General features: G+C 48.3%; 1 protein-coding gene and 3 pseudogenes across 4 annotated transcripts; 1 reads left to right on the top strand and 3 right to left on the bottom strand.

Annotated features, from left to right (window-relative positions):
• Window positions 1-31,858: 31,858 nt before the first annotated feature.
• Window positions 31,859-32,886, bottom strand: LOC308635552 (bcl-2-like protein 1; annotated as a pseudogene). Its single transcript has 2 exons — window positions 32,865-32,886; window positions 31,859-32,595 (listed from the first exon to the last, which is right to left on the bottom strand). The product of its transcript is annotated as a bcl-2-like protein 1 (transcript).
• Window positions 32,887-33,769: 883 nt separating this feature from the next.
• On the bottom strand, window positions 33,770-35,782 carry LOC308635550 (ras association domain-containing protein 5-like; annotated as a pseudogene). The gene is made up of 2 exons: window positions 35,759-35,782; window positions 33,770-34,500 (listed from the first exon to the last, which is right to left on the bottom strand). The product of its transcript is annotated as a ras association domain-containing protein 5-like (transcript).
• Window positions 35,541-37,781, bottom strand: LOC308635641 (DNA repair protein XRCC3-like; annotated as a pseudogene). The gene is made up of 2 exons (XR_014024346.1): window positions 36,894-37,781; window positions 35,541-36,810 (listed from the first exon to the last, which is right to left on the bottom strand). The product of XR_014024346.1 is annotated as a DNA repair protein XRCC3-like (transcript).
• An 8,057-nt stretch (window positions 37,782-45,838) lies between these two features.
• Window positions 45,839-46,885, top strand: LOC308635650 (olfactory receptor 1E2-like; the record flags this gene model as incomplete). The annotated part of the gene is made up of 2 exons (XM_081270206.1): window positions 45,839-46,318; window positions 46,433-46,885. The coding sequence occupies 2 exons, from the start codon at window positions 45,839-45,841 to the stop codon at window positions 46,883-46,885; spliced, it is 933 nt and encodes a 310-aa protein (XP_081126332.1).
• Between the last annotated feature and the right edge of the window lie 23,824 nt (window positions 46,886-70,709).

The following is a 70,709-nucleotide window of genomic DNA, read 5'->3' as shown; positions in this document are numbered from 1 at the left end:
CTGAGATGGACTTGTTCTGTGCTTTGGTCTGATCTGATCCCTCCTCAGAGGGGAAGCAATAGACTGTTAAGACTCAGTGTCAAAAGATCCTTTTTAAGGCAAATTTGAGCAACAAAACAGGCTTAGAAAGAGTGGTTCCCTTGTAAGTTTTGAAGTGGAGTCTTGAAGCACCTGCCTGGGTCCTGCCAGGCTCACCACCAGAGTGGTCTTGCAGTGGAGGAAGGTCCCAGGTCAGCATCTGCCCTCCTGCCCAGCCCCAGACTCCAGGTTCCCTGGCTGCAGTCCACTGTCCAACTTCCCAGGACCCCTTTCCCCTTGTTATGCTCAATTTCGGGACCCCCAAAAGACCACCAGAGTCCAGGATCTATGTAAACAGCAAAGAGGTGTTTATTGCGAGCTAGCTCGGTCCTCCGCATGAACACACAGCACCTGGTGACACTGAGAGGCCCTGAGCCCAGGGTTTGCAGTAGTTTTATACATTCTTTGGAGAAGGCAGGGACCCCCACATACATCATAGCATCTCTTAGCAAATCATCATGAAGCCAGATTTAAAGTTAGGTAGTCAGTGTAGTTAGGTAAATCGGGTCTAATATCGAGTGAAATCTAAAATGGAGACCATGCTGAGAATGACTCAGTTAAACTCAGGACAACTCATGGAATGTTAATGAAGTCCTTGGAAAGGCCCTAGGCCAAAGTCCATCCCAAAGAAGTGATAATTAAGTCCTTCCTGACCAGATTACTTCTTTGGCCCACCTGTGTCCCACCCCTTGGGCCTTCCAACCTACATTCCATCACCAAAACTATAAAGTGGAGAGACAACCGCACTTCCACAGATTCCACCTCTTGGGTCCCCTTCTTCCTCTGGGAGAAGTCTTTTCTGCTGTCCTTTAATAAACTTCTAATTTCTACTCTGACCTTGCCTCAGCATGCTTCTTTGGTGTTATTCTTCAACACTGGGGAAGCAAGGACTCGTCACCAGTCAACAGTGGTAACAATCACACACCGCGGGAAAATCAAATAACAACTCTAAAACATGATTAGCACATTCACTGGGGGGAACAAGTTGGGTAGGGGTGATTGGTTACTACAAGAGGGGGATTCATTTGAACTGATTGGTTTAAGCCAAGAGGGATGTTTGTGCTGAACTACATGGTTTTCCCAACACCATAAACTACTGGGAGGGTCATCTGGCATCCCAGGTATTTCCCTGTCTCATGCTGATTGGTGGCTGCTAGGGGATTGCTAGCCTGACTGATCCAGGGACACCTGGCTCAGCAGATCTCTCTGGTTATTTGTAAGTAGATAAACAACTTAGCAGGGTGGGAATGTGCCTAGGAGTGCTCTGTGGGTCTTTCCAAGGACAAAGGTCACTCCCCCTTCCTTGGACAGGCTTTGCTCTGATGTAGAGGCTGATTTTTCACCCTCATGGGGCTCTACTTCTCTCCAGGGCTCTGGGGCTGTCCACCATGAAGGTCACTGGGAACATCTGTGAGGATGTGGGGCTCAAAATAGGTGCTCAGACCAACCTTATTCCCCACACTTCCAATGCTGCATGCATAGAGAACTTTGCTATCTGAGCCCTGAACCTCTCCTTATTCACCCTTGGGGTACCTACACCTAAGTGTGTTCCCCAAACCCAGACCCTTCCTCCAATGGTAGAGCTAAGGGATCCCACATCTCCTCTGCCTCATCCTCCCCCATCAAAAGTGTGGATCCTGCAGTTTTTGCTGGGAGACCTTCTATGATTGGGGGCAGGCTCCCAGAGGCCCCAGTTGTGGGGTCAATGAGGCATCACAACAGTGACCAGGTGACCCTGGCTGCGAATTCACACTCAGGGTCTTTGGGAAAACATTCTATCTGCAATTAAATTCTTCATTTATTGTGTTACAAAATGGCACATGTCACTGTGGAAACCTTGGGGAAGGTGGAGAAGGTGAGAGCAGGAGGAAGAGGTGGCCTGCATGGAGATGCACAGAAGACCTAGAGAAACTGAAGTGATTCCATTTTTGAGAAACCAGTCTCTACCTCAGAGCAAAGCCTGTCCAAGGAACGGGGCGTGACCCTTGTCCTGGGAAAAACCCACAGAGCACTCCTAGCCACATACCCACCCTGCTGAGTTATTTATCTACAAATAACAGGAGAGATCTGCTGTTCCAGATGTCCCTGACTCAGTCAGGCTAGGTGAGGACCCATAGCAACCCCCCTAGCAGCCACCAATCAGCATGAGACAGGGAAAATACCTGGGATGCCAGATGACCTTCCCAGTAGTTTATGGTGGTTGATAACATGTTGGGAAACCATGTAGTGCAGCAGTACTCCCCTCGTGGCTTAAACCAATCAGTTCAAACGAATCCCCCTCTGGTACTAACCAATCACCCTTACCCAACTTGTTCCCGCCAGTGAATGTGCTAATCATGTTTTAGAGTTGTTTTATGAGTTTCCCACGGTGTGTGATTTTTTGCTAAGAGATACTATGATGTATTTCGTGAAGTCCCTGCCTTCCCCAAAGAGTGTATAAAACTGGTGAAAACCCTAAGCTCGGGGCCTCTCAGTGTCACCAGTTGCTGTGTGCACAGAGGACTGAGCTAGCTTGCAATAAACGTCTCTTTGCTGCTTACATTGATCTTGGTCTCTGGTGGTCTTTTGGGAGTCCCGAACTTGAGCATATCAATGTCAGCCCTGGAGCCAGGCTGGCATCTCTAAAGTCTGTGAGCAGGGAGATGGAAGCCAGCAGAAGCAGCCTAGTCTTGCGTATTCTGCTGCCCAAGCTGACCTGGAAAGCGCTTGATAGATGCCTCCACTGTACCTCTAACCAGGGCTGGATGTGGCCCTTATCTCCTCTCCACTATGCAAGGCTGAGCCAGGCCATCCTTGCTGAGGGCCTGAGACATTTGCAGTCTGGATTTTCCAAAGGAGCCAAGGCTGACACTGCATCTGGGGGATGGCATATATTTTTATTTACCTTTCATTACAACCACTTCTTCCCCACAGGGCCAGAAGTACCTCTCAGGTCACTGTCATTCCTCAAATGTACATTAAACAATTCTCCAGAGACATAACCAAAGAATAGGAAATAAAATTTCCTTCTGAATGGATTTCAGTTATTTTTGTTTTCATCATTGGTTACCTTTACTATTTAACTTAAAAGCTCTGTTTCTACCTCTATAATTCAGGTTCTATGAATGTCAGGTGATTCCCCTTCATCCTGCTTATTTGAATAAAAATTTGAGTCAGGTCTCTTGGTTTTGATAACTGGGAATCAATTTTGGGGCTTCCATGTCTGGCAACAGAAACATTCAGCTCTCCTGAATAAGCAACACAGAACAGATGCATAAGGATCTCCCACCACAGCCACTACCAACTTAATGTCCAGAAGTCAAGGGGAACAAAAGTAATAGTTAACCTTCAACACAGGGTAGACATTAGCCTAAATGCTTTGAATACTTTTTCTCATTTAAAGCTTTTAGCAGCCATATGGGATGAGTATTCTTATGCCAATTTTATAAAATGAAGAAAGCTGTTTTGAGAGTTGAACTTCTTGTTCAAGGTTAGTGAAGGAGAAAGACAAGATTTAAACCAGCTTCTGGCTACCTGGGTCAAACTTTTCCCACTAAACCATTTTAGCTCTCAGGAAGGAAGAACATCTATTATATAAAATCAAATACAAAATCCATTATTTGTGTTTTTGCTTGTTTGCTATTTTTTAGAATTTTTTCTTTAGTTAAAGACACTGGAAGCCTGAATTTTTAATCTCACAGATTCCCAAGTGTTAAAATGATTAGCTTTATGAAATATATACAAAAGATTGGGTGTGTGTTGGGTAATCCCAATCAAATGGTGACAAGGGCAGGACTAAAGGGAGACAATGTCTTCACCACTGGAAATGACAATATTTTGAGCTTCCTAAAACCCTGTAATTTTGATATTTCAACCATACCATTTAAAACTCTGATATTCATTTTACTTGTTTTTTTAATCAAATAGCTTATGAATTGGTGGCTTTTGGAATAAAACTTATAATTTTATAAGCAAAAGCATCTACAAGGTCTTATCATTTTGTTTATATTTGTATTTTACTTGTTTCTCCTTTTCTCCTGCCTGTCACCACCACCTCTGTAGCTGGGTACAGCCTCTCCCACCCAGCCCCCCAGCCCAGCTGTGGAATAGATCCCACTTCTCTTGGACCTTCCTTCCTGACCCTGTTCTGGTTGTTTCACACCTATAAATGACTTATGTAAACTTATAAATTAATAACATTGACTTTACCTTAATATAATGAAACATCTGAATTAAAAAGTCATTCCTGGAATCTTCAAGAATAAGTTTGCATCCCATGTTAGAACTTGTGTTTTGAAGTAAAAAAATGATGTCATAGGAATCTTCACTACTTTTTAGACCAAATAAATGATTTATTTCTTGAGCCCTTTTCACTTCATATGGCAAATCCTCTGATATCTCTTTGCTATTCTTAGCAGAAAGAAAAAGATTAATAACATTGTTATGCTTGAATTCGGGACACCCAAAAGACCACCAGAGACCGAGATCGACGTAAACAGCAAAGAGGTGTTTATTGCGAGCTAGCTCGGTCCTCCAAGCACATTCACAGCAACTGGTGACACTGAGAGGCCCGAGCCCAGGGTTTGCAGAAGTTTTATACATTCTTTGGGGAAGGCGAGGACTTCACATACACCATAGCAGCTCTTAGCAAATCATCACACACCTCGGGAAACTCATAAAACAACTCTAAAACATGGTTAGCACATTCACTGGCGGGAACAAGTTGGGTAGGGATGATTGGTTACTACAAGAGGGGGATTTGCTTGAACTGATTGGTTTAAGCCAAGAGGGGTGTACATAGTGAACTACATGGTTTCCCAACATGTTATCAACCACCATAAACTACTGGGAAGGTCATCTGAAATCCCAGGTATTTCCCTGTCTCATGCTGATTGGTGGCTGCTAGGGGGTTGCTATGGTCCCTCACCTAGCCTGACTGAGTCAAGGACACCTGGCTCAGCAGATCTCTTCTGTTATTTGTATATAAACAACTTAGCAGGGTGGGAATGTGCCTAGCAGTGCTCTGTGGGTCTTTCCAAGGACAAAGGTCATGTCCCTTCCTTGGACAGGCTTTGCTCTGAGGTAGAGGCTGGATTTTCAACATCTGGCTAAGATAACATAAATAGTTAATAAGAATACAGCATACAAAGAACCAGTTCCCAAATCTTTAATATGAAAAATCTGTCAGGGGAGTGAAAACATCTAAAACTTTTATAAATGAAAAATCTTTTTTTCTCCATTTGATTCCACATAACTGATATTGCATTGGTATTCTTGCAAAATAATATGTTCATTTATGTGGCTAATCACAGGTAGGACATTTCAAGCAGAATTTACCATTTCATTTCAACCTTGAACAAAATTTTCCATTAATCTTTTTATAGTTTCTTTGTAGTTGTGGTGCACTTGTTATTTATTATGGAGATAAATCATTAAATGCATCTCCCCTCCCCTCCCCAGTCTTCACCCTGGCTAATTCAAGTTCTCAAAACATAGTCAAACATAGGTGCTCATTGCCGCCCCTGGCCCATGGGGGCAGCCAAACTTCAGGTCACTCGTGTGAATTTCCAGGGGCACCAAATAAAACACAGACACACACTTTACCTTTAACCAAGCTTCAGGATGGCTCTTCTGCTCTCAGCCTCAAGCTCCCCAAATGGGAGAGTGAGGGATAGTCTCCAGAGGCTGGTGGGCTTTTATTGGGAGGACCCTCATTCTTAGAAAGTTCCATCCAAAAAAGGTAAGAAGAGGCGGAGTTACAAGGGACATGTGAGTGTCATTCAACCCAAGGGCTCTAGGGTGACACCTAAGGGTTCAGATGCGTCCTCAAACTTCCGGGAACTCATGGGAAGTTAGCTGGTTCCCATGAGTTCCTCCAAAGATAGCAATCTTTTTTATAGGTTCTTCAGTAATGTAATGAGATGTCATTTTACCAATAGTTTTATCTGATTTCTGCAATTCAGAAGAGAAGAGATCAAAGGAAGCTTAAGAAAGGAAGCTTTAAGAAAAGTTTAGAAATTTAAATTTAAAAGAGAATTTAACCAAAGTACAAAGTACAGAGTTGGCTTGAGTGGAGAACTTTAAACATTTTCTGTTACAAGTTCTGACCCCTTTATTATTATGTGGACACTCCCCTCTGTAGCCCTGTCCTTTACCATATTTGGATTAAAATATGCAAAGATCAACCAGAGATATAGTTGTTGACTTCTAATTCCCTCAGATGGTGAATAGATCTAAGTACAATAATAAATTGACATCTCCTACCAGTATAAAAAGTCAGTTTCCCTTTCAGCTAGAATGCCATCCAACAGGGCTTTCATGATCACTTGTAATAATAAAAATCATTTGTAAAGTTCTAATCCTCCAAAATAAAAAAAAAAATTAAGTGGCTCATTCGATATTTATTTCCACTGGCATTAAAAAAACATTTCTGAAGTGAATCCAGGCCCTTTTCATGATCTGAGGGCATTGACTCTCATATTCAGAAACAGTCAAAGGCAGATACTCAGAGCCTCTTCTTGAGCCAGCACCTTCTTTCGGATTGCTTTTACACAGTAGGAGACACAGGGACCCAATAAGTGATCACTGGGTCTTGAAAAGCTACTTTGAAACATCCCTTAGTTTCTTTCTCATGATGTTATTGGTTATTCTCTGTCAATTTCCTTAGAAATCTTGCTGAAATACCAAAGGAAAAACAACTGTTAGTAATTTTACAAGTTCTTTTAGTGCCCCAAAATGTCTTGGGACATACTATATATATGAATATATTAAGACTTGGCCTCATTTACTGTCAGAAGTCCTCTCCACTGCAATACATTGTGTAAAAGGGGGTCTTATTAGAGGAAATTACCCAGAATATTTTTATTATTTTTGGTTTCCTCTGAAGTTCTACTTTTGTTCTTTCAGAATTCAAATAAACAACCACAACAGTGTGCTCAGGAAACAAACGAGCGTACTAATAAAATACATGATAAAATGTGAAAATGAATGCTTCATGATATTTAATAAACCAATTTCCATGTTTTTCCTTTAAGAAACCATAATGCAGAGTAAAGCAAAATAAGAAAATATAAATTTACAAGTTAAAATTACTATTCTAAGACAAATCCCTGCAGCCTTTGATTTTCTGCACACATGAGTGTACACTAAACACCTCATTGTACAGATGATGAAAACACATGTAAATGTAAAGAGGTAACAACTGTAACCCTACTTTGGTTTCAAGAGCAGTAACTATGGTAAATTATTAACACAGCTATGTTTTGTTTCTTTCCTTGCCGATTTATATTTTATCTGTCCTTTGCCCTAGTCCCTCTGGAAATGCTACTTTAGTTATTTCCATTAGCTGGCACAAATGACTTGCATTTTGAGGCTTGTTTTATGGAATTTTAACAGATCAGCATTTTGAAGCACACTTCACATTCATAAAGTTTCTGTTACATGTCCAAGTGAATAACTTATTTGAAAGTTAATGAACTGCTGTAATTCTTCCTTATACTTACCTTGTTTATTGTGTACAGTTTGTCTTCTGTGGAAAGCTTTATTAGAAAAAGGAGAGCATTTCCTTAGAACTAGAGCAACAGAGGCTTTTTAGACTCTTATACAAACTTAACCTCCAAAATATTTTTAACTCTCTGTGTCCCAAATCACACTTGAGTTTGGATCCTTGCAAAAACTATGCAGTTTCATTAATTCTTTTTTGAGAGTTTAGAGAACTAAGGGTTTAAAGTGAAACCTTTTCTAGTTGTCAATATCTCCCTATTAAGTTGAATATTTAATGTCTTGAAGTAGGTGTATCATGACTTCCAGCACTACAAATGTTGTGTGCCAATGGAGGTGACTGATTTATTAAAAAAAACAATGTAGTTTAAAACAAAAGGACAGCAAATTTTTACTTCATGGATATGCCTATCCGACAGATCAATGTTAGAAATTTTGTAGGATACAAATTTAAGTGGGTGTGTTTCCTAATTGGTATAATTGGGAGATAAGGAGGATTTTCTGTTCAAAACTATTAAGTGTCTCATACATAATGTGGCTGTCCAAGAGACATGCCATCAAACTACTCTCACTACTTTATTGTCTTCCTGTTGCTGTCACCCATTCTGATTAACTTTTCAAGTGGAAATAAATTAATGACTAGGAAGAGATAGATATAGAACAGATAAGTTTAGAAACTGCTAGAAAAAAACTGTGCATGGTGGTGCACACCTATAATCCCAGCAGTTTTGGAGGCTGAGGCAGGAGAATCACCAGTTCAAAGCCTGCCTCAGAAATTTAGTGAGGCCCTCAGCTACTCAGTGAGACCCTGTTTCAAAATAAACTACAAGAAAGGGCTAGGGATATGGTTCAGTGGTTAAGTGCCCCTGAGTTCAACCTTGGTACCAAAACAAACAAAAAACCCGTCCAAAATCCCAAATTGCTAGCAAAGATTCCATATTGCCCATGCCTCTAAATTCTTTATAGATATGACACAGGATATCATTCCTCCTGGGCTTAATGTTGTTGTTTTAATGAGAAATCTTTTTTTTTTTGATGGAGTGGGTGTTATACATATGTGTATGTATGAATGTATATATCAGGACAAAATCAGCTTCCTTAATGTTCATGTTTTGGGTAAGTCTCCTAATTGTAACTATGATGAATAACAAGTCTTTTCAGACATTTTGTTGTTTGAAATCTTCTTTCCAAGTTAAAAAAGATGAACCTCTTCCTTCAAAACTTATTCCTTACCCTGGCATATAAGGCCTATGTCAATATGTTACTTGGTGTCAATCTATCTCTAATCTTATCTCCAAACATTCTTATTTGACTTAATATTTCAAGAAACTAGGAAAATGTTTTACTGTCCCATAGTCTAAGACTTTTATTAACAACCCATTATGAGCGCTCATTTTCATTCTGCCAATCTTAATATCATGTACATGACATATGGACACACACACATATGGACAGACAACACAACACACAGTGTGCTCACATACAAGAGTAAAGGCCTTGTAGCATTTCACAGGTGAATCTCCATTGCAATGATACAGATGTTTAAAAACTCCAAAGTTGAATAAAAAATTAAAAACATAGAACAGATCAGAAAAACATTAACCTAGGACCAAAATCATGAGCGCAAGTAAAAGTATATATATATATATATATATATATATATATATATATATATATATATATATGGAATTTAAGAAAAAAACAAGAGTCCTAGGAAAAAATGACCAACTGGTAGTTAGTAAAATACCATACAATTTACTTTTTGGTTTAGTATGATATGAGGCTTCTTCCATTTACAGTTCAATGTAAGTCCTGACACAAGTCTGGAAGGAGCTGGGGAAAACTGCTGTTCCCTAACCCTGCTCCCAAGCTTGCCTGTGTTCCTCAGGTAGGAGAGTGTTGGATAGGATCATGGGAGGCTGAATCATATTATTGGGTTAGGTATTGGAATTCCTTAATGTACCCCAAAGGATTGGAGGTGAAGAATCCTAGCCTCCTTTCAATTTGGAAGATGTCACTAAGGGAGAAAGGGACATGTGTACCCAGACAACTCCCTCCGACCTTGCTACTTCACAAAAGGGAAGCAGAGGTGCGGGTTGGGTAGAAGGGGCCATGTGAGAGAGAAAGAGAGTGGCAGGTGGACTGAAAGTAGGTGAGGGAGGTCCCAGAAGAGTTGAAGCAGAAGGTGGAGAATGGTAGAGAGGGGGTTCATCAGCGGGGTTGATGTCTGGGGCTTCGGGTGGGTCCTGAGGTCAGGAAGAGAGGGTTTAAGAGCCAGCAGAACTAGGACTGGGCAACAGGAAGAACACAGGGACAATATGGAAGGATGGACAGAAGGATAGAGGGATCACTTTCCCAAATACTCACAATAGTTGAAAATATCCCTGATAATTTTGGGATCTGGAGTGCCATTAAGCAGCCATTTAGAGTCATTATCCAAGGGATATTGAGGCCAGATCTGATTGCACAAGCTGATAAGCTTTGGGGATTTAGGTCCAGGGTGAGAGAGAGAGAGAGAGACCCAAGTTAGCCAGGAGGCAGCCTCAGGGGCTTTGGGAGGGAATGGACAAAGAGCCACCTATGGTGAGATGTAGGAGATGAGTTTGGAGGTGGCGTGTCCCCCAGTCTCTAATGTCACTTAGTTGAGAGGACGGTTATGCTCAGGGTGTCATCACCACCACTGGGTAAGCATCTGGGCAGGAGCCCGTAGAGGCACTTGGGTGCCCAGCCAGGACCACATAGTAGGGGCAGAAGCTCATAGAGATTAACCCAAGGCTTAGAGGAACAACTCCCAATCCTCCTTGGTGTTTTTTTCTCAAAACCCAAGACCAAGATAAAAAACCACCTATAGACCCAGTGGACTATAGGGTGCCCCCAACTACACAGTAACCCTGGGAGTGCCGGACAATCAACGGTCACTTCCCAGGACCCATAGGTTTTTTAATTCCCTGGGAGATAGGGGTCGTACCTGAAATGTCCGGTGGTAGAGAGGACGTTCAGCAGAATGCAGGGATGGGTCCCACAATAGAATATGGATTGGGGCCTGGGGATGCTCAGTGACTCTCAAAGAGGGGAGCGGGCACACTGGGAAAACTGATCCTGGGTTGTGGCACCAAAAAGGAAGGAAAGTGAGAAAGCTAGAGATGGATGAGTGAGAAATAAAGGACAGAGATCAGGCAGAGAACCATACAAAGGTTTATTTGTCAAAGCTGACAAATAAAGGCCATCTTCCTATAGAATGGAGAGAGAGGCCCTGAGATGTGTGGGTGTTCAGCTTTTGTGGGGTAGGGGTTTGGAATTGTAGCTGTGTCACTATGGAATAGCTCAGGGGTGCTTGCATCAGAGCCAGGTGGGTGGGGAAGAGCATGGGATTGGCTTAGATCATGGTACCATGGGGTAGGTCACTAAAGGAGGTGGGGGGAGTTCAGGTAAGAGAAAATATAGGAAAGCAAAACTTATCTCATAAGATGGCAGTTAACATTTAAGATGACTGTTCAAATGTTAAATCAAGACCCTAGAGCTACTTTTCAAAATTTGCCGCTGTGTAAATCTAGATGCTGGGGTGTAAGGAAAGCCTTTCCTATTAGGCCAGGAGCCTGTAAGCACAATCAGTGCATATGAAATCTGCTGTTCATTGGAAGCAATGAACATTGCTCTCTCTCCATTCTATAGGAAGCTTTGACAAATAAACCTTTGTGTGGATCTCTGCCTGGTCTCTGTCCTTCATTTCTCACTCACCCGTCTTAGCATTCTTCCTTTCCTTCCTTTTTGGTGCCAAAACCCAGGATTGGTTTCTGCAGTGTGCCTGCTCCCCTCTTTGAGAGTCACTGAGCATTCCCAGGCCCCAATCCAGATTCTGGAAAATGCTCAGAAGCTCCAAGTGCATTTAGGTCATTTGGAAGTTGAATTCTTGTCATGTCTTTACTTTGCTTAACTTATCTTTCTCCCCTTTAGTTCTTTCTTATGGTAATTTGAAGTGGATAAATCTACTGGTATTTTCAGGAGAGCATAAACAATTAAAAATATTTAAATTCTGCATCAGTTCAAAGAACTCAGCATCATCTGCCTCTCGCCTTTGGTGGGAAGGTAATGAGCAGCTACTTAGCTCTATATGCACAAGCATCATGGTCCTGAGTCTCCTGGGATAGTTAGTTAAACCTTGAAGTTCCTTAGGAAATGGAAAGACATCAGCTCCTTGTGTTCCATTCAACAGTGAGCACAGGGTGCTAGTGAACATGCATTAGGTTAGTCCCCTCCAGACCTCAAAGCTGAATTGTCTGTTCTTCTGTCTGCTCCAGTAGCCTCAGCTATTGAGTCCATGTTGCCTCCTGAGATGCTTCTTTGTTCATACTACTGGGATCTTGTCTCCAAATTCTAATTGAAGAATAGGAGGAAACTTTTGCTTTAAACTACACATAAAACAAAAGAAAGTGACTTTGCCTTTCCCTAAAGACATGGAGAAAGAGAAGTTCATTCCTGTGATTATGACCATGGCATTGAACAAATTGTTAGCCACTTCACACCATCCTTGCTTCTTATATATTTTGTGCATCAGTGAATTTTTTAACCCAAGCATTTTTCCTATGGGAGGCACTTAGAAATGGAAGCACAGAAATGCCAGCTCCTTGCCATTTCATGGGGTCCTCAGGTCTCTGGCTGCTGCCACACTAACTTTTCCTACAAACCTCTGGGATTTCAGCAGTGCCCTCTGCTGTGTGTCTATGGAACCAGACTAAATTAGATTTCCCATGACTCAAACTTGGAATTGATGCCCCATGACCCTTCTTGGATTTCTGTTTCTTAGAAACCAGATGCTGATGTGGATCCACTTAGAGGGGAGGGAGTTAAAGGCTTTGGACACCAGGATGCTGTGTTTGAAATTCCCTGGAGTGTACCCCCATCATACAATCAGAAGAGATATTGGGACAATTCTTATTCTCACAGGAAGCCTTTGGCCATTCTATGGTAAAGGAGAGGCCATGGCTGAAAATAAGTGACTACAAACCTCCAGTGGTACAGAGTGGGAACCATGGCCAAGGGAGGAGCTAACTTTCCCTCTGTCACTGTGGGACTCAGGTCATGACTATGTCATGTCCTCTGCATGTTTGTGCATTACAGATGCATGACTCCAACATTAGGGTTTCTCAGGGAGTCCATGTATGGTCACATGTGCTTGATGACAACCTCTAAAGCAGATGCTAGAATGACCCCTGGGGAACTTTTGGAGAAGCTATAAAGGCCCTGCAAGATACAATGACTTCCTCAGGTCCACACACATAATCACAAGAAGGGGATGGGTCTGAACCAAGCTCTGTCTCCCCAAACCAAGGGAGCTGTATACACCTGGGCCTGTCTGAGGACTTGATCCAGGGTGTGTTGCTATAACTGGGTCCATATGTGCATATGTCATGGGAAGACTGCAGCCCAGTGGGCCGTTGGAACCATCTTGTATGAGAAATGGACTCAGGAAAGGAGTTCCCAAGATAGTGACCTCACTTCCTTGGCCTTAGAACACGCAGAACTTGGAACCCTGGTAGCTAGGCACCCACAGTCCACAAACGGTCCCAGTCCGCTCACTGGTGTTGAGACAGCAAGCCCAGAGCCATGAGTTCTTGTTGTCTACCCATCTGTGGATGCTCAAGTCTCAGGGCTTCTCGTGAGTGTGTAGGTGCTGGGTCAGCGCTGGGTCCCAACGACTCTGAAAATTTTTCCCAAGGAGATCAGAGGTGAGACAGGACAGGCCACTGCAGGTGACCATAGTCTAACCCACCACTCAGACTCCCCTCTCAATAGTGCCAGGCCTCACCAGATGTGTGTGTGTGTGTGTGTGTGTGTGTGTGTGTGTGTGTGTGAGAGAGAGAGAGAGAGAGAGAGAGAGAGAGAGAGAGAGAGGTCTCCTGCGAATATGGGGGGAAAATCTTTTGTTTTGTTTTCCCTTCACTGTATGGCAGTTATTCATTTTGCAGATGGCTACTGTTTCCCTGTTAAAATGTCCCTCTTTGATCCCCCATCCTAGGGAGAAGATGACCCAGGTTCATCAGTGGATGTGTCCTGTCTCGTGGAAACCCTCACAGTACTTCTCCAGGAGCTCGAGGATGGACTGGGGCCTGCCCCATTGAAGCCAAACACCTGCTAAGTCCAGACATTTTTGTGTTTATACCAAGATTTGGCTAGTACCCAGAAGGCTCTGGAGCTGCTGTGTAAAAGGTGTGTATCACGTCCAAGCCCTGGCCCATGGCCATCTCCTGGCCTGGTGATGGGAATGCTGGGCATTACTCTGAACCTCAGTCAGCTCTGTGGAAAGTAGGGTTTTTCGGAGGAGAACCCTGCCTGGGTGTTTAGAAATCCAAGTAAGATCAGGCCTAGAAGTGTTTGCCTCAGGCCTGGTCTTGGAAAACAGGCTGGCAATGGCTCTGGCCTTCCCCTGGGGGCCTGTCCCCTCCCTGTGAGGAAGTTCTCTGCCTTAGACCTCACTACTCTGAGGCCTCAGGAAAAGCAGTTTCCACACTTGAGAAAGAGTCTGTGGGTTGCATCTGGGAGGGTTCCAACCTGCATGTAGACAGAACAGGGACCCCTGGGGTCAATTGAGAGGGCCCTGGCCCTGAGATAGCCAGGCAGCAGGTGCTTGGGTTCATTCATGGCTCAAATGTATGTGAAGCACCTACCATTGGCAGGCACTTGGCCTATCATTGAGGAAGCAGTGCAGACAAACCTCCCAGCCCTCCTGAGCTCCCGTTATTGTCAGGAAGTTAGTCAAGCCCACCAGGCATCTCCACAGATGAGGGACACAGGATGCAGAGGTGACAGCCTCCTGGCCTTCTCTAGGTATGGACGCCTCCAGCCAGATGTTGAGGAGGAGTACCTTCAAGGCAAGAAGTGAGTGGTCTTTGGGCCAAGAGGGAGGGCTCCTGTCTCGAGAGTAGTCACTTGGGGGGCTGTTGTAGAGGATGGCCGGGGCAAACCCCAAGTTCTACCCTGTTGATTCTCAGCAGAGGACTGAGGTCTGGGGTTTATTCTGTAGAAGAAACAAAGCAAGCTGTGGTGGGATTCTGGGTACCCAAGGAAAAGAGGTGTGGCTGGAGCCTCAGAGCCAGGCCCTGTGAGGATCCCTCTCCAACACTGCCAATCTCAGCCTGGATTGCCCACACTTTTTTATATAGAGACTGGACAGCAAGTGAGAGGAGACCCCTACCCACACATGTGCTTCACAGTTTTGCCCCCTTTGCTCTGCTACATGTGACCTGCTTGGACACTCTTTGGGAAGCCCACCATGCAGGAGGCCATGGGAGGTTCCAGCTAAAGGAAAGAGGCCCTTTACAACATTATCTTCCCATTCTTTCAAAGAGAGCCACCTTCCCTGGTAGCTGCATAAAATTCAGGCACTCAGATGACAGAGGCAGGGGGTCAAGAAACTATTAGACCAGAAACCCTCCATTTCTCCTAGAAAGTGTTTTTCTACTGCCCTAGTTCCAAAGTCCTTGAGGGCACCTCCACATGTGAGTACCTGAGCATTGTGCCAGATCCCCCACCACAGTGATCCTCCTCCTCCCCCTGAAACTATTTGCTTTTTTTGTGATAGTAGTGTTTTTTTTTTAATGTTTGGAATGGCATTGTAAGTATTTTAAGTAAAAAACATTTATATTGACTCAAAAGTGTTCGGTCCATTCACCAGACTGTGCCACCCCCAGCACTGTGTAGCTGAAGATGGAGACCCCTTAGATCACATGGGTCCTGTGAAGGAAGACACACCCAGGCCATCTTAGAGGAGGTGAGATAGAGTCTGCTGTGCATGGAGCAGAGATGACTGCCTAAAGGGTGGTGAGGATTTCAGGGTATTATATCTCTTACTGTGATCTGTGATGTTAACTATATTTGATGTCATGTGATACTACAAACCCTGTTCATATAAGACAGCAAACTTAATATGTGTGTTCTTATTGCTCCACAGATCATGTCTTGCCATCCTCTTATTCCCTAAGATACAGTATTGAAGTCAGACCATTTAGTAATTCTGTAATGGGCTGGACTGTCAAAATAAAATGAAGAGTCCCATGTTTTGCGATCTAAATAGAAGGCTGTGCCTTAGGCTGGGGCTGTAGCTCAGTGGCAGAGTGCTTGCCTAGCATGTGTGAGGCACTGAGGTCAATCCTTAGTATTGCATAAAAAACAAAAACAAGTAAAGGCATGCTGTTCATCGACAACTATTAAAAAAAAAATCTGTGCCTCCTGAACTAGTTAGTCCCAATGAGAATGCAAAGGAAATGTTCATGAATGAAATTAAAGTGCTGTTCCAGGGCCTATGTGAATGATAAGAAAGCAAAATAGCTGATGAGTATAAAGTTTTTCATAGTCTGGAGAACAGATGAAACAAGCCACGTTCCCTTAAGCCAAAGCCAAATCCAGATAAGGCCATAACATTAGATTGTTCTAATGCCAAGAGAAGTGAGAAAACTCCAGAAAGAAGTTTGAAGGTGCAGGCTGGGGCTGTAGCTCATTGGTAGAGTGCTCGCCTCACACGTGTGAGGCACTGAGTTCAATCCTCAGCACCACACAAAAATAAAGATGTTGTGTCCACCTAAAACTAAAAAATAAACTTTAAAAAAAAGTAAACAAAAAAAGAAGAAGAAGTAGTTTGAAGGGTGAAGGCAAGCGTCCCATCTCCATATAAGACAAGTGCAAGGTGAAGCAGCATGTGCTGATGTAGAAGCTACAGCAAGTCATGAAGAAGATCTTGCTAAGCTATCTGATGAAGATGTGATATGGTTGAGTTTCTAAGTGTCCCCCAAAAGCTCATGGGCGAGACAATGCAAGAAGGTTTAGAGGGGAAATGGCCCTGTTAAGAGAGCCTTAACCCAATCAGTGAATTAATCCCCCCCCAGCAGGATGAACAGGTGGCACACATAAAAGCGGATGCCCACACCCTCTCCAAGCCTGGAGGTGTAGGCCGCACCTGTGGAGGAGTCCAGTGGCTGTGAAAGATGTCCAGTGGCTGGGTCGGAAGCGAACAGTAGCCATCCTGAACGGTCCACATTAGGGTTCCACATTGGAGGTTCCCAGCAACCAGGGGCTGTGTCAGGATCCGAAAGCAGGGGCATCCATCTTCGAGCAGGGCATTCATCAGCCCTAAGGCAGTTTGGGGAGTCCAGTTGTACCGGTAGCTGCACGGAAATTGGCCTCAGGCTGGGAGGACAGCCACGGGCCGCAGCCATGGGGCAGTGCAGCCTTGGCGTTGGGCACCTGTGGAGGCACCGGTGTCCGGAGTTCGGTTATGGCAGCGGTGGCAAAGGCAACTTAGGAGTCTGGAGGCGACAGCGGCAGGCAAGGCGTCCAGGTAGGAGCATCCTCATCCTTTGGCGGTGGCGGCGGGAGTCTGGCTCCAGTGCAGCGGCGGTGGTGGTGACATTGCTGGTGGCCAGGTTGGGACTACAGTGGCTTCAGCGTGGAGCTCGGGCTGAGGCGACAGCGACAGCGTGGGGCAGGGAGCCTCAGAGTCAGAGAGTGACTGGAGGCTGAGGTGACCTGTGCGATGGCTGCTCCAGGCCACTTGTCTTACTCCTGGCAGAGCCTGCCTGCTCAGGAAGCAGGACGCAGCAGGTGGCGGTACCCAGACAGCCTCTGAGGACCTTATGCTGCCCATGCAGGCGGCGCCTGGCACAGGCCGTGAGCTCACTGGGTGGCTGCTTGCCCCACCCCGGGTTCGCCCTGCCCCTCCCTGGGTTGCGGCCTCTGCGGGGGGAGTAGGCCCGCTGCCAGCTGGGGCAGCCTTTGGAGAGGTCACTCACCCTCCCAAGCAGCATCTCCCCTGGGCTGTGGCGGCAGAGAACAGAGGCGGTGGGGGTGGGGCTACAAATCCTCACCCTCAAAGAGCATCCCTGGGGCAGGACCAGGGTGGGATCATAGGGGGCAGAGGAAACCCTAAGACGTGGCACCCTTGGTCTTGGTCTTCTGCCGCCCTCAGTCGCAGAAATGTTGCTTTTTAAAAATTAATTAATTAGCTCTAATTAGCTATACATAACACTTTGCAGTTGGTTCATCCTACACAAATGGAGCACAGCTTTTCATTCCTCTGGGAGTGTAGGATTCAGAGTTGCACCATATGTGCAGTCATACATGTACCTAGGGTAATGATATTGTCTCATTCCACCCTCTTTTCTATCCCATGTCCCCTCCCTCCCCTTCTTCCCTTTGCCCAAAGTTCCTCCATTCTTCCCATGCCCCTCTCCATTATGGATCAGCCTCCACTTATCAGGGAAAACAGCCTGTTGTTGTTTTGAATAGGCTCACTTTGCTTATCATAATATTCTCAGCTCCATACATTTACCTGCAAGTGCCATAATTTTATTCCCTTTTAAAGCTGACTAATATTGCATTGTTTACATATACCACAGTTTCTTCATCCATTCATCTATTGAAAGGCATCTGGTTAGTTCCACAATTTAGCTATTGTGCATTGAGCTGCTGTAAACATTGATGTGGCTGCATCACTATAGTATGCTGATTTTAAGTACTTTGGGTATATAGACTGAGGAGTGGGATAGTTGGGACAAATGGTGGTTCCATTCCAAGTTTTTAAAGGAAACCCCATACTGCTTTCCAGAGTGGTTGCACCAATTTGCAATGCCACCAGCAACGTATGAGTGTAACTTTTTCCCCCACATCCTTGCCAACACTTGTTATTGTTTGTCTTCATAATGGCTGTCATTCTTACTGGAGTGAGATGGTATCTTAGAGTAGTTTTGATTTGCATTTCTCTGGTTGCTAGAGGTGATGAACATTTTTTTGTATATTTGTTGATTGATTGTATATCCTCTTCTGAGAAGTGTCTATTCAGGTCCTTGGCCCATGTATTAATTGGATTATTTGGGTTTTTTTTTTTTTTTTGGTGCTTATCTCATTGAGCTCTTTATATACCCTATAGATTAGAGCTGTATCTGATGTGTGAGGGTAAAAATTTGTTCCCAGGATGTAGACTCTGTGTTCACCTCACAGATTATTTCTTTTGCTGAGAAAAAAAACTTTTTAGTTTGAATCCATGGTTTTAATTCTTGTGCTATAGGTGTCTTATTAAGGAAGTTGGGGCGTAGCCCCATGTGATGAAGAATAGGACCTACTCTTTCTTCTATTAGACACAGAGTCTCTGGTTTAATTCCTAGATCCTTGATCCATTTTGAGTTAACTTTTGTGCATGGTGAGAGATAGGGATTCAATTTCATTTTGTTGCATATGGATTTCCAGTTCTCCCAGCACCATATGTTGAAGATGCTATCCTTTCTCCAGTGCATCCTTTTGGCACCTTTGTCTAATATAATTGTCATTTCATGGGTTAGTCTCTGTATCCTCTATTCTGTACAATCGATCTACCAATCTGTTTTGGTGCCAATACCATGCTGTTTTTGTTACTATTGCTCTGTAATATAGTTTAAGATCTGGTCTAGCAATACCACCCGTTTCACACTTCCTGCTTAGAATTGCTTTAGCTATTCTGAGTCTCTTATTTTTCCAGATGACTTTCATGATTGCTTTTTCTATTACTATAAGGAATGCCATTGGTATTTTGATTGGAATTGAATTGAGCCTGTATAGTACTTTTGGTAGTATGATCATTTTAATAATATCAATTCTGTCTATCCTTGAGCAAGGTAGATCTTTCCATCTTCTAAGGTCTTCTTCTATTTCTCTCTTTAAGGTTCTGTAGTCTTCATTGTATAGATCTTTCACGTCTTTTGTTGATTCCCAAGTATTTTATTTATTTACTTATTTATTTTGAGGATATTATGAATGGGGTAGTTTTCCTCATTTCCTTTTCAGAGGATTTGTCGTTGATATACAGAAATGCATTGATTTATGGGTTTTGATTTTATATCCTGCCACTTTGCTGACTTTATTTACTAGTTCTAGAAGTTTCCTGGTGGAGTTTTTTGGGTCTTTTAAGTATAGAATCATATCGTCAGCAAATCGTTCTAGTTTAAGTTCTACTTTTCCAATAGTTATTCCTTTAATTTCTCTTGTCTGTCTAATTGCTCTGGCCAGTGTTTCAAGAACTATTTTGAATAGAAATGGTGAGAGAGGGCATCCCTATCTTGTTCCAGATTTTAGAGGGAATGCCTTCAGTTTTTCTGTTTAGAATGATGTTGGCCTGAGGCTTAGCATAGATAGCCTTTATAATGTTGAGATAAGTTCCTGTTATTCCTAGTTTTTCTAGTGTTTTGAACATAAAGGGGTGCTCTATTTTGTCAAATGCTTTTTCTACGTCTATGGAGATGATCATATAGTTCTTATCATTAAGTCTATTGATGTGATGAATTACATTTATTGATTTCTGTATGTTGAACCAACCTTGCATCCTGGGGACGAATCCCACTTGATCATGGTGCACAATCTTTTTGATATGTTTTTGTATCCGATTTTCCAGATTTTTATTGAGGATTTTTGCATCTATATTTATTAGAGATATTGGCCTGAAGTTTTTTTCTTTGAGGTGTCTTTGTCTGATTTTGGAATCGGGGTGATATTGGCCTCGTAGAATGAATTTGGAAGTACTCCCTCTTTTTCTATTTCCTGAAATAGATTGAAGAGTATTGGTATTAGTTCTTCTTTAAAGGTCTTGTAAAACTCGGCTGTATATCCATCTGGTCCTGGGCTTTTCTTGGTTGGTAGTCTTTTGATGGTTTCTTCTATTTTTTCACTTGATATTGGTCTGTTTAGGTTGTGTATATCTTCCTGACTCAATCTGGGAAGGTCATATGACTTTAGGAATTTATCAATGCCTTCACTATCTTCTATTAGAGTATAAATTTTCAAAATAATTTCTAATTATATTCTGTATTTCTGTAGTGTCTGTTGTGATATTGCCTTTTTCATCACATATGCTTACTAATTTGGGTCCTCTTTTTCTCTTCGTTAGCGTGGCTAAGGGTCTGTCAATCTTATTTATTTTTTTCAAAGAACCAACTTTTAGTTTTGTCAATTTTTTCAATTGTTTCTTTTGTTTCGATTTCATTGATTTTAGCTCTTATTTTAATTATTTCTTGCCTTCTACTGTTTTTGCTGCTTGTTTGTTCTTCTTTTTTTAAGGCTTTGAGATGTAGTGTGATGTCATTTATTTGTTGGCTTTTTCTTATCTTTAGGAATGAACTCCATGCAATGAATTTACCTCTTAGAACTGTTTTCATAGTGTCCCAGATATTTCGATATTTTGTGTCTGTGTTCTCATTTACCTCTAAAAATTTTTAAATTTCCTCCTTGATGTCTTCTGTAACCCATTGTTCATTCAGTAGCATATTGTTCATTCTCCATGTGATGTAAGAATTTTTCTTCTTTATCATTGATTTCCCATTTCATTCCATTATGATCAGATAAAATGCATGGTAGTATCTCTACTCCTTTGTATTTGCTAATAGTTCCCCTATGGCAAAATATGTGATGTATTTTTAAGAAGGATCCATGTGCTTCTGAGAAGAAAGTGTATCTGCTTGATGTTGGTTGATATATTCTCTATATATTAAGTCTAAGTTATTTATTGTGTTGAGTTCTATAGTTTTTTAATTCAATTTTTGTTTGGAAGAACTTGTGATGAGAGAGGTGTGTTAAAAATCACACATGATTATTGTATTGTGATCTATTTGACTCTTGAAATTGAGAAGAGTTTGATGAACACAGCTGCACCATTGTTTGGGGCATATATATCAATGATTGTTATGTCTTGTTGGTGTATGGTTCCCTTGAGCAGTATGTAGTGTCCTTCTTTATCCCTTTTGATTAACTTTGGTTTGAAGTCTACTTTATTTGATATGAGTGTAGGCACCCCTGCTTGCTTCCAAGGTCCATGTGAGTGGTATGATTTTTTCCAACCTTTCACCTTGAGTCTGTGTAAGTCTTTTCCTATCAAAATGAGTTTCCTGTAGACAGCATATTGTTGGATCTTTTTTTCTAATCCAGTCTACTAGCCTATGTCTTTTGAATGGTGAGTTTAAGCCATAAACATTTAGGGTTACTATCGAGACATGGTTTGTATTTCCAGCCATATTTGTTTATTTTTGTTATTTAACTTGACTTGATTTTCCTCTTTTTTATTAGTTTTTCCTTTATTGTACTACCTCCCACTGTTGGTTTTTATTGTTATTTTTCATTTCCTCTTCATGAAATGTTTTGCCAAGACGTTTTGAAGCCCCAATTTTCTATCTGCAAATTTTTTTAACTTTTGTTTATTGTGGAAGGTTTTTATTTCATCTTCAAACCTGAAGCTTAATTTTTCTGAATATAAGATTCTTATTTGGAACCCATTGTGTTTTAGCATTCATTGTCAAACTAATTTTTCATTGTTGGCATTTGTTGTCTAATGTCTTCCCTGAGACTCCAGAACATCTGAACCATGTATATTCTGAAATCTTTATCTGACATTTTTTTTCTGCTGTAGATGTTACCACTTCTAATCTTGTATTGTCTTGCATTGTTTGTGGTCCTTTCTTTCCTTGTCTTTTCATGTTGCTCACGTTTCTTTCCAGCTCTGTGAGACTGTTGGTTATTGTTTTTCCCCTATAGATTTATATTGCTCTTGTATAGTTCCAAAATCTCTTCTTTGTGGGGAAAGGTAATGTTAACAGTTACCAATATCAACAATACATCATCTATGAGCAACTTTTCATTATTAATACATTTATAGTTAGTCTCTGTGTCTAGAGATGTTGGATTCAATTATTATTTAAAATATAGTCATAAGTCATTAGTTTCATAAAAGGCATACAGTTTCTGGTGGTGTATAGAGAACTGAGGATGTTATGTTAAGGGGGAAAGGTGTGAGGGTATAGGGTTAATCTATCTAAGCAACTTTGGAGAAGAACTCTAATGAATAGACAAGAGGTAATTTAGGGAAGAATGCATAAAATGAAATACCTATATGTATTTAGAAATTTACCTAAGGTAAAAATAGTAAAAGTTAGGAGGTTGAAAGTTGGAGGGAGAAAGAAAGATAAAAAGGAAAGAAAGAGAAGAAAGAGAAAAAATAGAAAGGGAGAAAGAAAATAAGAAAAAAGGGGGGGAGGGGCTTATGTGATTCCTCTATATTATATTATTAAAGTCCTATTTTATGCAAAGTTCTTGGTTTCACACATGTTGGGGTTAAGAGGGGGAAGGGTAGAGGAGAATGGATGAGAAGAGAAAAAAAATCTCTTAGAATTTTGTTTTCTTTTCTTCCAGTAGGTGGCACTGTCTATTCCTAGCTTGAGTCAGCCCTCAGGGTGGTATAGGTAACCAGTGTGAGAGGGCTTGAGCTTCTGCCTGGAGCCTCCCTGCTCTTAGTCTCTCTGAGTTGGAAACCAGGTGCCTGTACAGCTGCAGTTCAGCGTTGAGAGCCACGCTCCCCCCAAAGATTGTGAGAAAGATTTTGAGTTATCACATCTGGGAGTAGGGGAATTGGAAAGCAGGTACTTGATCAGCCCAGAACCATGCTGATAGCCACACCCCCCCCCGATAGAAGGTGAGAAAGCTTTTCCAAGATGGAGTCTATCAGTTTCCCATGTGGGGTGTTTCCTGCAGTGGGGGATGTTGGGGTGACCTTGTGCCGTGGCCAGAACTCGTCTAGTGACCTGCGTGGGAGCAGAGCATAGTCTGGAAATCTACAGTTCTGTAGATTTGCTGATTTTCTATTTCTGATCTGCTACTTGTGGTCTGCCCAGTTGTTCAGACTGCAGGTTTGGGGGCCCGCGTCTGTGGTCTTACCGGCAAGCAAAGCCTCTGCGTTCTGCGCCACACTGGCCACTCTGGTGGAATCTGCAAAAGATTTGCTGTATGGTGTCCTGTCACATGCTCTGAGATATAGGCTTTCGTCAAGGCAGGACCCCGTGAAGAAGCCTTTTGATTTGTGAGGTATCTTCTCTACTCCACCATCTTGGCTCCCCCCATTGGCTAGCGCCCTTATATTACTTTTGATTCACATTTCTCTAATTACTAGTGAAGTTGAACATATTTTCATATATTTGTTGATTGACTGTATATCTTCTGTGAAGTGTCTGTTCATTTCGTTAGCCCATTTATTGATTGGGTTATTTATTCTTTGGATGTTGAGTTTTTTGAGTTCTTTATATATCCTGATAATTAGCGCTTTCTGCCACGTGACCAGCACGCAAGCTTCATAAAAGAGGTTCAAAGCATAGAAAATAACTAGTGAGTTTTAAAATTAAAGAGACATATTCTCATTACCTTTAATGCCTAGCTCTGGAGATGGCTTCTCCTAGCTCCCGCCTCCAGCCACCTAATGTGGTGGTGAGGTTTACCCAAGAGGCTAGTGAGAGAGAGAGAAAACACCAGGGAGTGAGCTTCATTAGGGAACAAAAAAATTCAAGGGAAAATCCCATCCAATGAAGGTGGGGGGGGCAGCATTCCAAGGTCATGGTGAGTGATTGGTCTTCAGGTCAGTGGACAGGCATACCTCCCCACGGACAAGCCCTCGAACCTGGGACAGGGTGGGGAAGGCTCTGACACAGTTGTCTAAGTGCCTCTCACCCAATCAGGGAGGTAACTCAAATTACGTGCAAGAATGGCTTCCCACATATTCCCCCTTTTTTCTTTTAAAAATCAGGCAATGATTTGCTCTCTTGAGTCTTTGCACTCTCGCTCTGAAGACTCGCCATCCTATAATTACAACACAAAAAAGAATTAACAGCAAAGAGAACAATCCAAGCTATAGTTTAAAGGGATGGCTGTGGGGAAAGGAAGACCTGGCTGTAATGATTCCATAGGCTGAATTGCATGATTTATCACCCTTAAATCCTGTAGCAATCTCCAATTACCTGACTTTTTCTTAAAAATAAAAATGGGGTTGTTCCAAGGACTAAGTGTTGGTTCTATATGACCAGCCTGAAGTTGTTCCTCAACTAACCTATAAATTATCTTAAGTTTTTCCCCTGAGATGGGTCACTGAGAAATCCATATAGGCCCCTCTGTAAGCCAGGTGATCTTATCAGCTCTCTTTTGGATCCAGGACTAACTCAGGGCAACTAGCAAAAATTTTGGTTTGTAGTATTTACTCATCTCTGTCGAGGAGGCTGGTTTGCAAGCAGATACTCTCTTTGAAAGGTTCCCTTATTATTTCCAGGAAGAAACCCTTGATTAACTTCCTCAATTGATCTTGTTTGTTAATTTGCTCAAAAACTGGGAAAAGCTGGAATTCGCTAATATCCTCCCCGGCTTCTTGCGCTTTTCTAATACCTCATTGGAACCGGGTAAGAAAAGTCACTGCTAACTCAGAACACCTGTTAAATTTTGTCTTTTTAACAGACAATGGCCGAATTCTAATAGCCTGGGCAGGTGGTGTTAAACGCAGCCTGTTGAAATTTCCCTGCAAGTCCTGGATTTCATTGTCTGATTCCTCTCCCTCAGACTATGACTCATGGGTAGAATCTCCACTCTGGCCATCTTGAACCTGGGCTTATAAGCCATGTGGGAGAGAAGGGCTTTCTATCTCTCTAGGAATCTCTTAGGGACTTTCCTCTCTGGGAGGAGAACACTCTATCCCTCCAGAGGCCTCCTCTTTTTCACCTTCGTCTCTATGATCTTCCTCCAGGCTACTCTGGCTCTGTTCAGGCAAGCTTACATTTTTTACTCTCAGTTTTCCCTCCAAGGCTTTTTATCTTTAACTGCTTAAAGGAAAGGAGATTTCCTTAGCCTCAGGCAGTTTTTCTATTTGAATAGGCTTAATGGCTCTCTGAATACCTTTCAATAGATCTTCAGGGGGTCATGGACTATGGCCCATGTAATCAAAGAGACAAATTTCTAAAGCAGTCTAAACCTTTTGTATATTTTCAAAATTTCCAGGTAATTCATTAGAAAGGCAGATTCTATGTAATTTTCTTCCTAATTTGTTCCAAGTGTGTAAATTTGGTGACTCTTGGTCACAAAACCAAGGAGAAAATTCACCTACAACCTTTAAGAATTGTAGCAACTGAATCTTTTTAATTTGCTTTCCCTTCTGATTAATTATTGTCTCTAAAATACTCAAGTACATGTCCTTATCAGTAGAAGGCGAATTTCCCATTATTAATAATTTTAATGTCTCCTTTGCTTCAGTACCTGCCTGGTACTTCTGTGACCCCCAAAATGTCACCAATTCCTTATTTCTATAGCGCGCTCCCTAACTCAACCTAGTCAATTTAACATGCCCCCTCCTGGGTGCTACTTCTGCCACGCAACCAGCACACCAGCTTCATAAAAGAGGTTTGAAGCATAGAAATTAACTAGTGAGTTTTAAAATTAAAGAGACATATATATTCTCGTTACCTTTAATGCCCACCTCTGGAGATGGCTTCTCTAGCTCCCGCCTCCAACCACCTAATGTAGTGGCAAGGTTTACCCAAGAGGTCAGCGAGAGAGAGAGAGAGAGAGAGAGAGAGAGAGAGAGAGAGAGAGAGAGAGAGGGAGAACAGGCCAGGAGTGAGCTTTATTGGGGAACAAAAAATTCAAGGGAAAATCCCATCCAATGAAGGTCGAGGGTGGCAGCATTCCAAGGTCAGGGTCAGTGATTGGTCTTCGGGTCAGTGGCCAGCCACACCTCCCCACAGTCAAGCCCTCACACCTGGGACAGGGTGGGGAAGGCTCTGACACAGTTGTCTAAGTGCCTCTCACCCAGCCAGGGAGGTAACTCAAATCACCTGCGAGAATGGCTTCCCATAGCACTTTATCTAATGTGCGTGTAGTAAAGATATTCTCCCACTCTGTGGGCTCTCTCTTCATATTATTGATTGTTTCCTTTGCTGTGAAGAAGCTTTTAAGTTTGAATCCATCCCATTATTAATTCTTGATTTTATTTCTTGCTCTTTAGGAGTCTTGTTAAGGAAGGCAGGAGCTAATCCAACATGATGAAGATTTGGACCTACTTTTTCTTCTATTAGGCACAGGGTCTCTGGTCTAATTCCTAGGTCCTTGATCCACTTTGATTTGAGTTTTGTGCAAGGTGAGATATAGTGGTTTAACTTCAATTTGCTGCATATGGATTTCCAGTTTTCCCAGCACCATTTGTTGAAGAGGCTATCTTTTTGCTAATGTATGCTTTGGGCACCTTAGTTAAGAATGAGATAACTGCATTTATGTGGGTTTTTCTCTGTCTTCTATTTTGCACCATTGGTCTACATGTCCATTTTGGTGCCAATAGCATGCCGTTTTTTGTTCCTATATATCTGTAGTATAGTTTAAGGTCTGGTATTTTGATGCCTCCTACTCACTTTTCTTGCTAAGGATGCTTTGGATATTCTCTGGGTCTTATTTTTCCAAACGAATTTCATGATTGCTTTTTCTATTTCTATGAAGAATGTTGTTGGGATTTTAATTGGAATCACATTAAATCTGTATAAGGCTTTTTGTAGTATGGCCATTTTGATAATATTAATTCTCCCTATCCAAGAACATGGGAGATCTTTTCATCTTCTAAGATCTTCTTCAATTTATTTCTTTACTGTTCTGTAGTTTTCATTGCATAGGTCTTTCATCACTTTTATTAAATTGATTACCAAATCTTTTTTTTTTTTGAGGCTATTGTGAATGAGATAGTTTTCCAATTTCTCTTCAGAGGGTTCATCACTGATGTATAGAAATGCATTTGATTTATGGGTATTGATTTTTATATCCTGCTACATTGCTGAATTCATTTATCAATTCTAAATGTTTTCTGGTAGAGTTTTTGGATCCTGTATGTATAGAATCATGCCATCAGCAAATAGTGATAGTTTGAGTTCCTCTTTTCTTATTCATATCCCTTTAATTTCTTTCATCTATAGCTGTGTAGTTTTGTATTTACAAAAAATATTAGGGTACATGGAATGTGCTATTCTTTTCAGTGATACCAGTGACTCAAAACAAACATCCTTCTATTTTAATCCACATGATTCCATTGATGTGGGAAAAATAAATATGATGAACATTTTGTAAGGTATCAGGGGAAAGGTGCATTTTTTAAGACTTTGCTTCAATTCTTCTACAGATGTTCATGCCATAAGTGATGGTTAATTGTTATGTATCAAATTGACTAGACCCTGATACCAAATAACAGTTCTAAATGTTGCTGCGAAGGTATTTTATGAGATGGACATCATCACCCTAGGTACATGTGTGACTGCACATATGGTGTGACGCTACATCATGTACAACCACAGAAATGTAAAGTTGTGCTGCAATTGTGTACAATGAATCAAAATTTATTATTCTGTCATATATACCTAATTAAAATAAATTAATTAATTTTAAAAATACATTTAAAAATTTTAAAAAGTATTAAAATTTAAACCATTAGACCTTGAGTAAAGTAGATTACCCTCTGTTTTAGGCAGCTTTTTTGCTGCTGTGACTAAAGGACCTGGTAACACAATTGTAGAGGAGGAAAAGTTTATTTAGGTGCTCAGTTTCGGAGGTTTAAGTCCACAGGAGGCCAGCTCCATTCCTCAAGGCTTGAAGTGAGGTTGAACATTATGGCATAAGAGTGTGGCAGAGGGAAGCAGCTCACATGGTGATCAGAAAGCAGAGAGAGAGAGAGAGAGAGAGAGAGAGAGAGAGAGAGGTCTTCACTTGCCAGATACAAATATATACCCAAAGCCACATTCCAATGCCCATCTCCTCCAGCCACACCCTACCATTTCAGTTACCACTCAATTAATCCCTCAAGGGATTAATTCACTGATTGGGTTAAGGCTTTTGTAACACAATGATTTCTTCTCTGAACCTTCTTGCATTGTCTCACATGTGAGCTTTTGGGGGACACCTCACACTCAAACCATAATACCCTCCCTAATGTAATGAGCCTTGTACAGTCATTTGAAGGACTTAACAGAAAAATCTTGAGTCTCTAAAGACAAAAATTTCTTCCTCCAGAATATTCTGGACTCAAGACTATAACATTCTCCTCTTTCCAGGGATCCCAGTAGGTGGGCCTGCCCTGCAGATATCAGACTTATTAGTATCCAGGACCATGTGCAATATATCTTTAAAATGAATCCCCCACCCAAACACACACACTTCTGTTTTCTTCTGCACAACCCAAACTGTTAAATAAAACAGAGGAGGCGCATTAAGAGATGTAGGAAGCTCATACCTGAGCTCAGATTGCTGGAACCTTCACTCTGCTGATGGTGTTTAATACAGCTACACCAACAGTTTTTATATGTGGACAAAAGAAAATATCCTCTGAACAAACACTTGCACACTGAGCAACACAACCATAGAAGGCACTACCAGCAGTCACACCGCTTCTGGGAGGGAAGGAAACCCAACATGACTTCCAAAGGCTCAGATCTCAGCATAGGTCCCAGGTCTAACTGTGCTTTAAAGTCTGAAATTTCCTGTAATTTTCTTATTTCATAAACACCCTTTCTCTTTATATATAGCTATATGCCCCCATATATATATATGTGTGTGTGTGTGTGCGTGTGTGTGTGTATGTATATACATACACACACACACACACAACTTTTTTTTCCTTCTCAAAAATAAAATAGCCATCCCAATCAAGGGAGACTATCAGCAGCATTCAGTGGCTGCAGCAGGAGCCATGCCTTCTTTTAAGGTCAGAGACATGCAGGACAAAGGGAATAATATGCAGCAGGGACAGGGGGAGATTTTTCTTTTTAAGGGAGGAAAGTGATAAGACTGAGCATGAGGCAGCAGATAAACAGGCTTTTTGTGGCTTAAAAAATTGTTGTTAGCTCATGTTGTTTTTGTAGTTCTGAAGATGATGCACAGGGTTTATGACAAGGGATTAGCATTGCTCTGGGATGGGACATTATGGACTCATCCTTGGTAAAGGAGGAAAATTCTGAGGCTACATGAAGCTTGGGCTGGAACTGACTCAAGAGGGACTTGGGAAAGCAGAGGACAGCAAATAAACAGTCATTCAGAGGCTGGATGAAGACACCAGTTCTGTTTTTGAGAAATGGCAAGTCCTTCTCCTTTTGCATTGGAGCGTCTCTGCGGTCCTGGCTACTTGCTGGAATCATCTGGCTAATTTATTTTAAGCTTGACCCTGAACAAGGAGCCAGTACAAATATTCAGAGTCAGGAATCTGATCCTCCCTGTCAAAAACCCTGATATTACTTCTTGGGAAGTCAAAGTCCAGGAAGCCAGATGGGTAGGAGGTATGTGACCCTCACCCTATGCTCCAAGTGAGGGCTCCCCTGGCCTTGTCTCCCACACTGTTGATGTCCACCTCCTGGCAGAAGCAAGCCAGCAGCAGAGCTTCATGCAAACACATCCTGCTCGAGTCTCTCTGCAACAAAAGGCACTGAGGTCAATGGGGAGCCATGCCCACAGGTTCACTGAGCACATGCCTGGCCAGCTTCACAACAGCTAGGACTCCAAGTTGGCCCAGTTGGAGGATCTCCCTCTGTAATCAATACCACACCTCTGGCAGCACCTGGAGACCCAAGAGTTCCAGGGGGAGGAAGGAGGCCGTGCTGGAGGCCCAGGGGGAACCTAAGGCAGCCAGGCCCTTCTCTGCTGATGAAGGAGGCAAGGCTCTAGACAACTTAGTATTTAATTTGAATAAAGAGTACAAAAATCCAACGTCATCCAAATATTATGAAGATTAAAATCTCACCATTTGATTTTATAAATCCTGAAGGAAAAAATAAGCTTGAAATAGTAAGCTACAAAAATAACGTTGAAACTACTCTTTAGCTTTGAAGACCCTTTTATTGACTTTGGCAAGTTTTATGCCAAATGCAATGCTAGTAGTATTCACATTGTATGTTTTATCATTTTACATGTTTTTGTGTTTGGGATTGGACCCAGAGCTGCATGCATGCTGGGTAGTAAACCACCAATGAGCTATACCTCAGCGCCTAACTTTTTTCTTCCCACTGAGTCAACACAGTTTATTACTGACCTGCACTTTCACTTTCACACAGACTATTTTAAAGAGATAACAACTGAAGGAGAGAGGGGGCACAGGTACCTCTCAGGAGCTAAGACCCCTAGAACAGCTTTCCTGGAACAGGGCAGGGTAAGGAGCATTAATTAGGCCGCCAATCTCCAGGCACTAGCTCTCCACCTGCACGCTCACAGCAAGCCAGCAGCTCCTCACACAGGAATACACACACACACACACACACACACACACACTTAATAAAAATAGTATATCATTTTCACAAGGAATGAAAACTTGTCTGGAATATGTACAGCAGAGGGCCTGGGGTGTACAGTGCTATGCTGGGACCCCCAGGGATGAGACAGGACAAGGCTGGAGTAGAGGGAGGACTGAAGGGCTCTTGGCCAGGCCACTTTGACCTTGGCAGCCTGGATGCCCAGGATGGACAGTAGGGCAATATCTACCTGGTCAGGCAACACAGGCCCTTCCAGTCAACCCCCACCCACTGGCCTGTGCCCTAAGGTCTCCTTCCCACCATTCCTTCCTGAGGTAGGGAAGACCCCAGGGCTCCTCCTGCTGTTCTCTATATTTCCCCATTACATCTGGGGGAGTCCCCTGAATCCCTGTACTCAATGGACAGTAGCCCAGTGCAACGATGCCACAGGATGATCTTGTAGGAAGTGAGGCAGCTGAGGCCATAAATAGCTCTGAGGCAACTGTCTTGGGCCCAGATGGTCCCTCGGTCATGGTCATGGGAGCCAGGAGAGAGGAGGGAAAGGGACTAGCAGGGGGTGTTAAACTACAAGGGCCACCCTAGGTTTAGCATGGGGGTACTTCCTGCAGCAATAGCACCCTCCCTCCTAATTAGGACTGGCTTCTAGCCAGAGGCCTTTGGAAAATATTCACACTAGGAGTGGGGACTTGGTCCAGGCCAGAGGTGAGGAGGAAGTCCTGATCCTTGCTTCTTTATCCCAAGCAGCCTCTATTCCTAATTAGTCAAAAGTGGCCTCTAAATGGTTCTTGGGGGTAGAGATGGAAGGAATAGGTCCAGATGGGATGGAAAATGATGATGAACTCTGAGGTTACAAACATTTAAAAAAAAGGCAATATAGTCTTTTTCTAGGGAAGTGGGTCAAAAACTGTTCTAGCTTCTAAGAAAGCAGTCTTAGAGGCTAAGGGGCAGTAAGGATTCTACCAACCAGGTAGGGCCCTTCTGCTCCTAGCTGCCCCTACCCGCTGCCAGCCTTCATAGGACAGATTTTAGGGAAAATGTGTAGACTTCAAGGCCAAGAGAACTGAGGTATGCAGGAAGGTGGCTGTCATAGAAGCCTGGTAGATCTAGAAAACTAACTGCAGGGACCCAGGTATAGGCCCAAGCCAGTGATGGACGGTGGGTGTGGCCTGCATGTAATGGTTCTCCTGGTGGCCATGCTGGTTGGACACAGGGATGTGGTGGGGCGGGGTGGAGTGGGAGGGAGGGTGAGTGGGTGGTCAGTGTCTGGTCATTTCCAACTGAACAGCCAGACCAACAGAATCATGCCAGCCACAGTCATGCCCATCAGGAAACAATGGTTGAAGCACTCCTGGCCCTTCTAGCTCTTCACTGCCACATTATTCCCATAGAGTTCCACAAAATGTCCCAGCCGCCATTCTCCTGGATCCAAGTCTCTAGGTGATCATTCAGGTAAATGGCCATCCAACTTGCGATCTGACTCACCAATACCTGCATCTCCTTGTCTATGCATTCCACACACTATGTTCCCTGAAGGACAAAAAAGCCACAATGTGACCCCAGTTTACCTCATCCTGGAAGAGTTAATTCACTACCTGTTCAAAGCTCTGATGTCCCCAGAGTGATGTGGAGCTGGGACATCACGTCACTGAATGCCTTCCACCACCATAGTTCAAACTTATCACCTGCCTCCCTTAGTGCTTGCTTCACTCCTGCCATGGGGTCACCTCAGGGGCATCCAAACTCCTGTTGTGGCCAGTGGCTCCACTCACCATGGGGCTGTCCATCAGATGCCAGGATGGATTTCCATTGATGGCACTGGTGGGCTCCGCCTCTGATTCAGTCCCTTCTGGGGCTTCAATCTTATTCTCTTCCACATCACTAAACTGACTCCAGCTGTATTCTTTCTGGGAAAGCTTGTAGGACAGAAAGTCAATCACTAGCTCCTGGTTGCTCTGAGCCACTTTAAAGATAGAGATTGGCTCAATCAGTCCAGTGTCCAAAACATCTGCTCACTCACTGTGTCTGATCTCTGCTTAATGATTCTCTTCTAAGATCCAAAGCCAAGATAAGGTTCTGAGAGGACAGGCTATTCTTTGTTGAATTCCTCATCCAGACTCTACTCCACAGTGCCTGCCCACTGCTCCGGGTCTGCCCCTGTGCTGCCACCTATCAGTTGCACAGCATGTCCTCTCCAAGATGGAGGAGGCATGTAAGGTTGCCACCGCCAACGCACTATGTTCTCCCTAGACATGTTTCTCTGCAATGCTTTCTGGCTTTCTCTTGCAGCCTGATTTCTGGACTCAACAGGAGACTTTAAAAATGGTAAATGTCTAGTTTCCCCTTAATGGAAACACAAGAGGATGATGGCAATGTTAAATTCAAATTTGTAACTTAAAAACAAACAGCATTGACAAAGATGTGACGATCAAACACATGTATGTATGCCTTTGGGTTTACTCATGCACAGTCTTGCTAATGAGGACCAGGGCCAGAGCAGGCAGCAACTTCGCTGCAAATCTCTGAGCCAAGCCTCAGCCTTGGTGCTCCTTACCCCAGCAGCTAGGTCAGAGGCCACATGAACTTCCCTTAAGCAGGAACAGCAGGTGCCTTGGGCAGTGTGGGACAACCCTTTTCTGAACATTATTCTGCTTTCAGGAACTTAGCCCAGACCTGCTAAAGGAATATGCTACAACACTTGACCTAAATAAAGGTTTTGAAGGTGGTGAATAAGAGAAACTAAAGATGAGTCAAAGCCAGAGAAAGAACATATAGTTCTAAAACCTTTTACTCTTTTTCTTTTGCTGGCTGGTGTGAGAAGTTCTGGTTTGGTAACAAAAGAGGCAACTATTTGGTCAGTGAAAGGCCTGCAGCTTGAGAGATGCCAATGTTGTCCATCTCATGAGTTCTGATCCTTGGCGGAGTCTGTTGGGGGGCACAGCATGGGAAGTGGGCAGGAGTCAACCCCCCACCAACAGACACTTGTCCATGGAAGAGACTTTGTGCCACGTCTGGAACATATGGGTGGGTACAAATACACCCACCAGAGGTGTCCTGAGAAAAAGTATCTGCTACAAAATAATAATTATTAATAAAAACAAATCTGAGAGCGTTAGGAGGAGAGGAAGCAAGACCAGTTACCCAGGTTTGCCCTGGGATTCTCTTAAAGCCTCCTCCAATTTCTGTCTAAACTTGTCATACTTCTTCTTGCTGGATTTTGTCCTGTTCCTCCTTTTCCAAGATCCTTAGGAAGTTCTGGAACTCAGGGATGGAGAATGTGTCTCACTCCCTCCTCCAGTTTCATTCTCCTTTAGCACAAAGTTGAGGACATCTGTGTCTGGCCAGCAAGGAGGCACAGATAGAGGGAGCAGTCAGCAACAAAGAGTTTCTAGAAGAGCACTTGACCATCCTTGTGTATTTGCTTAAAAAGTACAAACTTTGGGGGATTTTCCACAACCATAAACCTCTTGAGGAGCCTGTGATTGTGCTGCTGATGGGCAGCTACTAGATGACATCCAGTGGCATGTAGAAAGATGTCTGCTTGCCCACCATCGCCCCAGGTTCACTTCCTTGATGGACTGGGTCCTGATCCCAGCAGGCACTGCCATGGACTGCAGAAGTTTCAAATGCACTTTGATGAAACCCGTGTAGGTGCCATGTTTGCTAAGCTTCATGTCCAGGCAGTTCTCCAGGCTGTTGTGGCCGTTGATCTGCTTGATCTCCTGCAGTGTAGGCAGAGGAGATTCCAGAGATTCCCTCCTTCACCATCTTACAGATGTCTGCTCTTCCCATTCCTTAAAAAGGTCCTCTTGGCCGTGAAGAAGCAATCTTCCAACTCCTCCTCTAGGCTGCAGTACTTCTTGCTGCTCTTGTCTGGACCAGCTGGCTAGCTCGCTCAACCCAGCGGCGCCATCTCCTCTGTTTTTGAAGAATTTGTCGAATAAATTCTCCAGAGCAGCTGCACAATTTTACATCCCCACCAGCAATGTATGGGAGTTCCAATTCCTCCACATTCTTATCAATATTTTTTTCCATTTTTAAAAGCTAAAATCAACCTAGTGTACAACTAGCATTTTGGAAAGCATTCCTTGAAACTTTTTAAGATCTGTAGAGGATGACTGATGACGCTGAACATCTTTTCATGGACACGGGGCCACATGGGGCCTTTTTATACATCTCCTTTGGAGAAATATTCGTTGAGTTCCTTTGCACATTTTAATTGGAATTTTTGTCTTTATCACTTAGTTGTGAGAATTCTTTATACATTTCTACATATTAATACTCTTACAAACTGATATGCAAATGTTTTCTCCCATTTGTAGGTTGTTTATTAACTTTTCAGATAGTGTTTGTTGATACATATATGCTTTTTATTCATCTATTCTTGCTTCTGTTGTGAGTTTTTTTTTTTCTGTTTTGTTATTGTTGTTTGTTTTGTTTTGGTCATAACCACAGAACCACAGCTAAATCCACCTTCATGAAGATTACTCTTATATTCTAGGAGTTTCATAGTCTTAGCTCTCATATTTAAATCTTTCAGTAATTTATGTGTTACTGTTTGTATGTCTTCTTTTGAGAAATATCTATTTCAGGGCCCTGGCCCATTTCTTAAGGGGATTATCTATTTTCTTTCAATAGAGTTTGTGTTCCTTAAATATATTGGATATTAATCTCTTATCAAATGCATGACTTGCTAACAAAGAATATTTGTATATTTTATTTTTCTTTATTTCTTTCATTGGTGCTTTGTATTTTTTGCTCCTATAGATCTTTGATGTATTTTTGTTAGATTTATAACAAAATATTACACTTTACAGGGATGAGAATAAAAATGACATTTTGTTTTTATTTATTTATTTTTTTTTTTTGCATTCGTCCTCTGCTGAGTGGACAAGAGCTGTAGTTTATTTTCTAATTGATAGATTTTGCCTCGAAAATCACTTGGAATTCTCTGGTTACACAAAACAGTGTTTGACTTGCTGCCGTGGAGCCCCTGCACTTCTGCAGGAAGGCCGTTTGGGGAAAGTCCAGCCCCAGAACAGCTTGGTGATAGTGAGTCTTGGCCTGTTGGGGCCATGGTGCTCTGGGGAGCTGGTGATGTGACGCCCACACATGGACTGTCTCACCTGGAGGAACGCACAGCCTCCCATCTTTAGTGGGGGCTCTCCCTGCAGGGGCCCTAGGGTCTGTCTTAAGGCTGCAGGACCTCCCAGCCACTTGGCTGGCCTGTGCCTCAGTCTCCCCACTGGGGAGCAGCGGCAGGGATGGCTCAGGTCACAGGCGCAGTACCTAGCAGACAGCAGCTTCCTAATGAGAAGCCCACTGTTAACTCGCAGCCCTGCCTGTGAAGAGGCCATGTCCCTCAGGTCATGGCCAGGTGGTCAGATTCCAGGGTCCACAGCCAGATGAGCTGCCAGGAGGCTCCACCCTTCTAGCCAGAAGGGAGGCTAGGCTGGCCTGTGCAGGTGGTCCTGGCGAACATCTGGCTGCATCCCCCAAGGTGCATGTTGCTGGTTCCTTGTATCCTTTCATCAGCTTCCCCAAAGTTGCCTACACCACAGAGGGTGGTTGAGGTGACCAGAGGTCCAGGGCAGTGTGTGCGGGTAGCTTTAGCAGGGTTGAGGACCACCCTGCAGGACACAGGCTCCCAGGTCGAGGGGAGGCTGGCAACTCTGACCAGCAGGGTGTGGGTGGGGCAAATTGAGGATGGGCCCAGAGCAGCCCCTGTGAGTCTCTATAGAGCCCCCAGCTCCTGTGAGTCTCCTGTCCACCAAGGGCCAGCAAGCTGGTGGGTGAGGTGGGAGAGGGGGTGCAGCCTCAGCTCGCTGTTCACCTCTGTCTGAGGAGGACCGATGGTGCGCTGACCCTGGTGGACTGCAGTGCTGTGCGTCTGTACTGGCCGCTTCCAGGGCTCAGCCAGACTCTGGGCTTCTTGGGACCTGGTCCACGTTAGCAGGACTCGGCCCTCAGTGCCCCTCGCACCCCTTCCACTTCAATTGTGTAGAAGCAGGAGGAGGGGGACAGGTGAGGGGCAGAGAGTACCCGCAGGATCCGGGCCGGGTGGCCAGGGGGGCCCTGGGCGGCCTCCTCCTCGCGGAGCTGGTGGGCCATCAGCCTCACAAGGAGCTGGTTGGCCCAGGTTATGCCAAGGGCTGGGGAAATGTGCTCGTCCCAGGGTCTGCAACACGGAGAACAGGCCGTTGCTGCTGTGGAAACAGTGTCCCCCTCCTGCGCTCAGTGCCAGGAGGTGCCAGCACTTACCCTGGTGGCCCAAGTGCTGCGCGCTGCTCCTCCACAGCCTCTGTCACCTGGTTGATGCAGAGCACAGGGCTCCGGAAGGTGCTGCTCAGCCGGCGCAGCATGGCCCCTAGGGACTGCAGGTGCCTGGCCCGGGTGGCCGAGGCCTGACCATCAAATTCACAGCGGAAGGGGCCTGCCACAGAGTCTACCACCACCAGGCGGGCCATGCCCCGTGACAGGAGGACGGGGACCTTGGTGCTCACACACTCCAGCAAGGTGTCCGCGTCGGCCGCGTGCTCCACGAAGATCTGGCTGCCGAAGCGGATGCTCTGGACCACATCCTGCGGCACGTCTGCCCGCAGGAGCAGCTGCTGCTGCACGAGCTGCTGCAGCCGGCGGCTGGGGAAGGCGTCCTCCGTGCAGATGTAAAGGGCCCCAGCCTCCAGGCCTCCGTGCTGTGGTGGGAACTGCACAGCCAGGCAGAGCTGCAGTGCCAGCTGGGTCTTCCCAGCTGAGCTGCGGCCAGCCAGTTCTGTGATGCCCTCCAGGGGCAAGCCGCCGCCCAGGAGCCCGTCCAGGATGGGGCAGCCCAGGCTCAGGCGCTGGTGCTGCGCGGGGAAGCGCTCCCTCTGCTGGTACAGGTGCAGCGCTGTGAGGATGGGGCCCCCACGCAGGTGTGAGGAGGCTGCTGTCAGCAGGTGCTGGACGTCAGGGCTGGACAGGCCGGTCAGTCTCTGCAGGTCAGCTCCAGAGAAGTGCAGGACCTCCTTCACGGCCTTCAGCCTTTCTTAACTGCAGCAATAATCCTGGGGTTCAGGTCCAGCTGATCCAAATCCATGTCCTCAATGGCTGGCCACCAGGATGAACACTTCTGGGGGCCGCAGATTGGAGGTGCTGACTCCCAGCCCAGGTAGTCTGTTAACTGCAGCAGAAATGCAGGCCTGAGGTACTGTCCAGGGAAGAACCCAGGGGACGTTTGTGACCAGCTCCTGAAACTGGCATGCGTGCGGCCTGGGTTCGAGCCTCAGCACCACATACAAACAAAGATATTGTGTCCGCTGTAAAACAAGCCTCACAACAAGGATGGAGGCTCTCCGTTTCGATGAAGAGGAAACGTGAGCGCAGAGGGGTCCAGTCATACGGTTAGCTCACACAGCCACAGTCACGCTGAGGCTGGCCTGGGAGTCAGGCTCCCGGGTCCGTTCCGAGCGCGGGAGCTGCAGCAACCCTGGCCTGGCCTCCTGCTCCTGCGATCTCCGCCCGTCCGTAACACACCCGGCCGCGGAAACCCTCCCTCCGACAGGTCCTGAGAACCGCGGAGCGGGCCCCGGGGCCCCTTCTCTCCTCAGCCCCAGGACTCCGCGCGCCCACTCGCCAACCAACTCTGGAAATCGCGGAGGCCTGCCCGGCACCTCTCAGGTCACCTCGGCCGCGGGGCAGCGGCCCACCCGCTGCCCCGGTGCCGCGATCGCAGCCCACTCGACATTTTGTTTTTAATATAAAATTCCACATGCTCATTGTTAAGAGTGCAGGAAATCAATTGACTCATGTATATTAGCTTGGATCATACAATCTTCCTATAACCCATTTGTTAGTTATGGAGTTATTTTGTGAACTTTTTTTGGTTTAATATACTTAGAGGACCATGTCAGCATCAGACACAGACAGTTTTATTTCTGCTTTTCCAATCTATCACTATTTGTTTTTCCCCTCTTATCACATTAGCCGCGATTTCTAGTACTATGTGGAAAAGCAGAGATGATAAGCAACATGCTTGCCTTTTTATGATTTTAGGGAGAATGAATTAAGTTTCCCACCATTAAGTATATCAGCTGTAGGTTATTTGGTAGCCATTCTTTCTGAAGTTGAGGTTCTTCCTAGCTCTACCTAACTTACCAGGTTTTTATTTTTCATGAATGGGTACTGGATTTTGACAAGTGATTTTCTCTACATTTAATGATTTGATCATATGATTTTTTTTCTATAGGTTGTGATGTGATGGACTTTACATTATTGATTTTTGAATGTTGGACCAGCCTGATATATCACTTGGATAGATTTCACTTGGTCATGGTTTATAATTCTTTTTATACATGATTGTATTTCATTTGCTAATATTTTTGGTTGAGAATTTTTACATCTGTATTCATGAAAGATATTTGACTGTACTTTTCTTGTAATGTCTTTATTGGGTTTTGGTATTATAGTAATTCTATTCTCATAGAATGAATTAAGAAGTATTCCCTCTTCTTCTTTATTCCAAAGAGGTTCTACAGAATTGGTATCATTTTCTCCTTAAATGTTGGTAGAATATACCCAAATATATACTATTTGGGTTTGGCACTTTCTCTTTTAGAAGGTAATTACTTATTGGCTCAAGTTCCTTGATTGGTACAGGCCTATTCTGATCATCTATTTCTTCCTGGGTGCACTTGTGAGATTTTTTTTTTTCAAGGAATTGGTCTCTTGCATCTAGATTAGTGAATTGATGGTAATATAGTTGTTCACAATATTATTTTATTCCGGATGTAAGTATTTATGTCATTTCTCTCTATCTCTTCCTTTCTCTCTCTTAGTCTGACTAGAGGCATCTTAATTTCATAGATCTTTTCAAAGAAGCAGCTTTTAGTTTCACTGGTTTTCTTTATTGATTTCCTGTTTCAATTATGTTGATTTCTATTCTCATTCTATTATTTATTTAATTCTGTTTAATTTAAATTTAATTTACTCTTCTTTTTCTAACTTGATAAAATAGAAGTACGGACAATCATCTTTAGATCTTTTTTACTTTCGAATACATGCATTTAATGCCATAAGTTTTTCTCTAGGTAACTGCTTTTGTTGCATCCTGGTAATTTTTATAAGATGTACTTTCCTTTTCATTGAGTTCACAGTAATTTTAAGGATTGTTTGAGAATTGAAAAATCGACCCTTTTATTATTATGTAATGAGAAAGGGCAAAAAAAGAACATGACAATTACTTCTGGAATTTTTCATTAAATATTATAGGACTATGGTTTAGTGGAAGTAACTGAAATCAGGAAAAATGAGAACATGGATAAGTGGAACTATTGTGTCTCAAAACTACAAAACACTGATTAAAGAAACAAAAGATGTAAGAAATGGAAATGCATACTATGGTCTGGACTGGAAGACTCAATATTCTTAAGATGTTGACTCATCAAAAACTTCTCTCAGGATTCAGCAAAATTCCAATCATAATTCTAACAAGATTCTTTTGTGTACAAAATGATGATCTTACTATAGAATTTATTCGAGAAGGCAAAGCTAGAAATTAAAATCAGTTTTGAAAGAGAAGAGCAAAATAGAAAGTTTCACATTTCTTATTTCTAATCTATTAAGTGACAATGACCAAGTAAGTGTGATATTAAAGAAAAGATAGAAACATATATCACTATTGAGAATCATAATAGCATAAAATGCAGAACTAGATTCACTCTTATATCCTCCATTGATTTTTAATACTGTAAGCAAGGCAACTCAGTAGAATATAGCCTTCAACAAATGATGCTGGAAAAATCAGATTTCTCATGCTAAAGAAACAAAACAACAACAAAACCCTTTACTCCATTCCTCTCATTCTCTAAAATAATTAACTTAAAATGCATCATAGACCTTGTTATTTGTGTATGAGGAGAGTTCCCATGATATCTTTCTCTGGAGTCATAAAAGTCCCAGAGACAGGTGCAGTGGCACACACCTGTAATCCCAGCATCTTGGGAGGCTGAGGCATGAAGATTGTGAGTTCAAAGCCAGCCTCAGCAACTTAGTGAGGCATTAAGCAACTCAATGAGACTGTATCTCTAAATAAAATACAAAAAAAGGGCTGGGGATATGGTTCAGTGGTTGAGTGTCCCTGAGTTCAATCCCAGTACCAAAATAAAATAAAAAGTCCCAGAACAAAAATTAAGGAGCAGGTGGAGAAGGATTGAAGGAAGGTGATGTCAAGTTGCATCCACTCAAGCTGGTTGAAGCCAGTGCAGAGCTGGTTCCTGCAGCTGTGGCTGAATGAAGAGATGAGACTGATGAACCTAAAATGGTGTATCAAAATATGTGTTTCTTAGTGAATGTGCTCTTCTGCCAGGGATGTAACAACTGTTTCACTGATTTGGAAATTGGAAATACAGTACATTCTCTTTCTCTGTATTTTGTTTTTTGGCTAAACCAATGCACAAAGAGCAGAGGCAATTAATACTGATACCAAGGAAAAGGTTATTTGTACACAACTAGAGTGGGGAGGACTGAGTCTGAAAGCCTGGGGTAATTTTTGGGTATCACATCCTATTTTCATGTCCAGAAATAAATGTTAATAAAATCTATAACAACCTAATAAAGGCAAGACTATAGAGGATGCAGATTCCTTAGGAATGAAGTTTGCACCGTATCACCATGCACAGAACTTAATTTAGTTGGTGACTTCCAAGTTCTGGGGCCATACGGAGCAGGCAGTTGAAGAAGGGAATATAAATGATGGTATGACCTTGTAATCAATTTCAGGAACATAGAACATGACATTAGGAAGTTATCTGATATATATGAAGAGTATTTGGGATGGTGTTAATGATGGGTGCTATGAAGGTTTTCCTAGAGACTTAAGGAGGCAAAAGTAAGTAAATAATGTGGAATCTGGACTTCTTTTTCTAACTTGACATGAGAAAGTATTGGACATGATGTGGAGGTGTTCATCTTTTTTTTATTCCTGTTCTTTCCTTATATAGGCATATATGAGCAGGCTGCACCAGCACAGAACTCCTGCCCATTCCCCAAGCAGCCAGTGATTAAGCATCCATCCCTGAGCTTGTTTCCATCCTTAGTGTTCCCCAAAGTATAGTCAGGTGTGATCTATGGCTATAATCACTCACTGCGGCAGGACCCTTAGAGAATTGTCCTAGTGAGATGTGAGTAATTATTTTGTTTATAATTAGTTATCCCAGGATCTGAAGTCCATCAGGAGCTGGTTCTCTATGGTGCAGCAATGAGTAGCAAGAGATATGAGCTGGGGTGGTGTAGATACAGATTATGACTATAGAGGTTTTTATTTCACATGCCCACAATGAATGAGGGGAGTTGGATCTTAGGTCAGGGTCTTGAGGTCACTCTCAGAAATCCTAGGTAAATCAAGAAGGGTGGTGCTTATTTCACCTGTAGTGTCTTTTCAATTTGAAGGTATAGTTTTTCCAGGTTATGCGTTCTCTAGGATGTTTTTTTTTTTTTTAATGGGATGGCTTATCTGTTCTGTACCCCTCTGTCTCTCACATCTTCCCAACATTCTATAAGTATTTTGTCTAATGTCTGCAAGTTGAATTGTTAATGATAACATTCATAAATATCAATGTGCAGTATATCTTATGATACAACGACAAGATTATATCATTTCAACATAATGACAGCTCTGTGAGCTAGGTAGGCTTTAATGCAATAGGCTTTAAATGCAATTGCTTTCTTTTAAAATCATCTATAAAGAATTAACATTTTTTTGGACAGCCCCCCTCTTAAGACATTGTGATTAAATTTTTCTGAGAGGATCCAGTAATCTGCAATTTAAAGAAAATGTTTGTCCTTCCTATTTCTGTTCAACCCATCTACCAAAGCATTGATTTTCTGTGGGTATTAAGGAAAAATATAAAACCTGAACCATGAAGTCAGAATAAGTATTTTAACATTATGCCCAAGTGAGTTGCATGTACACTAAAGTCTAGAAGCACTGCCCTCACTGATTCCTATGTGCACCCCGCACTGAGAATTCCTGATTTCAAGGGTCAGGGAGACATGAAGTTTAATCCATCCTCAGCACAGCAGCTTAAAGTGATGCCTCTTGTTTGTGACTCCTAGTCACACTCTTGACATTTGGGATGGAATTTCCTCAGTTACAAGGAAAGAAAAATTGTGAGAAACCAGGTATATGATTTGCAGTAGAGATTTTCTTCCCATTGCAATACCAGCAAATAATGTTCAAGTGTAAAAACTGCTAATGCAGCAGAATTAAACACCACTAGCAGGGTGAAAATCCCAGTGGTTGGCTTCCATTATGTCTTTTTAGTTAAGGAGCTCCTTACATCTCTTAATGCCCCTCCTCTGATTTATTTGTCAGATTTGGGGTACAATGGGCTATATAAGAGTCAGAATTTTCCAGAAATCAGAACCAGACCATTTACACAGATAAATATTTGTAGATAAAGAGGAAGGGGTAGAGAAGAACCGGGATAAAGAGTGAGAGAGAGATTCATTTTAAGAAATTAACTGTCATGATCATGGGACTGGCAGGTCTGAAATCTACAGGGCAGGTCAGTAGAGCAGATGCCCAGTAGTGTTGATGCTACCATCTTGGGTCTGAAGACAAACTGGAGTAGAACCCTTTTCTCTTCAGCAGACTTTCCTTTTAAGGCAAGACCCACCCTCTATGAAGGGTGATTTGTTTTATTGATTTGAATGCTAATCATAATACAATGCCTTCCCAGTACCATCTAGATTGGTGTTTGACCCAAACAAGGTGGTGTGGTTTGGATCTGGAATGGCCATCTGGAATGGTCTCATGTGTTCAGAGGTGGGGCTTTGGGGAAGTGATTGGATCATAAGGCCTCTGAGTTCATCAGTGGATTAATTCACTGAGGATGGAATGGACAGCAGGGAGGTGGGACCTAGATGGAGGAAGCAGGTCACTGGAGACAAGCCCTGGAAGGGGTTTATCTCTGGGCCCTTCCCTCCCTCCTTACTCTCTTTCTGCATCCTGGCTGCCAGAGCTGAGCAGCTTTCCTTCACCACACCCTTACATCATTTTGATCTGCCTCATCTCAGGCCTAGAGCAACAGAGCCAGACATCCATGGACGGAAACCCTAAACCGTGAACCCAAAGAAACTTTCCACCTTTAAATTGCTTATGTCAGGGACTTTGGTCATAGTGATGAAAATCTAACTAAGCCTTACACATTAGGTACCAGGGTCTAGCCAAGTTGAAAGGAAATGAAACTAACCATCACATGGGCTATGGATAGTGGAGGAAGAACTCAGTTAAGGGCTTGAAGGTAGAATTGTTTTTGTTTCCCCCATAATTTCTAAAATTACCATCATGTTCATTTTTCCCCACACCAATATCAATGACATAAGGTGAAATGAAGCTTAAAAGACTTTTAGACCAGGTGCTGTGGTTGTAGCTCAGTGGTACAGTGCTGGCCTTGCATGTGTGAGGCCCTGGGTTTGATTCTCAGCACCACATAAAAATAAACAAAAAACAATGAAGGTATTGTGTCCATATACACCTAATAAATAAATAAGTAAGACTAGAAACCTCCTAGGTTCCTAGGGTCTTAAAAAAAAAGGGGGAGTTTTAGACCAACTCAATACAAAGTAGTGAAATGAGCAGTAGATCTGATGTACCCTGATGTTTTCCATGTTTGCAAAATTACATCCATGAAGTTTATAATAGAGTGTCAAAATGCATAGCTAAATGATAAAGAAGTGAGTTCTTGTTCTGGAAACAACTGACAGTAGCAGCAATTTTAATTTGATAGAGTTTTGCTGTCTTTAAAGGTGAAGGAATACGTGCCTCAGCCTGAAAGGCAGTCAGTCAGTATTTATGGGACACTGACCACGTCAGGCTCCAGGCCAGGGGCTGCCCTGCTGCAGTCTGAGGCAGACATGACTTTTCTTCATGGAGTTCCTAATCAATGGGAAGTCAGCTATCAACCAGGGATCAGGGCACTGAGTGCCATGAGATGAGTCCAGGATGCTGTGGAAACTGTAGCATGATACAAGGAAGGTTTAGCTTAGCAAGTGCCACGTAATACCTCTGAAAGAGGAGGGGGTAGGCCAGGTGAAGAGGGAGGCAAGGAAAGCAGGTGGGAGGCAGGAGAAACAGAAAGTGCAAAACACTGGAGCCTAGAAATGAAGGCTTCAGCCCAGTACTGCAGACAGGGAAGGCAAGAGGCATTGTGCAGCCAGGAGAGGCTGAGGAAGTGGGAAAGGATCAGGTAATGAAGTGTCATTTGCACTCCTGAAGGGAACTTTGCCTTTTTCTTAAGAGCACTGAGAATCTATCACTGGATGTAACCAGAAGAGAATTTCATCTTATAATGTCACAGTGCAAAAGAAAGTATTTGGAGGACAAGGGTATTGAAGCTTAGAAGCAGGAATTTAAGAGGCAATTCACACAGTTCAAGTGACATAGGAGGACAGCTTGTCTAAGGTAGTGATGTTTGGAACAAAGAGTGGATGAATTCAGAATGCAGTGCAGACTCTGTAGGACTTGCTGGATTGGATATGGATGGTGAGAGAAATGAGTGAGTGAAACAAAGCTCTCAGGTTTCTGAGTGTGAGCCTGAATTCCTTTTACTTAATATGAGAGACAGGAAGACAGGGTTGGGAAAGGAGCAGGCAGAGATCATGAATTTCACTTGGGATCTGTTTTGCTTACTATGCCTGTGGTACATTCAAGGGAAGATAATCATTAAGTCTTAAAATAGGGTTCTGTAGGATAGAAAGAGGTCAACACCTGAGTTTTAAATGATATTTGAAACTTTGAAGTACATGAGTTTTCTTGGGAGTATATGTTGAATTAGAAGGCTGCAAAGTTTAGAAAAATTCCTAAAGAGCATGACCATGTCAGAAACTGAAAAAGCAGGACCCATTTATAATCACTGAGGGTGACTGGCCTGTCAGAAAAGCAAAAACAAAACAAAACAAAACCACATCAATACATTTTGTGTGTCATAAATGTTTACAAAAGAATGGAATATTATACCATGTTAAAAAGAAGTGAAGCAAATGTCATGTCTTTTTTTAAAGATTATAATTATACACATTTATGATATAAGATTGTAATTATTGCAAAGAGTGAAATAAAGATTTTTTGATAGATCCCTAACAGTTTTATATCATAGAAGTATGTAATTTTATTTGAGTTTCTAAAGGACTGAATTATTTTCTCTTTAAGAAACTGGAGACAGAGCATGACAGGAAGGAACCAAACTCTCATCTCAGAGTTTCTCCTCCTAGGCCTGCCCATCCAGCCAGAGCACCAAAACCTCTTCTATGCCTTGTTCCTGGCCATGTATCTTACCTCTGTCCTAGAGAAGGTCCTCCCCATCATCTTCATTCGCCTAGACTCCCATCTGCACACGCCTATGTATTTGTTTCTCAGCAACTTGTCTTTTTCTGACCTCTGCTTTTCCTCTGTGACCATTCCTAAACTGTTGCAGAACATGCAGATTCAAATTCCCTCCATCCCCTATGCAGGCTGCCTGACTCAAATGTACTTCATCCTGTTTTTCGGAGACCTGGAGAGCTTCCTCCTTGTGGCCATGACCTATGACTACTATGTGGCCACCTACTTCCCCCTGCACTACAGCCCCAAGCTTTGTCTCTCCCTGGTGGTGCTGTCCTGGGTGCTGACCATGCTCCATGCCCTGTTGCACATTCTGCTCATGGCAAGACTGTTTTTTTGTTTGTTTGTTTGTTTGTTTTTTGTGATGCTGGGAATTGATCCCAGGGCCTTGTGCATGTGCAGCAAGCACTGTACCAACTGAGCTATATCCCCACCTTAGACCATCTTTTTTTGTGTGGACAACATGATCCCCCACTTTTTCTGTGACTTGTCTGCTGTGCTGAAGCTGGCCTGCTCTGACACCCATGTCAATGAGCTGGTGATATTTATCATGGGAGGACCCGTTGTTGTCTTCCCATTCCTACTCATTATTGGGTCCTATGCACGAATTTTCTCCTCCATCCTCAAGGTCCCTTCTTCCTGTGGCTTTCACAAGGCCTTCTCCACGTGTGGCTCCCACATTTCTGTGGTTTTACTGTTCTTTGGGACAATTATTGGCCTCTATTTATGTCCATCAACTAATAATTCTACTGTGAAAGAGACCATCATGGCTCTGATGTACACGGTGGTCCCTCCCATGCTGAACCCCTTCATCTACAGCCTGAGGAACAGAGACATGAAGGGAGCCCTAGGAAGAGTTGTTTGTAAGAAGAAAAATCTCTTCTGTGTTTGATGGAAACACTTGTGATTTTCATATCATTTTTCCAGTGATATTAATATTGGAATATTATTCCAGAGTTTTCCCCTCACCTTGGGAACCTTTGTTGACGTAGCACACTCACTACACAGTGGTTCAATATGTAAAAGAGAGGAAGCTTAGCTGAGCAGTTCACCTAGGGAAGGGGGTCTTGGTGATCCGGATTTGCCTTTCTTTGTCTTTCCAAGTGATCCTGGGAAAGCCAGGTGTAAGAATTACTGTTTGATGTGATGTTCATGCCTAACATCCTTAGTTATCCCAGGATCTTATAATTTTATCTAGAACTCTGCTTTGTCTCTGGTGTCATTTTTAAATAGTTCTCTATAATCTTAGGTTAATATTAAATAAGATACAAAAATCTCAACCTTGTGGGTGAGAGCCCCTTGCCCTCCAGTGCTCCCCCAATGTCTCTTACAAATGCTCTCCTGCAGACATTGTCACATAATTTTATCTTGAATTTTATTCTTCCCTCCCTCTCTTGGATTTATTTTCATGTTTAACATGTTCTGACTTGACCTAAACATAAATGGATCTTTCTTTTTTTTTCCTTAAAATTGATATTTTATTTTTGCTATGATATTTCATTTTGTACATACCCTGATGATTACCTAACATGAAACTTTATCATTATTTTCCCCCAGTAATAGGAAGAGTAACTAGAGGTTGGTTAAAATTTTTAGTTTGTAAGAACACCTCTCTTCTATTTGGTATTTTGGACTTTGACAATGTATTTTCTGTTGTTTTTTTTTCCCTACTCTCATGACAATTCAATGGGAATAGAAAAAATAGCATTGTTGTTTTACAGGCTTAAATTAAAGTTCAACATTTTCTTATATCACAAAGAGGGCCAGTTTGAACCTGTGTAAAATCACAGACCATCTGATTCTACAGTTTCTTCTCATGCTTCTCCCACTTCTGAAAGAGAAAGAGTATCCATTTTTAATTTCCTTCCTTCCTTCCTTCCTTCCTCCCTCCCTCCTTCCCTTTTTTTGGTACTGAAGTGCTTTACCACTGAGCTATATCCCTAGTCCTCTGTATTTTTAATTTTGAGTAGGGTCTCTCTAGGTTGCTGAGGCTAGCCTCCAATTTGCTATCCTCCTGTCTCAGTATCCCAAGTTATTGTACCACCAACAATGCAGTTATCTTTCTCAAACTCTTGGCAGCACTGGTCCTTGATCTGTTTGTTTCCTTCATGCTCAGCAGTACTCAGTCTCTTCTGGATAATGAGGGTGAGGGCCCCCTGCTCAACCGTTCAGTTTCCTCTTGATCCTATGGTGAGCTCCCCTCACCCACCATTGCTCAGGATTCTCTGAGTTCTAGGTTCTATTGTTTCACCAGAGTAGAAACCCACTGGGATCTGTGGATAAGGAGCAATTCCTACCTTGACAGGACATTGTGAAATATGGCAAAGGACCATTTCCTACCATCATGGAGTACTTCCTGAGACCTGTGAGAAACCACACACCTAAAGGATATTCTCTCAAAGAATCTGTGTTGTGTGAGCTCCCCTTGCCCACCAGCACGCAGTCTCCTCAGTGTCCTGAGTATGAGTACCCTCTTGCTCAATGACGAGTCTCCTCTGTGTCTTGTGGGTGAGAGCCCCTCGCCCTCCAGTGGGTGAGCGCTCTTTGCCCACCAGTGCTAAAGCACCTCTGTGTCCAGGGACCTCACCCCAGTGTGTCTTCATTGCAGTTGGTTCTTGGTTGCCTACTAGTGAGCACCACCCTCTCTCTAGTGTTACTTCTTTATGAGAATATGGTGGGTGTGTTTCCTGCAGTTCCCTGGGCACCTTTGATCTTTGTTGTTGAGTGCATATTTCCTTTCTTGCCTGTCCCTCGAAGAGTTTGTTGTGTGTTTTGTTTTGGGCTCTTGAGATGCTGGGAGTTTGAATTTCTTGGCTGCCTCTCGTGTGCTGCAGGAGTACTCTCAACTTGCGGTGGTCCTTCATCACCCCAGCTTGTGATGATTCCTGGAGACATCTGGCTGTCCTGGTTGGGTTGTTCTGTCCTCTTACTTAGTAGATAGATCTGTAGCTGCTGACAGGCTTTCTGCAGGGTGCCTTTCTGCACTGTGCCAGACAGAGATGGCTGTCCTGAGGTTCAGAAGCCCTGAGACAGAGATTTCCTGTACCCACCCTGAGCCTCCTTCTGACCAGGCTGCCTCCTTCTCAGGGTCATCCCTGGGAAAGGCTGGGAGCAGGGTTCTGCCCTCCTCCCAGGCTCTCTTTTTGTCCCTTCTGGGCTCTTATTCACTGATGACAGCCACAGTCAGCTTCATGGTCCACCTTCTCAGTCACCTGGACTCTTTCCCAGGTTGGTCAGCTCTTCCCTAGAGGAAGTGTTGCGGATTGAGAGTGGGTTCTTCTTCCCTGTCTTTAGTCCAGATTTTTGGGGACATACTCACGGTGTTCTTCTCTGTACCCAGTGGGAGGAGCAGCACTGAGGGGAGGAACAAGAGCTCCAGACCCAGCAGATCCACACATCTGGGTCTCCCAGCTTCGTTCCTATAGATGGCACTGCTTCTATGGGACAGGTGGAGGCAGATCAGCATCTTCCTTTGTTTTGGCCAAATGGAGATTGAATTCATTTTTTTCTTTTTATACTGTCTTTTCTTATTTGTGATGTTGGTGAGTGCCCCTATCCAGTCAGCAGAGACTCTAGATTGTTGGGCCCCGGGGATAAAAAAATGTCATCCCGAAGCTTGCTCCCCTGCTGAAACTCCCAAGGGTTCCCAGCCAACTGACCTTGGGCCCCTCACTGAGGTGCTGACCATGTCCCCTGCACAATTAGAGGCTATGACCAGCCTGGGCCTGTGGTATCCCAGCTTCCAGTGTCTCTTCAGTCCCCTCTTGGACTCCCCATCTTTCTTCCCTGTTCCCCCCTGTGCCAGGCCCCTTCAGCAAGTCCTCCTAAGGGCATGGAGCCCCCACCTTCCCAGACCACCCTCAAGCAGCTCCTGAGCTTCAGGGCAGGTCACTGGGGCATAGTCAGGGCTGGAGTGAGAGTCCAGAGAGGAGGGCCTCTGAGCCTCACTCTGGAGGCCCACCCTATGGTTAATATCCCCCTCCCTAGTTTTGCATTCAAAGAGGCAACAGCTGGAGTACAGCTCACTGGAGAAATGTGAAGGACATGGGGCAAATTCCTTCAATGGAAAGCCCCTGGAATCTGGGTCAACAGAAGGAAAGGTGAGGGGTGGAGGGAGTCCATAGCTTGAGGGCATGGGGAAACTGAGTTGTGTGGTGTGGCTGCTGTCCTGTGGATACCCAGGTGTGGCCGAGGGATGGGCAGCAGGAGGGCTGGGCCCAGATCCCTCAGTGTATTGCTAGATGCAGCTAAGCCAGGAGGGGCTCAGGAGGGCCCAGGAGGGTGAGCCCCAGGAGAGTGCAAGCCCCTCCTCCAGGTCCCAAGGCCTCTACGGCCACCCCATACGGCACAGGAAACATAATCAGCAGCTGCAGGACACAAAGACACATGTGCACAGAACTTTCCATATACTGGCTGAATAATGAACCACAAAAGAGCTTTAATAACATTCAAAGTATGGTGTGGATGGGCAGTGTGTGTGTGATGTGTGCATGTCATGTGTGTGCTGTGTTTGTGTGTGGATAGTTGGGTGCTGTGCATGTTATGTGTGGTTTGTACAGCACAGTTTGGACAGGATGGTGTGTTTCTTGGTATTTGAGTTGTCATACTGTGTGTTGAGTGGGGATATGTGACTATGTGTGTTGGGTTGTGTGATGTGCAAGGAGGTGTGTGTGCATCTGGTATGTGTGTGTGTAGTTTTGTCCGTCAACTCTAGTGTGATTGTTCCTTTGCAGAGCCAGACCCTCAGGGTCAAGGTGCCACCTACCCTGTGTTGGTGAGTGGCAGTTATGTTAATGACAGTGATCCCTTTGTCCACAGAACAGCCTGTGGCAGACAAGGGACTCCTGAGATTGATATAGAAGGCAAGGCCCAAGTGTCCATCATAGAATTCCTGTGTCAAGATGGCAGGTGGCTAGTGGGCCTGGTGCCCAGCAGGATCGTGGTTTCCCGTGGCCTCATGGAGGACTTCATCAATTTTCTCTGGGTTATTGTCTCCAAATATGCTACAAGCCCAACAAGCCAGGAGGAAGCATTTGGGAAGCAAGTTGGTAACTGGACCAGCACACAACCCAGCCTCAAGCTCACATGTCTTGGGCTCAATAATGCAGATGAAGCAATCGAAGAAACTCTGCTCATTTGGCCACTTCTAGAAATTGTCAAGCACTTGAAAGGGGAAGAGGAGGTGTTTATCCAGTAAGGCAGGATGAGTGCATGAAATGTGCACTACAATGTGAAGTGGAAATCCTGTTTCAGACCAAGGGAGGAAACACTTGTGTGATGAGGAGTGAAGGTGAAGGAGCTGAGAAGCTGGACAGAGTGGACAGGGCCATGGTGCAGCTTCACAGAAGGCCACAGGGAGGAGGAACAGACCCTCCTGTCAGATGAACTCAGGCCAAAGCACCCCAGCTCTGCACATTTTTGGTTCTGAGGTTTTGACCGTGGGTTGTATGCATTGGCCCATAGGTATGTGTTTATGGAGTACTCTGTGTGCACTCATTATTTGGGTCTTCAGGGAATGTCTGTCTGCTAGATGCTAGACAGTGGTCCTTTCCCCACAGGGCTCTGCCCTGGCCATTTGCCCTGTGCCTCCAGAGCCCTGCACTGCTGCCTGCCACTCCCTCCGGCTCTCTCCCAGCAGCCCTGGAGCATTCTTCTTCAGGGCTCCATCCCTCAGCAGTGCCCTGGCCAGGCCTGTGTGCCACGCTCGATCAGAACACAGCCACAGAGCTGGCACCATCACCCTCCTAGCCATGTTGGGCCTCCCTGGGCTTCTGCACCAGCTCCCAGCCCAAGGAGTGGGACTGAGCCTCCTTATGAGTGTTCTGGAGGCTATGGGGGAGCCAGACAGTGGAAGTTGGAGGGGGAGAGGGAGAGAATGTGAGCGCAGAGCAAATGGGGGCTGGGGGACAGGAAATGCAGGCTGCAGGGGAGGAGGCTCCCAGTGAGGGTGCTGACTTGAGGGTGTGAAGACAGGAGGAGCTTCCAGCTCCACCCTGCTGCTAAGACTTTGGAAAAACAGAGCTCTCCTGTGTTGACAGCACCTTTTCTGCCCTGAGTCTGACAGGATGCTCAACACACCTCATGTCATGAACCATCTGCCTCCAGTCTGTAAGGGAACAGTGATCGCCTCAGTTGCCAAATGGCAAAGGATGCTCAAGGGGTTTATGTGACTTTGCCAGTGGTACCTAAGCAACAAGGGGCAGGGCATGTACCAGAACCCAGGCCCGTCTGCCCCTGGGCCCATACTCTGTGTGGTACTAGCAGCACCCTCCAGGGGAGGACACAGTCAGGAGCTGGTCAAGGAGGGGCCAGGTCCTGTTCTGTTGCCTGTGAGGATGTTCTGCCTGGGTGTTCCAGTAAGATGACAGGTGCTGTCTACCAAGCAGTTGTCCCCGAGGGAGCACTGTGAGTTGGTGGGGTCATTCAGACTTGGACTTATCTAGATTTAAGTCAATTCTAGGAGCACATAGAAGCCTGTTTCTACAGAGCAGAGTAAAGTACAAAGCCAAAGTTGTCAAGGTGAAAACCAAAGCCTAGACCAAGTCCAGGGTTGAGCTGAGCCAGGTCAAGACAAAACCAAATGCCAAGATAAAGACCAGGGCAACCTTGTCCTAGACACACCTGAGCCGAGCTCAGCTGACAGCTGTGACAGGCAGCAGGACCAGGCGTGCTGAGGCAGGGACAGGCGTGGTGGTGCTGGGTACTTGCTTCCTCCACAGGCAGGTCTGGGATCATCCTGAACTCTGATGCTGGCTCTTGGCACATCAGTGTGTGGATCTTTAAAATATATATATGTATTTGTTGATGTGTGATACCTGGAAGGGAAACCAGAGGCACTCTGCCAGACTTTTTTTTCTTTTTAATTTCAACACAGGATCCCCAGCCTTTTTTATTTTGAGAGAAGGTCTCGATTGGTTGCACAGGCTGGCCAGAACTTGAGATCTTTCTGCCTCAGCCTCCCTGGTGGCTGGGATCAGAAGCGTGGCCAGGAGGAAGAGGCTCAAGAGCAGAGGCATTCCCTCAAGCTAGCGCCCTGCCGGTCCGGGTCCGAAGCCTGGGGGAGGGAGCTGCAAGCCGCCCTGTCTTCATCCCTTGTGGGTGACGCCGGACCTTTTGCACCCCAGTCTCATTGTGAAGCCTGAGAGGGCGCCACAGTAGACAGCAGCCCTCGGCGGCGTCCAGAGGGGAGCAGGGAGGTGGGTCGCCGCGTGCCGCTGCCTAGCGCCCCCTAAAGGTTCCGAAGGAAACCTCGCGCGCGCCCCCAACCGTCGAGAAGGAAACCTCGCAGGCCAGAGGACAGATGGTTCAGGAAGGAAACCTCCCGGGCCAGGTGGGCGACGCCAAGGCAAGTTGTGGGTTTATCTTTACTACTATTTATTTATTTATTATTAAGTTGAAATGGAAAACAAGAGAATTTTAAGAGAACGTCCCGTTTTTTTATTTTAAAAATATAATTTTTATTTTTTTTCTAATTAGTTATGCATGACAGTAGAATGTACTTTGATATATCATACATAAATGGAGTCTGATTTCACATTCTTCTGTTTGCACATGATGTAGAATCCCACAGGTATTATAGTCATATATGTACATAGGGTAATAATGTCCATTCATTCTACTGTCCTTCCTACCCCCAGACCCCTGCCCTTCTGTCATTTTTGACAAACCCTTACACTACTGGTCAGGACAAGATGCTGAGGATTCTTTAAAAAGCCATCAGTCGTTGAGTGGCTCTGGCCTGTAATCCCTGCACCTTGGATGGCTGAGGAGGAGGATCACAAGTTTTAGAGTAGCCTGGGCAACTTCAAGACCCTGTCTCAAAATAAAATAAAAATAGGTCTGTAACTCAGCAGTCAGTGCCCCTGGGTTCAATCCTCAGTACTACTAAATGAATTGATTAAATAAATTAAATAAAAATAAATAAAGGGGGAAATCTTTGGAGCTGAGTTGGTGGCAGTGCTGCCAGAACAAAGAGGATGTTGAATCCCACAAGAGGCTGCAGGACCCCTGTGGGCCCAGGACACTTGAGGCAGGAAGCCCAGGCCTCTGGGCAGGCCCAGCTTCAGAAACCTCACCAGAACCTGGAAATGCAAAGGGGTTACCCAGGGCTGGAGGCCAGAGGCTGCATGGACCTGTGTTTCGGGGTTCTGGGCTGAAAGCAGCAGCCCCTGGGATGCACACTCGGGGGCTGTGTCCAGTCCCTGCCTGCTGGCAGAAGTGCCAGACCAGTTACACCAAAGTGTGGTCTTGTGCTAGGGGTGCTCCTGGGGTGCCAGGAGGAAGAAGGTGAGAATGGGATTGGGAGTGAGGAATCCCTGGGGTGACAGAAGGCTCTTTCATGGCTGCTTATCAGGAAGCAATCCCCAGGGAGCCAGATGTGACAGGCACAGAATAGCAGAGCTGGCCCACAGGACTAGAGTTAGAGCCCTGGAGAGGGATGACATGTGGACAGCCTTAGGAATCTGGAGACATAAAAGAATAAGTTGCTCTGAACAAGGTTCCCAGGCGTAATGCTAGGGCAGTCCCTGAGTCAGTGGCCAGAGCCTGCCTGCCCCCCACTTGAGATGTGATGCTTGCTCCAACACACCCCTGCTGTTGAGGTCCCCATCGCCATCATCATGGGGCCTTCACAAGAACTGAGCTGAGGCAGGTGCCATGGTTTTCCACCTTCAAAACTGAGCTAATTGGCCTCCTCTTTTCATAAAGTTAGCTGCACTGGGCATTTTGTGCAGTGATCCAAGTCTGACTAACACGCAGCTGACATTCATGCTCAGTTCTGCAGGCTCATAGTCCAAGGTCATGGCACTGGCAGACTTGGTGTCTGGAGAGGGCCACTTTCTGGTTGGCAGACATCACCTCTGGCTGTGCTCTCACATGGCAGAAGCTGTGCTCCTTGGGCCTCTTTCAGGAGAGCAATGACGCCACCCATAGAGCCTCTGCTCCCCTGGCCGAATCCTCTCTCCAGTGCTCCACAAATTTCAACATTCAATTGGGGGAGGAGGTCAGCAAGCATTAAGGCCATGTAGTTCCTCCCAAAGTACACATCCTTCTCGAACATGTAGAATTCATTTGTTCTCTTCCAGTAGCCCCAAACACCAATTTAAGATGAGTAGGTTTTCAGGAAATGGATGGGGACTGAGGAAAAAAAAAAGTCTTAGAAATTTTCTAACTTTAAATGGGCACCATTACAGTCCCCCCCGCTCCCCATTCCCATCTGTTCCTCAGTCTTGAGGGCTCTGGAGTGCCATCATCTGACTGGCCATTTGCTGCTGGGCTGCAGTGGGAACCCTATCAAGGCACCTGGGGCAGAGCAGATGTTTCTTCCTGAACACAGAGCACTGTCACAAACTGCAGAGCAGGAGGCAAGAAGGAGCCCAGGCGCAGAGGTGCCCAGGAAGCCCAGTGACTGTGCCTGGTGCAGGATGCCTCAGGACTCTGGGCTGACACCAGTGACTCCATTTTGACTCTGACAATTTCCTCCTCTTGAGGGCCTTTCTCGGAAGACTTTGCTGATCTTCCACCAGGTGGTTTGGTCCCTCAGTGCCGAGGTGGATTTGCCTCATCCTTGGTCTGATCTGGTCCCATATCAGAGGGGAAGTCAGTGTGGAAAGGCCCTTTGGGTCTAACTTGGGTGACAGAGTTAGAAGGAGTGGTTCTTAGGCTGAACCTACCTGGAACCCATCATCAAGTTACACTACAGGAGCTGTCCATGGTCCTGTAAGGCGATGCAGACGCTATTACTCAGAGTTTTGTCCCTGTGACAAAACACCAGAGAAATCGACTTACAAGAGGAAGGGTTATTTTGGCTCATGGTTCCAGAATTTCAGACCATGGTCACTGGCTCTATTGACTCTGGGCCCCAGGTAGAACATCATGATGGGAAGCTCCTGGCAGAGGAAAGTTGCTGGTTTCTTGGGGGCTGGGAAGGAGAGGGAGAGGGAGGACCTGAGGATGAGATCACCCTTCCTCTCCCTATGCCCCTTGTCCTTCCTCCCCACCTTCCAGTATTCTCCTCCAAGATGACCCAGTAAAGGACTGATCCGTCAGCGAGGTCAGAGTTGTCTTGATCTGATCATTTCCCCCAAGCCCCACTCTGAACACTGCTGCCCTGAGGACCAAGACTTCAACACAGGACTTTGAGGGGACAGTTCAGTTGCAAACACTCTAATGCCTACCATGTGCACACTTCAGATGGACCAGTGCCATGTGCAGGTGCAAATGCTGGTCACTCACCGTCACCAGCAACAGCACACAACAGATTTGGGTATGAAAAGCTCAAGATTTTTGTTTTTTGTTGGTCCTGGAGATTGAGCTGCATCCCCAACTCTTTTCGTTTTTATTTTGATACAGGGTCTCACTAAGTTGCTGAGATTGTCCTTAAATTCACAATCCTCCTGCCTCAGCCTCCCGAGTTGCTGGGATCACAGGCGTGTGCCACCTGGCCTAACTTAAGATTTTTATTTTTGAATCCTGCAAGACGTTCCTGAAACACCAAATGGATTTTAAAAAGTACATTTTAAAGAATCTAATGTAAGCAAAGGAGTGATAGAAATAGAGCAGCAGCTGACATTTTGCAGAGAAGTCCCTGCCGTCCCTGCTGGCATTGGGCCACATAGTAGAGGGTTCTCAACAGGCAGGAAGGGCCAGAGCTGCTGCCTCTATCAGAATAGCCTTCGTTAGCCCACCTACCACAAAGCAAAATATGTTTCCTTCAAACTGACTGCTACCTAAAATAGAAGGTGGCTATTTTAAAGCTTAAGTATTGAATGAGTTGTCCTTATACAAATTATTGACTTCCAGATATTTTAAAATGGATGACAAAAATGATCCTTAAATATCTTAAAACTTCATTGCTCAAAGTCCACTGAAGTATGTCTCCATATGAGATTGCTTTCTAATTAAAGTTTTTTTCTAGATACTTACATTGTTCCTCTAGAATAGTAATTCTCAAAAGATCAGATAATCCTTGATGACATCAGTGTTTTTCTGTACCAAGAATCTGTGAACCACATGGAACAGACCCAAATGCAGTGCCTTTCAACAGACTTCATGAATCTGAGTACTTGATTCATACTTGCAGAGGATGGCTTAGTATTTTAACTCACTTATAAATTATTTGGATGTTTTATTCCTATCACATATATTTATCCTCACCAAATTTTATTATTATTATTATTTGGTTTGGGGTTTGAATTCAGGGATACTCAACCACTGAGCCACATCCCCAGCCCTATTTTGTATTTTACTTAGAGTCAGGGTCTCACTGTGTTCCTTAGCACCTTGCTAAGTTTCTGAAGCTGACTTTGAACTCACAGTCCTCCCTCAGCCTCCCGAACCGCTGAGATTATAGGCATGTGCCATAGCGACTGGCCACCAAATTTATTTTTAAGTTATTTCTTGATTACCTTCTCATGAAATTTTGAGATGCCAGAGAAGCATTGTTAATACTTTAACCTAAAACCCTAAAAATTGCTGTAAAAATACTGAACGGCAAGAAACCCCCAGCCCCAAACAAAAACAAAACAAAACAAACGTGTTTCAGTTTTGAAGTTGACTTTATTGTCTCTGACAAATCTAAATTAACCCATTTGTCAGAGATATTGCTAGGTTAATATTTTAGCCATGAGTCAAAGCACCATGTATGTAAGTACCAAGTCTATACACAGGCAGTTAGATCTGAGTCATGCTGTGATCTGCTGAAACAAACTGAGGTCATGTGGTTGTATGATTTAACTTTAGGATACTATGTGCAAGTCTTTGTCAAAGTCTTCCATGCCCAAACAGTCTGAGAGTTAATTTTTTTCTTCCTTCCTTCCTTCCTTCCTTCCTTCCTTCCTTCCTTCCTTCCTACCTTCCTACCTTCCTACCTTCCTTTCTTTTCAGAGAGGCAATTTATTTAGGAAAGCAGATTCACATTCAAGGGTGCAGGCTAGTTAACTTGAGGATTGGTGAACAGTCCCCTAAGTAACCTTGAATAAGAGGAGCTTACCAGCAAAGGAGCAGAGAGGGCCCAAGAGCCAAAAGCTTCCTTTGAAACAAAACAGATGTATAATTTAAGTGTGCAAAACCAAAGGGTGAATTTATCACTAAAACCCCCCAAACCCATAAGCACAAAAGGACGAAAGCTAGGCAGCCGTGGACATCCTAGTGAAGTTGCTCTGGGACTTCTGGGCAGTCTGCTCAGGTGGGTTCTGATTCAGTGCTTCCGTTTCTGGCAGAGGCTGGTCTGGTGGTTGAGCTGTGGTCCCTGCAGCCAAACCATGGTCCCTGTCCATCCCCATGGGGCCCAGACACCTCAGGGCTCCTTTAAAACCACAGCCCCCTGGGGAAGTCTGTGGCGGGGGTGAAAGTTGGTAATAAGGACATGCCCCAGCTCTGTAGCCCTGGGGACACTGGGGCTAGCCTGTGGGGGAGAGGCAGGTTCTGCCTGGTCACAAGTGCCCCTGGCTGAGGAGCTTGAGGACTATGAGAGATCCCGGGCCTGTGGTGGGACTTTCTTCCTACCCTTCAATGAGACCACACAGGAGCCTATGGGACTCCTGTCGGGGTCAGAAGACCCAGTGCAGCATGGCAGTCTGCATGTGCCCGGGGAGGGCTGGAGAAGGGGAGAAGAGAAAGGGGAGACCCAGGCTTCCGGGGGCTGAGCACAGAGGAAACAAGGTTTAGAGACCAGGCGTGGGGTCCCTATTTAGAAAGCAGCAGGCAGAGATGCCCCTGGCAGCAGCAGGAACTAGATGGGAAACTGGGGCTCTGAAACTCCACAGTTACACTGTGACCCCAAACCCCTGATGCCCAGGATAGCACCCCCAATGGAATCATCCAATTCAAGGGACAAGAATCAGAAACTGAATTTGGCCAGGGCTCTTCAGGTCTCTGACTTGAACCAATGGGGGCAGAGGTTATTAGGGCCAATGAAACGTTAGACTAGAGGACAGTCAGTCTTGAGGGCACTGACACCCTCTCCAATGAGCTGTGCCTGCCCCTCCCCCACCCATTATGACATCAGTAACATCCTGGATACAGAGGAGAGAGGGTGGGCAGAGCTCCAACAGACTACCTGGAGACACTTCTCAGACCACCAGGGGAGAGGACACAGTGAGTCACAGGACACGGGGCCCTGTTTCCATGAACAGAGAAGAACCCCAGAAACGTAGAGATCAGGGCCAATGTCACAGCAGAACAGGAGACATCTGAGAACAGTGAGTGCTGAATTCACAGGAGGAATAAGATATTAACTGCTGACAAAGGAATTTCCCCAGCAGTACTCAGACAACTCAGAGTCTTGCAAATGAGTGACCTATGCACAGGAGTAATCAATACCCCCAGGATATTAGTGATAGAGATCTTTGCCAAGCAGTGCTCAGGATCCTTAGAAAACATGGAGGGTGCATCCCATTCACAAGTGGTATTTCCTCCTCTGGCACCCTGGCCCAGGTAAGACAGACATGGGGCTAAGGGATCCTCTGCGAAACATGCCTGGGACTCTGAGCCCTGTGAGTGAGCACCCCTCTCCCAGAAGTGCTCATTCACGAGGGTTCCTGATCCTGAGCACCCTGAGCCCCCCAGTGCTCATGATGCAGTCCTGGGGGTGAGCACCCATCACCCAGCAGTGCTCTGGGCGGCCCTGAGTGTGGAGGGGGAGCCGCCCTGGCCCTCTGGGGGGGGGGTGGGAGGGGGCTCGGGCTTCCTTAGTTCCTGGGGGTGAGCACCCCTCCCTTCGGCAGTGCTGGGCCTGGCCTGCTGGCTGTGGGTGAGCGCCCCAGGCAGCCTGCAGTCCCCAGGGCGCTCTGGGCCCTGCTGGTGAGCGCCCCTCGCCCTGCCGTGCCCAGTGTGCTCTGGGGTGCTGCTGGTGCGCGCGTGGCGGCCCCCGCCCCAACTCCCAGGGGTCCCAGCCCTGTTCCCTTTCCCCGGGGTCCTGCTTGGGAGGGCCCCTGGGTCCCTGGCATTCATTCTGCACTGCGTCCTGCGGGTGAGCGCCCCTCGCCCGCCAGTGCCCAGTGTCCTCAGGGTCCTGTGGGTGAGCCGCCTGCCTTGTGTGGGGGCCCAGCAGGCTTCCTTGTCCTCCGGCGCCTGCGGGTGAGCGCCCCTCGCCCGCGGGTCCTCGGTGTGCCGGGGCCTCTGGGGTTAGCCCCCCAGGCGCGCCAGGGAGCAGTGAACCCTGGGGCCCGCGGGTGAGCGCCCCTCGCCCGCTGGTCCCCAGTGTCCTCTGTGTCCCCAGGCTGAGCGCCCCTGGCTCAGGCCCCTCTGGGTCCTGAGGGGTGAGCGCCCCTCGCCCAGCAGTGCCCAGTGGGTCTCCTCTGGGGCCCGTGGGTGGTGCCCCTCCCTCGCCAGTGCTCAGTCTGCCCTGGGCCCTGTGGGTGAGCGCCCCTCGCCTGCCAGGGCTCAGTGTCCTCTGGGCCTGTGGGGGAGTTCCCCTTGCCTGCCAGGGCCCAGTCTCCTCTGAGCCCTAAGGCCACCTGGCGCCTGGGGAGTGAACTGTGTGGCCGGGGTCTTTCTCTCCCAGGCTGGGACACCCTCTTTGGCCTGAGGGGTGAAGAGTCCCTGTGGAGGACGCCACCCTGGAGACTTGGAGCAAGGTGGAGAGCTCCTCCTGGCAAACACCTGGCTTTTGGCCTTTGGTGAGGCCCTGCAGGCAGGCTTGTGCTCAAAACCTGCGACCCCAAGAACACTGTGAGGGGATCCCAACTCCAAGGACACCCAGGACCCGGATCCATCCCGCGGGACACAGCATTTTCTGGCCTTTGGGCTGGGCTCCTGTGCATGACCCCACCTGCCCTGGATTGCAGAGGTCCCAGGCACCAGTGGATGCGGGGCCAATTTCCAAGGCCTGTGGGGATCTCCTGGGACGCGCCACCGGGCGCTCTCTGGGCCCCAGGGAAGAACCCTGTGGGAGCCTTGGATGCGGAGCAATGCCCACCTGGGCAGGAGCTGGAGAGATTTGGCAGAGGACATCTCCCCACCGTCATGGAGGACCTGCTGAGACCCGTGAAAAGGGCACCACTGTCCCACCCTGGCCCAGGTAAGAGGGAGACTTGGGGCTGAGGGCATCTCCGCAAAAGGGGCCCAGGACTCTGAGCCCTGTGGGTGAGCGCCCCTCGCCCACAGGCACTCATTCTCCAGGGTTGCTGCGGGTGAGCTCCCTCAGCCCCCCAGCGCTCAGGCTGCTCAGGGTTCTGGGGGTGAGCGCCCCTCACCCAGCAGTGCTCTGGGCGGCCCTGAGTGTGGAGGGGGAGCCGCCCTGGCCCTCTGGGGGGGGGGTGGGAGGGGGCTCGGGCTTCCTTAGTTCCTGGGGGTGAGCACCCCTCCCTTCGGCAGTGCTGGGCCTGGCCTGCTGGCTGTGGGTGAGCGCCCCAGGCAGCCTGCAGTCCCCAGGGCGCTCTGGGCCCTGCTGGTGAGCGCCCCTCGCCCTGCCGTGCCCAGTGTGCTCTGGGGTGCTGCTGGTGCGCGCGTGGCGGCCCCCGCCCCAACTCCCAGGGGTCCCAGCCCTGTTCCCTTTCCCCGGGGTCCTGCTTGGGAGGGCCCCTGGGTCCCTGGCATTCATTCTGCACTGCGTCCTGCGGGTGAGCGCCCCTCGCCCGCCAGTGCCCAGTGTCCTCAGGGTCCTGTGGGTGAGCCGCCTGCCTTGTGTGGGGGCCCAGCAGGCTTCCTTGTCCTCCGGCGCCTGCGGGTGAGCGCCCCTCGCCCGCGGGTCCTCGGTGTGCCGGGGCCTCTGGGGTTAGCCCCCCAGGCGCGCCAGGGAGCAGTGAACCCTGGGGCCCGCGGGTGAGCGCCCCTCGCCCGCTGGTCCCCAGTGTCCTCTGTGTCCCCAGGCTGAGCGCCCCTGGCTCAGGCCCCTCTGGGTCCTGAGGGGTGAGCGCCCCTCGCCCAGCAGTGCCCAGTGGGTCTCCTCTGGGGCCCGTGGGTGGTGCCCCTCCCTCGCCAGTGCTCAGTCTGCCCTGGGCCCTGTGGGTGAGCGCCCCTCGCCTGCCAGGGCTCAGTGTCCTCTGGGCCTGTGGGGGAGTTCCCCTTGCCTGCCAGGGCCCAGTCTCCTCTGAGCCCTAAGGCCACCTGGCGCCTGGGGAGTGAACTGTGTGGCCGGGGTCTTTCTCTCCCAGGCTGGGACACCCTCTTTGGCCTGAGGGGTGAAGAGTCCCTGTGGAGGACGCCACCCTGGAGACTTGGAGCAAGGTGGAGAGCTCCTCCTGGCAAACACCTGGCTTTTGGCCTTTGGTGAGGCCCTGCAGGCAGGCTTGTGCTCAAAACCTGCGACCCCAAGAACACTGTGAGGGGATCCCAACTCCAAGGACACCCAGGACCCGGATCCATCCCGCGGGACACAGCATTTTCTGGCCTTTGGGCTGGGCTCCTGTGCATGACCCCACCTGCCCTGGATTGCAGAGGTCCCAGGCACCAGTGGATGCGGGGCCAATTTCCAAGGCCTGTGGGGATCTCCTGGGACGCGCCACCGGGCGCTCTCTGGGCCCCAGGGAAGAACCCTGTGGGAGCCTTGGATGCGGAGCAATGCCCACCTGGGCAGGAGCTGGAGAGATTTGGCAGAGGACATCTCCCCACCGTCATGGAGGACCTGCTGAGACCCGTGAAAAGGGCACCACTGTCCCACCCTGGCCCAGGTAAGAGGGAGACTTGGGGCTGAGGGCATCTCCGCAAAAGGGGCCCAGGACTCTGAGCCCTGTGGGTGAGCGCCCCTCGCCCACAGGCACTCATTCTCCAGGGTTGCTGCGGGTGAGCTCCCTCAGCCCCCCAGCGCTCAGGCTGCTCAGGGTTCTGGGGGTGAGCGCCCCTCACCCAGCAGTGCTCTGGGCGGCCCTGAGTGTGGAGGGGGAGCCGCCCTGGCCCTCTGGGGGGGGGGGGTGGGAGGGGGCTCGGGCTTCCTTAGTTCCTGGGGGTGAGCACCCCTCCCTTCGGCAGGGCTGGGCCTGGCCTGCTGGCTGTGGGTGAGCGCCCCAGGCAGCCTGCAGTCCCCAGGGCGCTCTGGGCCCTGCTGGTGAGCGCCCCTCGCCCTGCCGTGCCCAGTGTGCTCTGGGGTGCTGCTGGTGCGCGCGTGGCGGCCCCCGCCCCAACTCCCAGGGGTCCCAGCCCTGTTCCCTTTCCCCGGGGTCCTGCTTGGGAGGGCCCCTGGGTCCCTGGCATTCATTCTGCACTGCGTCCTGCGGGTGAGCGCCCCTCGCCCGCCAGTGCCCAGTGTCCTCAGGGTCCTGTGGGTGAGCCGCCTGCCTTGTGTGGGGGCCCAGCAGGCTTCCTTGTCCTCCGGCGCCTGCGGGTGAGCGCCCCTCGCCCGCGGGTCCTCGGTGTGCCGGGGCCTCTGGGGTTAGCCCCCCAGGCGCGCCAGGGAGCAGTGAACCCTGGGGCCCGCGGGTGAGCGCCCCTCGCCCGCTGGTCCCCAGTGTCCTCTGTGTCCCCAGGCTGAGCGCCCCTGGCTCAGGCCCCTCTGGGTCCTGAGGGGTGAGCGCCCCTCGCCCAGCAGTGCCCAGTGGGTCTCCTCTGGGGCCCGTGGGTGGTGCCCCTCCCTCGCCAGTGCTCAGTCTGCCCTGGGCCCTGTGGGTGAGCGCCCCTCGCCTGCCAGGGCTCAGTGTCCTCTGGGCCTGTGGGGGAGTTCCCCTTGCCTGCCAGGGCCCAGTCTCCTCTGAGCCCTAAGGCCACCTGGCGCCTGGGGAGTGAACTGTGTGGCCGGGGTCTTTCTCTCCCAGGCTGGGACACCCTCTTTGGCCTGAGGGGTGAAGAGTCCCTGTGGAGGACGCCACCCTGGAGACTTGGAGCAAGGTGGAGAGCTCCTCCTGGCAAACACCTGGCTTTTGGCCTTTGGTGAGGCCCTGCAGGCAGGCTTGTGCTCAAAACCTGCGACCCCAAGAACACTGTGAGGGGATCCCAACTCCAAGGACACCCAGGACCCGGATCCATCCCGCGGGACACAGCATTTTCTGGCCTTTGGGCTGGGCTCCTGTGCATGACCCCACCTGCCCTGGATTGCAGAGGTCCCAGGCACCAGTGGATGCGGGGCCAATTTCCAAGGCCTGTGGGGATCTCCTGGGACGCGCCACCGGGCGCTCTCTGGGCCCCAGGGAAGAACCCTGTGGGAGCCTTGGATGCGGAGCAATGCCCACCTGGGCAGGAGCTGGAGAGATTTGGCAGAGGACATCTCCCCACCGTCATGGAGGACCTGCTGAGACCCGTGAAAAGGGCACCACTGTCCCACCCTGGCCCAGGTAAGAGGGAGACTTGGGGCTGAGGGCATCTCCGCAAAAGGGGCCCAGGACTCTGAGCCCTGTGGGTGAGCGCCCCTCGCCCACAGGCACTCATTCTCCAGGGTTGCTGCGGGTGAGCTCCCTCAGCCCCCCAGCGCTCAGGCTGCTCAGGGTTCTGGGGGTGAGCGCCCCTCACCCAGCAGTGCTCTGGGCGGCCCTGAGTGTGGAGGGGGAGCCGCCCTGGCCCTCTGGGGGGGGGGGGGTGGGAGGGGGCTCGGGCTTCCTTAGTTCCTGGGGGTGAGCACCCCTCCCTTCGGCAGGGCTGGGCCTGGCCTGCTGGCTGTGGGTGAGCGCCCCAGGCAGCCTGCAGTCCCCAGGGCGCTCTGGGCCCTGCTGGTGAGCGCCCCTCGCCCTGCCGTGCCCAGTGTGCTCTGGGGTGCTGCTGGTGCGCGCGTGGCGGCCCCCGCCCCAACTCCCAGGGGTCCCAGCCCTGTTCCCTTTCCCCGGGGTCCTGCTTGGGAGGGCCCCTGGGTCCCTGGCATTCATTCTGCACTGCGTCCTGCGGGTGAGCGCCCCTCGCCCGCCAGTGCCCAGTGTCCTCAGGGTCCTGTGGGTGAGCCGCCTGCCTTGTGTGGGGGCCCAGCAGGCTTCCTTGTCCTCCGGCGCCTGCGGGTGAGCGCCCCTCGCCCGCGGGTCCTCGGTGTGCCGGGGCCTCTGGGGTTAGCCCCCCAGGCGCGCCAGGGAGCAGTGAACCCTGGGGCCCGCGGGTGAGCGCCCCTCGCCCGCTGGTCCCCAGTGTCCTCTGTGTCCCCAGGCTGAGCGCCCCTGGCTCAGGCCCCTCTGGGTCCTGAGGGGTGAGCGCCCCTCGCCCAGCAGTGCCCAGTGGGTCTCCTCTGGGGCCCGTGGGTGGTGCCCCTCCCTCGCCAGTGCTCAGTCTGCCCTGGGCCCTGTGGGTGAGCGCCCCTCGCCTGCCAGGGCTCAGTGTCCTCTGGGCCTGTGGGGGAGTTCCCCTTGCCTGCCAGGGCCCAGTCTCCTCTGAGCCCTAAGGCCACCTGGCGCCTGGGGAGTGAACTGTGTGGCCGGGGTCTTTCTCTCCCAGGCTGGGACACCCTCTTTGGCCTGAGGGGTGAAGAGTCCCTGTGGAGGACGCCACCCTGGAGACTTGGAGCAAGGTGGAGAGCTCCTCCTGGCAAACACCTGGCTTTTGGCCTTTGGTGAGGCCCTGCAGGCAGGCTTGTGCTCAAAACCTGCGACCCCAAGAACACTGTGAGGGGATCCCAACTCCAAGGACACCCAGGACCCGGATCCATCCCGCGGGACACAGCATTTTCTGGCCTTTGGGCTGGGCTCCTGTGCATGACCCCACCTGCCCTGGATTGCAGAGGTCCCAGGCACCAGTGGATGCGGGGCCAATTTCCAAGGCCTGTGGGGATCTCCTGGGACGCGCCACCGGGCGCTCTCTGGGCCCCAGGGAAGAACCCTGTGGGAGCCTTGGATGCGGAGCAATGCCCACCTGGGCAGGAGCTGGAGAGATTTGGCAGAGGACATCTCCCCACCGTCATGGAGGACCTGCTGAGACCCGTGAAAAGGGCACCACTGTCCCACCCTGGCCCAGGTAAGAGGGAGACTTGGGGCTGAGGGCATCTCCGCAAAAGGGGCCCAGGACTCTGAGCCCTGTGGGTGAGCGCCCCTCGCCCACAGGCACTCATTCTCCAGGGTTGCTGCGGGTGAGCTCCCTCAGCCCCCCAGCGCTCAGGCTGCTCAGGGTTCTGGGGGTGAGCGCCCCTCACCCAGCAGTGCTCTGGGCGGCCCTGAGTGTGGAGGGGGAGCCGCCCTGGCCCTCTGGGGGGGGGGGGTGGGAGGGGGCTCGGGCTTCCTTAGTTCCTGGGGGTGAGCACCCCTCCCTTCGGCAGGGCTGGGCCTGGCCTGCTGGCTGTGGGTGAGCGCCCCAGGCAGCCTGCAGTCCCCAGGGCGCTCTGGGCCCTGCTGGTGAGCGCCCCTCGCCCTGCCGTGCCCAGTGTGCTCTGGGGTGCTGCTGGTGCGCGCGTGGCGGCCCCCGCCCCAACTCCCAGGGGTCCCAGCCCTGTTCCCTTTCCCCGGGGTCCTGCTTGGGAGGGCCCCTGGGTCCCTGGCATTCATTCTGCACTGCGTCCTGCGGGTGAGCGCCCCTCGCCCGCCAGTGCCCAGTGTCCTCAGGGTCCTGTGGGTGAGCCGCCTGCCTTGTGTGGGGGCCCAGCAGGCTTCCTTGTCCTCCGGCGCCTGCGGGTGAGCGCCCCTCGCCCGCGGGTCCTCGGTGTGCCGGGGCCTCTGGGGTTAGCCCCCCAGGCGCGCCAGGGAGCAGTGAACCCTGGGGCCCGCGGGTGAGCGCCCCTCGCCCGCTGGTCCCCAGTGTCCTCTGTGTCCCCAGGCTGAGCGCCCCTGGCTCAGGCCCCTCTGGGTCCTGAGGGGTGAGCGCCCCTCGCCCAGCAGTGCCCAGTGGGTCTCCTCTGGGGCCCGTGGGTGGTGCCCCTCCCTCGCCAGTGCTCAGTCTGCCCTGGGCCCTGTGGGTGAGCGCCCCTCGCCTGCCAGGGCTCAGTGTCCTCTGGGCCTGTGGGGGAGTTCCCCTTGCCTGCCAGGGCCCAGTCTCCTCTGAGCCCTAAGGCCACCTGGCGCCTGGGGAGTGAACTGTGTGGCCGGGGTCTTTCTCTCCCAGGCTGGGACACCCTCTTTGGCCTGAGGGGTGAAGAGTCCCTGTGGAGGACGCCACCCTGGAGACTTGGAGCAAGGTGGAGAGCTCCTCCTGGCAAACACCTGGCTTTTGGCCTTTGGTGAGGCCCTGCAGGCAGGCTTGTGCTCAAAACCTGCGACCCCAAGAACACTGTGAGGGGATCCCAACTCCAAGGACACCCAGGACCCGGATCCATCCCGCGGGACACAGCATTTTCTGGCCTTTGGGCTGGGCTCCTGTGCATGACCCCACCTGCCCTGGATTGCAGAGGTCCCAGGCACCAGTGGATGCGGGGCCAATTTCCAAGGCCTGTGGGGATCTCCTGGGACGCGCCACCGGGCGCTCTCTGGGCCCCAGGGAAGAACCCTGTGGGAGCCTTGGATGCGGAGCAATGCCCACCTGGGCAGGAGCTGGAGAGATTTGGCAGAGGACATCTCCCCACCGTCATGGAGGACCTGCTGAGACCCGTGAAAAGGGCACCACTGTCCCACCCTGGCCCAGGTAAGAGGGAGACTTGGGGCTGAGGGCATCTCCGCAAAAGGGGCCCAGGACTCTGAGCCCTGTGGGTGAGCGCCCCTCGCCCACAGGCACTCATTCTCCAGGGTTGCTGCGGGTGAGCTCCCTCAGCCCCCCAGCGCTCAGGCTGCTCAGGGTTCTGGGGGTGAGCGCCCCTCACCCAGCAGTGCTCTGGGCGGCCCTGAGTGTGGAGGGGGAGCCGCCCTGGCCCTCTGGGGGGGGGGGGTGGGAGGGGGCTCGGGCTTCCTTAGTTCCTGGGGGTGAGCACCCCTCCCTTCGGCAGGGCTGGGCCTGGCCTGCTGGCTGTGGGTGAGCGCCCCAGGCAGCCTGCAGTCCCCAGGGCGCTCTGGGCCCTGCTGGTGAGCGCCCCTCGCCCTGCCGTGCCCAGTGTGCTCTGGGGTGCTGCTGGTGCGCGCGTGGCGGCCCCCGCCCCAACTCCCAGGGGTCCCAGCCCTGTTCCCTTTCCCCGGGGTCCTGCTTGGGAGGGCCCCTGGGTCCCTGGCATTCATTCTGCACTGCGTCCTGCGGGTGAGCGCCCCTCGCCCGCCAGTGCCCAGTGTCCTCAGGGTCCTGTGGGTGAGCCGCCTGCCTTGTGTGGGGGCCCAGCAGGCTTCCTTGTCCTCCGGCGCCTGCGGGTGAGCGCCCCTCGCCCGCGGGTCCTCGGTGTGCCGGGGCCTCTGGGGTTAGCCCCCCAGGCGCGCCAGGGAGCAGTGAACCCTGGGGCCCGCGGGTGAGCGCCCCTCGCCCGCTGGTCCCCAGTGTCCTCTGTGTCCCCAGGCTGAGCGCCCCTGGCTCAGGCCCCTCTGGGTCCTGAGGGGTGAGCGCCCCTCGCCCAGCAGTGCCCAGTGGGTCTCCTCTGGGGCCCGTGGGTGGTGCCCCTCCCTCGCCAGTGCTCAGTCTGCCCTGGGCCCTGTGGGTGAGCGCCCCTCGCCTGCCAGGGCTCAGTGTCCTCTGGGCCTGTGGGGGAGTTCCCCTTGCCTGCCAGGGCCCAGTCTCCTCTGAGCCCTAAGGCCACCTGGCGCCTGGGGAGTGAACTGTGTGGCCGGGGTCTTTCTCTCCCAGGCTGGGACACCCTCTTTGGCCTGAGGGGTGAAGAGTCCCTGTGGAGGACGCCACCCTGGAGACTTGGAGCAAGGTGGAGAGCTCCTCCTGGCAAACACCTGGCTTTTGGCCTTTGGTGAGGCCCTGCAGGCAGGCTTGTGCTCAAAACCTGCGACCCCAAGAACACTGTGAGGGGATCCCAACTCCAAGGACACCCAGGACCCGGATCCATCCCGCGGGACACAGCATTTTCTGGCCTTTGGGCTGGGCTCCTGTGCATGACCCCACCTGCCCTGGATTGCAGAGGTCCCAGGCACCAGTGGATGCGGGGCCAATTTCCAAGGCCTGTGGGGATCTCCTGGGACGCGCCACCGGGCGCTCTCTGGGCCCCAGGGAAGAACCCTGTGGGAGCCTTGGATGCGGAGCAATGCCCACCTGGGCAGGAGCTGGAGAGATTTGGCAGAGGACATCTCCCCACCGTCATGGAGGACCTGCTGAGACCCGTGAAAAGGGCACCACTGTCCCACCCTGGCCCAGGTAAGAGGGAGACTTGGGGCTGAGGGCATCTCCGCAAAAGGGGCCCAGGACTCTGAGCCCTGTGGGTGAGCGCCCCTCGCCCACAGGCACTCATTCTCCAGGGTTGCTGCGGGTGAGCTCCCTCAGCCCCCCAGCGCTCAGGCTGCTCAGGGTTCTGGGGGTGAGCGCCCCTCACCCAGCAGTGCTCTGGGCGGCCCTGAGTGTGGAGGGGGAGCCGCCCTGGCCCTCTGGGGGGGGGGGTGGGAGGGGGCTCGGGCTTCCTTAGTTCCTGGGGGTGAGCACCCCTCCCTTCGGCAGGGCTGGGCCTGGCCTGCTGGCTGTGGGTGAGCGCCCCAGGCAGCCTGCAGTCCCCAGGGCGCTCTGGGCCCTGCTGGTGAGCGCCCCTCGCCCTGCCGTGCCCAGTGTGCTCTGGGGTGCTGCTGGTGCGCGCGTGGCGGCCCCCGCCCCAACTCCCAGGGGTCCCAGCCCTGTTCCCTTTCCCCGGGGTCCTGCTTGGGAGGGCCCCTGGGTCCCTGGCATTCATTCTGCACTGCGTCCTGCGGGTGAGCGCCCCTCGCCCGCCAGTGCCCAGTGTCCTCAGGGTCCTGTGGGTGAGCCGCCTGCCTTGTGTGGGGGCCCAGCAGGCTTCCTTGTCCTCCGGCGCCTGCGGGTGAGCGCCCCTCGCCCGCGGGTCCTCGGTGTGCCGGGGCCTCTGGGGTTAGCCCCCCAGGCGCGCCAGGGAGCAGTGAACCCTGGGGCCCGCGGGTGAGCGCCCCTCGCCCGCTGGTCCCCAGTGTCCTCTGTGTCCCCAGGCTGAGCGCCCCTGGCTCAGGCCCCTCTGGGTCCTGAGGGGTGAGCGCCCCTCGCCCAGCAGTGCCCAGTGGGTCTCCTCTGGGGCCCGTGGGTGGTGCCCCTCCCTCGCCAGTGCTCAGTCTGCCCTGGGCCCTGTGGGTGAGCGCCCCTCGCCTGCCAGGGCTCAGTGTCCTCTGGGCCTGTGGGGGAGTTCCCCTTGCCTGCCAGGGCCCAGTCTCCTCTGAGCCCTAAGGCCACCTGGCGCCTGGGGAGTGAACTGTGTGGCCGGGGTCTTTCTCTCCCAGGCTGGGACACCCTCTTTGGCCTGAGGGGTGAAGAGTCCCTGTGGAGGACGCCACCCTGGAGACTTGGAGCAAGGTGGAGAGCTCCTCCTGGCAAACACCTGGCTTTTGGCCTTTGGTGAGGCCCTGCAGGCAGGCTTGTGCTCAAAACCTGCGACCCCAAGAACACTGTGAGGGGATCCCAACTCCAAGGACACCCAGGACCCGGATCCATCCCGCGGGACACAGCATTTTCTGGCCTTTGGGCTGGGCTCCTGTGCATGACCCCACCTGCCCTGGATTGCAGAGGTCCCAGGCACCAGTGGATGCGGGGCCAATTTCCAAGGCCTGTGGGGATCTCCTGGGACGCGCCACCGGGCGCTCTCTGGGCCCCAGGGAAGAACCCTGTGGGAGCCTTGGATGCGGAGCAATGCCCACCTGGGCAGGAGCTGGAGAGATTTGGCAGAGGACATCTCCCCACCGTCATGGAGGACCTGCTGAGACCCGTGAAAAGGGCACCACTGTCCCACCCTGGCCCAGGTAAGAGGGAGACTTGGGGCTGAGGGCATCTCCGCAAAAGGGGCCCAGGACTCTGAGCCCTGTGGGTGAGCGCCCCTCGCCCACAGGCACTCATTCTCCAGGGTTGCTGCGGGTGAGCTCCCTCAGCCCCCCAGCGCTCAG

The sequence above is a fragment of the Spermophilus citellus genome (assembly GCF_964194105.1).
Source record: "Spermophilus citellus genome assembly, chromosome: 17".
Lineage (NCBI taxonomy): Eukaryota > Metazoa > Chordata > Mammalia > Rodentia > Sciuridae > Spermophilus > Spermophilus citellus.
This window is presented reverse-complemented; position numbering and strand designations above follow the sequence as displayed.